Consider the following 72,089-nt stretch of genomic DNA (forward strand, 5'->3'; position numbering starts at 1 on the left):
ACTGTCTCATGGTGGGTACATGACACTGCGCATTTTTCCAAAGGCATTGAATTTTACAGCACAAAGAATGAACATCACTGTATATAAGTAATTTGGGAAGCTGGGGGATTCTGGGAAGGAATGCAGACTGTGACAAGATTCCCACGTTCTTGCAAATAATTAAACAAAGTCTCAATGAAGGAGGCATGGAGGAAAGTGCTGGCCCACATAACCTTGGGAATGAGTGTCTACGTGAGAGCAAAGGAAGAGAAACTGCACATAAGCACTGTCTCCTAGCTGTTCGAGTGGTTTCCCACAGGGAACTCGAAAACAGCCCTCATGGTGCTCTGTGTGTGCGTGCACGCGTGTGTGTGTGTAGGAAGGGAACGAAGAAGGACATGGGTGGCAGGTGGTCAGATCCAGATCCTTCCCTGGGGCAGTCTGCAGATAAGCAAGGGGAGGGGGTGGAAAGGATGCATGGAGTGATGGGTAGGATGGTTGGAGACATCCTATCAGAACTCATGTAGAGCTGATCATAGTTCCAGATAGGTACCTGCACAGCTATTTCTGTCTACTCAGGTTAATAAACACAGAAATAATTCCTTGCTCTGTCAGCTCTGAAATAAGGAAATAGCACTGTAGTCCTCTGAGCCTGTCTAGTGCCCAGATCTTGGTTTCCAACACCCTTCACCAATAAAGGGAACCAAAGCTTCTTGGAGAAATGGCTAATTCTAAGAGCGGGGCAGGAAGTAAGCGGGACAAGCACATGGCAATGCTGGAAGTGGGGCAGCTCAGAGGGAACACCACCAACCCCACTGATAGCGGTGAGCACGGGGCCACCTAAAGGAGCTCCAGCCAGACAAAGCTGGAATAATAAATAAGGTGGTGTTGGGCTCTGACTCAAAGTATAACATAAACATCCATGAGTCTATCCTGACATAAATGATTTCCAACTAAGAAATGAGGGAGGAGAGATCAATTTCCCACAGAGAATTCCGAACAATGTATTTAAACATATACATTTTTTTCTTCCCTAAAGGAGACAGAACATAACCCTAGACTCTTCAAGTGTGAGCCACACATAGGGACTTCCCTCCAAAAAGGACATTGGACGTTGCTGTGACGGGCGAGGGGCGGCGAGACCTGACAGACGCTACTGCAGGCTGTGCTCTAAATCAACGACCGCCATGAGCGAGGTCGGTCACATGCCCTTGATATCATAGGACGAAAATGCACTTGCTTTCTGTGATCTCACTTCTTAATCCCATCACCCCAAATCCAGCCATGAGTAAAACAACAGGAGGGTTCTAACAGAGGAAAAGCCTACCTGACTGGTATTCCTCAAAACCGTCAAGTTCACAAAACCAAGAGAAAGCATGAAAAACCATCCCAACCAGAAGGAACTTAAAGAGACGTGGCAACCGAATATAACACGTAGTGATGATGAGATTATGAACAGAAAAGAAGTCAATTATTGTAAAAACTAAGGAAATCTGAATAAACTGGATTTTGGTTGATAACAATATGTCAATATCACATCACTAATCATAACACACATGTATAAGATGTTAATAAAGTGGGAGCTCCATGTGTCACTCTGTGGGAAAACTCTGTGCTCTCTTCTCAATTTTTCTATATTCAAATTTTCTATATTTTACATCTAGAACTCCTCAAGAAAATGAAGCATAGTTAAAAAAAATAATAATCACAAAGTTCCATGCTGGGCTCCTTTCTCTAGCAGCTCCTTCCAACTATGTCTCATTTATTCCAGTTAGTCTCAGTTTTCTTTTAAATTTCAATAATTACTTTATAGTGCTCCTGGGAGGATTAAAATCCCATATATGGTCCCCGGTGTTGAGTAGATGGCCAATAATGAACCCTGGGCCTCCATAAGTAGAATCATTTTAGGGCTGGTATTTTTAGAATATGAATATGAGAACTGAATATGTATTCATTTATTTTTATTATTTTCAAATATCAAAGTTGCCACAATTCAAAACATCTTTTTTTTAAAAAAAATTAACATATAATGTATTCTTTTTTTTGGAGGTACAGGTCAGTGCACAATTCAAAATATCTTAAAGAATACACATCAGTGTTAGGAGCACCTGGGTGGCTCAGTGGGTTAAGCCTCTGCCTTCGGCTCAGGTCATAATCTCAGGGTCCCTGGGATCGAGCCCTGCATCGGGCTTTCTACTCAATTCTGGGCCTGCTTCTCCCTCTGCCCATTCCCCCCTGCTCATGCTTGTGCTCTCTGTCTCTTTTTCTGTCTCTGTCTCTCTCTCTCAAATAAAAAATAAAATTAAAAAAAAATACATATCAGTGTATTGGAAAAAAACTACCTTGGAAACACCCTTCGGCTTCTGAATCCCTCAGGGAGGCAGTTGGAAGCGTCTTGGCGAAATCTTTGGATTCAGGCAGATCTGGATTCCAACCAAGCCGTGCCACCGAGTAGATCCTGTGCTTTTGAATAAGTCACTTAATCTCTCCAGGCCTCCATTTTGTCATCTTGGAGCAAAGCCAAAGTTACTTTGTAATATTTGTGTGGAAAGTAAGTGGAGTGATGCTTACTAGGTATTTTGCACACTCCTCGGCACATGGCAAATGGTATTATGTCATTATCATTGTCCATATGTAGGTTGACCGGTCCGAAGTTATTTTACTAGTGTCTTAGAGCTGCAAAAATCTGAAGTAACGCTTGTATATTACCAATACGGGAGTCAGGTTAAGGAGCCAGTGTGTGGTTTTTCAGAATTTTTGCAACTATGTAATGATTAGCAAGAGAGAACTGGAATATGGACTTTTCTTCTTGCAGACGACTGATCTCTCTGCTAGGAAAAAAAAAGTGGTATTAAAGTTTGCAAATATGGGGTGGGATCAGGATAGACATTTCCTTTTTGAGATCCCCCCACAATTTTTGATATGAAGACTCAGGACACTGAATTGTGGGTAAGTTCTGGTTCAGAAGCTGCACAGATAGTTTCTCTGTGAGAGAAACTTTGAGGTTAGTTTCCTGCAATTCTAACTTCGCTGTATTTAGGAAAGGATGCATAGAACAGAAAGTGGTAAGGGATGTCTTGCTCCTCTGGGCCAACACTGACTCCCTTTCTAATAATCCCTATGCCCCGTGGAACAGGATTATTGCCTGTGGAAGAGTATTCCTCTATGTTTCTAACTTGCTGGCAAGGGATGGGAGCCGGGGCTCTCGGGTCAGCAGCGCTGGAGACCTGAGTGCCGGGACCCAGGCGCCCGGCTGCTCGGATGCACGCCCCTCTGCTCACCTGACCTCACTTTTCAAAAAATCAAAATTCTTCAAATATTTTATGGGAAAATATTAGCAACCGTGACACTGAGCAGTTTGATAGAGGTCTTTGTAGTCAGTAAAGACGAGGTGGCTCCCCACAGCAGCCTTTTAGCAGGAGACCGTTTCGGGGCCCCTGACTCAGGTCAGGCCTTACTCAGCACCACGCTGCGCCCGGAGTGGAGATGCGCTCCCGTTAACGCTGTGATGGAACCTCTGGTTTTCAGCGTTTTCACTTGGGACTGGGTTGTCACACTACATAGACAGATCCAAGCAGAGAACTCTGTCACCATCCCGAAATCGCCCTCTTCCTCAGCGAAGGACCCCCCCCACCGACTCAGCTCCAGAACTAACGTTTGTTGTCCAAGCACTAAACACTGCTGCTTAAAAATCATTTTCACATTGTCCCTAAACTTGAAAACTCCAATCAAAACGAGAGACAGACAGAGAGAGAAGAAGAAGGAAGATAATGTCTCCCAGATGACGGCTTTCTGGACAGAACCTGAAGCCTGAAGCACGAGAAGACGTTCATTAACATGCAGATTCCGTGTCATTTGGATTCGCACCCCCTGAGCAAGTGGATTTGGTTGGCAGCCAGCCTCTCGCGGGGCAATGGCGATGACGACACCTCGAGCTTCAAGGCTCCTTGAGCGACAGCGGGTGTCAGGAGCTCAGCCCACAGCCTCCGCCTGCCCCACCCTCCCTGGGAGGCCGGAGCCACTGCCTTCCAGGCCTGGGCCGGTCCGGCAAGGACACAGGGGGCCCCCACTCCTGCATGCGTGCACCTGCCCTGGACGCTCACCTGCCCAGCCCTGCGTGCTCTCAGATCGGCCTCGGAAAGACAAACTGCTGGTAACCAGAGCCCTCCGATGACCTCTGTCCTTCCACTCAGGACGGAGGGATCGACCCTTTGCCTCACCGGCCGTCACTAAGCAATGGTTTCTTCACTGTGCTATAGGCCTTATACACCATGTTCAAGTGTCAGCAATGTTTTTTTTTTCTTTTTCTATTTTTGATTGTCATTCACTCTGATTTTAAAGATCTCTTGAAATACACACACGTTCCCCCACCCTGGAATCAGAACGTTTTGTGCAATGACTTGTTTTCAGACGTCAGCTTAGCAGACCATAGCGTCACATCCTCCTACGCCCTGACTGGGGGTGTGAGTCACGAGAGGACCCCGACCTGCCTTTCTCTTCTGGGAAGGAATCTATGGGTGTCGGTTTGGAACAGGAACAAAAACACCAGGATGTGAGATCGACGACGGCAGGTGCCATGTTTGGATTCCCTGTGGGACTCCGGAGCGGGGAGATTGCCCGGCACGCGGAAGGGCGGAGAAGCGATTTGTGAACCAACAAGCAAACAAGTGAACGACAGATGTTACGTCTCATAGCGAATTTAGTTTTGTCATTTCTGCCCGAGACTAAGCGGGGTAATTTTCAAGTTTAGAAAGCACGCTTGCCTCTGGTATGTATCTCCTTCCTCACCCTCATCCTTCCATTCATGGCACACAGTGAGAGCTGTCCCTTGGAACAGCCAAAGGTCAGGAGGGGTTGCATCCCGACACCAGTCCTATGGCCCCACGGTGTCTCCAGTTTGTTTTTTCATTCATTTGTTTCATTTATTAAACTATTAGCTAGATACAGAGTCCCGGACTCCTGGATGACAAAGGTGAACAGTGAATGAGGCAGAGTTCCGCGTGGCTGGCATCTCAAATCTAATGAAACATGTAGAAAAGCTCGTTATAGTTCAGAGGGCTGGCGTGGAGGACGTTCTAAGTTAAACGTGAGAGGCTAAGCATTGGTCAGAGCAGCAGGTGAGCAAGGCTCCCGTAGAGAACCTTCCTGAAGCCATTGTTGGGAGCCTGTCACTCCCTGATGCTGTAAGACAGTGGACCCCTCTACACTCTACTTGGAGGCTTTATGCTGTGTAGAACATGTTCAAGTAACGAGAGTTACTCTCTTTTTCTTGTATAAGTCATTGGACATCAATGACCTAGTATGGGACATTGAATGTGTATGCTGAGAGAAAGCAGAATCTAGTAGGGGATCAATGTAGATCCAGCTTTTAGGACTTTCAGTAGAGACACATTTCATGTAAATATCCTCCTTTGCTCTGATTGAGAGTTTTGGAGGAGGCGTAGCTTTCTCATCAGGAAAGTGTTCCCCCCCCCCCAAAAAAAAAGAAAGAAAGAGAAAAGAAATGTGTACCTTATCTTGAATTATGTGAAAACATGGAAAGATTAATCAATTTGGAGGTAAAATAATTAAAATCAATACAGATGCACAATTTATTGGATTGTTTAATTTTTTAAATTTAAATTTTTAATTTTTAAATTTTAATTTTTTAATTTTCTGACACTTTGTAGTCACATCTATAAAATGATGTGATAATAATAATTGTGCTTATTTACATAAATATTTTAGGATTAAATGATGTGATTTGAAGACTAACAGTAATTCAACTCTGAACACAAGTCTTGTCTTCAAATCCCATAGCATTCCTGTTATCATACCGTTAAAGGAAAGATGCATTGCAATTCAAATTAAGAACTTTCTCCACCACTTTATGTTTTATTACAGCTTCCTCAACGTGAAGCTATTTAAAAAATAATGTCTATAATGTTTTAAAATCAAAATTAAACATGCAGGGGAGACAGTGAATGCAAATAAGACTGAACATTATTGATATTAGAATTTTTAACACGCTTTAGCCTAAAATAGCACAGGATCCAAGGGAAAGATCACCATCTCTGTCTTTTCCAAATGCATCCACAGTTTGGGAGCGTTTTTGAAGACAGAGATAATCAACTTGTAAGACAAACTGATTCTTTTCCGTTCAGGACCAAAGCATTTTAAGTGGCCTCGCTCAGGTAGTACGAGAACTTCTTAGTTAAAACAGTCTTGCTCGGGAATACTTCCATGGATATTAGATCTGATCACTTGTGAGGGTTTTTCTAAGACTTTTCTCTTGTGTAGACAACCTTTTTGAATTGCTTTCTCACAGTTAACCAAGAACATTCCGCCATCAAAGCAAAGGGGGCTTTTCTCACTGTATGTGTTCATTTCAGGCGCTGATGGAGCACCTGTTTGTGAGGACACCTGGCCTGAAACCTGAAGGAGGACACGGAGACGTCTGTGAAAAGGAACTTAATGGAGCCGTAATAATGACAATTTCACCTTCAAATATAGAAAGGGATAAAAATGTACTCTCTGTGGTTCCAAAGAGTGAAGGTGGCAAGGGGGCTTTTTTTTCTTTTTCTTTTTTTTTACTAGGAGGAATTGCTTTAGGAAAACTGGAGTTCTCTGAAATTGAAATAGGTCACCTTTTGCAGTCGAAAGTATCAGGTAACAAATTTCCTTACAGAGCAGACAAGTTCTTGTAAAGGATGTTTATGCTTGTCCACATGTCTGACAAGACTGGAAGTAAAATGTTCGCTCTCTGGATGAAACACTAGAGCTGCCTGGGGTGCATTTTGCGGCGGGATGTCTGGGTCCCATTTTGTAAAGATGCAGATTCTGGAGGTCTGGACCGGCCCTCGTCACGATTGTCTTGAAGCCATGGTTAGAATAACTCCCTGGGTGTTCTAAGGTGCACCCAAAAGTCAGAAAATGTGTGCTAATTGATCTCTAGAGTTATTTCGCCTCGGATGAATCTGGTACTTTTGGTACAACAACTTAGCATGGTTGGGGATCAGTCCGATTGCCCTCCCGCTGGGCAAAGCTGTCCCAGTGCGAAGCACCGGGAGCAGATTGATGGAGTTTAAATAGAGCATTCATCTGTGCCTTGTTCATTACTGCTTTCTTCAAGAGACGAGTATCAGCCACATCCTCTGGTCTTTGCCTCAAATAGAGACAGATGCTGACAGCTCTGTCCCGCCCATCTTCCCCAGCAAGACGTTTTTCGTGGAACCAGGCCAGCAGCAGCACCGTCCCCGAATCAGTGACAGAGGAAAGGTTGTAATACACATCCACCTAGCTGGGGCATTGAAAGATTGCAGAGCCCAGCATGTATTTCATTAAAACCACCCCATTTCCAGAGCCTGTTAGCAGTGGCTGGAAAGCATCATTTTCAAGGCAGTGGGGAAAATCCTGTCATCGCGCGGTGGGAGCACGATGGGAATTCTGACATCTCGGTGGCGTTGCGTGTGTTCGTCACAGCCTCTTTCCCTTGTCACTGTGCCTCCCAGACTTTACGACACCAAGTCTTGGCATAATCTCCAGCTTGCCTGCCGGCACATTTGCGTCTACTGAGAATTGGGTGTTTAATTTTCTGGGTCCTTATTGTGGCTTTTTGGATGTAAATTTGCACGAAGCTACTTCCGTGTAAATAGCATTTTGACATAATAGGAGCGCCAGCGTGGACTGGTGTGGCGGTGGGCACGGCGCTTCAAATCCGTCCATTCCAGACTGCGGCTTAATTTAAAGGCTGGATTACTTGAAAATGCATTTATTAAGTCTGACCTACTTTTTAAATATTTAATATTCCATTTCGGTTTCCTCGTAACAAAAGAAGCTCCAAGGTCTTCGCGTTCTTGCCAATTTTTTAAAGCAGAGATGTCGATTCATCTAATAAGACACTGTACAAAATCACTGTCCCCGGACCAGTTTCAAGAGTGGTATTTAAAGCAATTAGTGGTTCACAAGATCCCACGCGTACCTGGATGCCCCAAAGGGCTGATCTGCATTTGTTCTTTCTGGAAGTTCTCCTTTTTGCTTTTCTCCAGACATACGACCACACTGTCAGTAAGAAGAGTCCCATGCTGGGAATAGGACCCCCACCTTCACAGAAGGGGGTTTGTTTATGGCTTCACTGGGGCTATGCCTTTGATCGGCATATTCTGATGGGGAAATGATAGACACGCCGGCAAAAGATAGATAGAAATGGTTGAGAGTGAAGAGGGAAGAAACCAAGGAGAGCATTAAAAAACAGTATGTGTTGCCAAAGTGCCAACTTTAGGCAGTGCTCACGTATGCCCGTTGCTCAGGTCGTCGGGAAGAGAAGGTAAGGTAGCGCACGAAGAAATCTCAGGAAGAGACTATAAATGATGAAGCTGGAAGAGTGTGAGGAAGCAGGAGAGGGCAGGAGCTTGCAGCCGGGGTAAATCCAGCACAGAGACGTGCGTAGCGTACCGTCTCCTGCTAGGTGGGTTCAATTTCCCAAGCAGCCAAAGCCAAGATAAAATACGACAATGATATGAATTAGCTCTCCATCAGATTGGAGCAAACAAGTCAATCAATTCAGCCCTTTTTGATCCTGAACTCATAGTGAGTTTGCTCAATAAAGCACTTAACAGGAGTTCTGGTAGTCTGGATGACAACACCCAACAACTTAGCAGTAATAAATGCAATAAAGGGTTTCAGAGAGTCAAAAAATACTCATTTACACTAGAGTTCTCTAGTGAGACAAAAACTCATACTTAACTTCAGGAATAGAGATAAGATCAGGAATAGTCAGTTACACTATACCATCTAAGAATCTTGTTCTATATTACACAAGAGGCGCAGTTTTCCAGACCGGGGCGGGGGAGGGGTGGTACTCGGGGGAGGGAGTCATTGCTCAGTTCCTGCCAAGAAAGCAATGCTGTGTCAGGCAAGCTGCAAGGGGCATCAGGCTTCGAAATAGCGAAGGACTTGGCTTTTATTTCCTGAAAAGTTTGCAAATAACATTAGCCAGTATGTGTTGAGAGTGATAATAATTCTTACAAAATACCCTAATCAAAGGGACTACAACTTTGTTTAAGTCTTGAACAGAAAAAATGTGAGGACATAAATGAATGGGAGCACTTTCAGAACTGTGACTGGCCCTGTACAAAGGGCTCGCTATTTGTAACAATGTATTTTGACAAAATCCTAATATTTTTATTAAATACCATTTTATTATTTTTATAATCAAGTATAATTAATAAGCATGTCTCTGTGTTGGTTTTGATAGGTTATTTTTAGTGGATGCTAACCCAGTTTAAGTTCCTGGCCTGGAAGCAACTCGTGCAACACGTCTCATCTTAAACAGCTGAAATTTGGATGTAATTTTTTCAGTTTTATGGATTTTTAAAAATTTGAATAAGTCCTCATTTGAAACTACTAAACTTTCCTTTTTTTTAAGATTTTATTTATTTATTTGACAGAGAGAGAGAGATCACAAGTAGTCAGAGGCAGGCAGAGAGAGGGGGATGCAGGCTCCCCACTAAGCAGAGAGCCTGATACGGGGCTGGATCCCAGAACCCTGGGATCATGACCTGAGCTGATGGCAGAGGCTTAACCCCCTGAGCCAACCAGGCGCCCCGAAACTACTAAACTTTCTATTTTGACTGTCAAACCTTTTGAGTATAATGATAACCTCCCCATTGTTTATAGGACGTATTTATATTTCTTGCCGGATGCCTTGGCTGGAACTTCAAGATCAATGTAGAACTGTAACAGCATGATAACGGGTCTGGTTGTTTTGCTCCTGATTTTAATAGGAATTCCATTGTGCTTTGCATGAATTAGGGTACTTAAAACCAGTGTCAGATGTACTCCATTTATCATATTAAGGCATTTCTCTTCCATAACAAATTTACTGACCTCTCCTTTAATCAGGAAAATATTTTACATCTTAAAATTAGTTTTATTGCCACTCAAAAAGAGTGGTTGGATTTCCATCTGTAAACTATTACTTAGATGAATTATATGCACCAATTGTGCAATATGCATTAAATTCTTGCAGTATTGGAGCATCCTTGTAACCTTGAAATTGTGTGTATGTGTGTGTATTTGCACGATGCAGGCGTAGACGGATATCTAAGTCATCAGTCTTTTAAAAATATTGATCTTTTTCTATGCTTTGAAACTTGAAATGCTTTAGAAAGTATGTATGCCTTGAAGAACATTTAAACTTCTAAAATATGTGAACTGGGTACTTTTTGTTTTTATTTATTTATTTATTTATTTTAGGTTTTATTTATTTATCAGAGAGAGAGAGAGCACGCACAAGCAGGCAGAGGAAGAGAGAGAAGCAGGCTCCCTGCGAGGAAGGATCCTGATGGATCCTGATGGATCCCTCCCTAGACCCCAGGACTCTGGGATCATGACCTGAGCTGAAGGTAGCAGCTTAACTGAGCCACCCAGGCATCCCATGAACCAGGTACTTTTTTATAAAATTCTTTTCACTTACATTTTCCTAGGAAAAAAAATGTTTTTTTTAATATATTTGCAAACTTATTAACATAGAACTTTATATAATGTATAGAATTCATAAAAGTTAAACATTTTTCTCTAGAATTGAGGTTATACCCCTTTATTTGCTAAATTTCTCATATGTGTATTCTTGCTAAATATTTCTTATATGTGTATTTTTGCTCAATTTTTTAAAATTTAATAAATCAGAACTGTATCAGAGGTCTTAGGTTTATTCCTCTTTCCCTATGGCATGGGACATTCCACTTTACTAATTCCTTCTGTTATCGTCAGAGTTTTCCCTTATTTGAGTACATTTGGCTGGCCTGTCCATCAGGATAAGCTAACAAGCATCACAAAATCTCAGTGGCTTAAAGCACCAAAACCATCTATGTCTAGCTCCTCTCCCCTTGTAGGGGGGCAGGAGCCCTTCTTGGGTGACCCTGACTCCAGAAAGCAGCCAAAACTGTGGTCCATGGCACACAGGGACAAGACAGAGTAACTTATGACACTCAGCCTTTAGACTCCCGAATGATTAATGACACACATCTTTCTGTCAAAGAGTTAATACCACATCAGACACCTGCTGGCTCCAAAGTTTGTCAGCAAGTGCCTGCAGGGAAACCAGAGACACTCGGTGGCCAGCTCCAGGACTTGCACAGCTCTCTCCTCTCTTGCAGGTTTTGTTTGCTTCCCCTGGAGTCTCGCTGTTTAGTTCCTTTGTTAGTATCCATTTGGTTAGATACAAAGTATTTTAAGACTTACACTAGGTTCTTTTTTTTTTTCATTTCTTTTTTTTCAATTCAGAATTTGTTACGTTCTAGATATTCTCCTTTTTTGATTTCCTCTTTGTCCCTAGTTAATTAAAATTTTACAAATTCAGTGGCTATATTTTTTGTTTTTCTCAATTCTTTGGCTTTTAGTTTAAAATTCTATAGCATTAGACGACAAAACACTTGCTCTCAGGTAGGTAAATGTCTCCATTTTCCAGTTTGAGGCTTTTGTATGTTTGTATCTGGGTGTATGTGCTTCCAGCCTACAAGGAGAGAAAAGTTACTGTAATCAATATATTCCAGAATGCTTTGAACATTTCTTTGAGATGGAGGAAGAGGAAAGGAAAGCCCAAGTTTTTTTTTTTTTTTTTTTTTGAGAGAAAGAGAGAGAGAAAGTACACATATGCACAGGGGTGGGGAAAGGGTAGAGGGAAGAGAGAGAAAGTCTTACACAGCCTCCATACCGAGCGAAGAGTCCGACATGGGGCTCCATCTCAGCACCCTGAGATCGTGACCTGAGCCAAAATCAAGAGTTGGATGCTTAACCGACTGAGCCACCTAGGCGGCCCCTGCCCCCAAGTCTGTATGTTTTTGTTGGGAGAAAGAATTGGAGGGAGAAAGGAGAGTTTTGAGTTAGGGAAGGTTAACTTCAGTTTTGCCCTCAACTTTCCATGTATCATCACACTGAGTAAACTGAAAGTTCTGTGGAAATGAATGTGCGTCCTCACTGCATACCAGCAGACCTCACTGCTGTGACCTCACTCACTGTTCTAAGTGGTTAGGGCGTTTGCCCAAAGTCATACATCCAGGTATCCAGAGCTCTGATGTTTGTTCCCCTCTTTCTGTTTGATTGGGTGTTTCTTCTACCTTTCTTTGTTCTATTTGGGGCAGAAAATGGGGAAACTGAGCAGACCTAGTTAAAAGACAGCGTCTCTCGGTTCATTCCACTCTGCAGACCGCTCACTTCTTAAGTAACCCTGTCCCTGTATGTTTTGTCTCATTCCTGTTTTGGGCCTCCCCCTAGGTTCCTCTCCTTCCTCTACTATGCTTCTTCTACTCCTAATTTTGTGGGTGTCTCTTATTGCACCTGACCTGACCCCCATGTCCATGAAAATCCTGTCACATACCCACTTCTCACCTTGTACTACTCACAGTGTAGCCCCTCCTGTACCGCATTTCACTGATCACTGATTAGCGATTATTGTTGGTGTCTAAAATTATCACATTTATAGGCTACTTTTAGAACTTTGTTCCAGGTTCCAAACATATCTACCCAGTGTTCCATAATATCACCCCTTGGATAAACCACAATTGATTTCAGCACAACAAAAAACATATTCCTTCTCTAGTGGCCCTCCTCTCTATGAAGAGCTTTCCTGTTCGCCTCTTTGTGACAGAGTACCGGAAACGGTCCTTCAGCTTCTCCTGTCCCCTAACCCACCTGGACGCCCCCAGGTGCTGCCAACGCACCTCCGTTTCCCCTACACATGTCCATGCACCTCAACCTCTGCTTCTTTAGGCTGAACCGTTGTCCTTCCCTCTGGGCATGTGGCCAAATGTCCCAAACATTCTCCTTAGAAACTCTCTCACCTCTTTGGAACCTTCTCTTCTCACAGAAGCCAGAGAGATTCTACAGAAAAGCAAAAGTAAAACTGATCCTACTATAGCTTATGTAAAACTCTTTAAAACAGGTGGTGTAGTCAGTTAAGCATCCGACTCTTGGCTTCTGCTCAGGTCATGATCTTAGGGTCATGAGATCAATGCCCCACATTGGGCTCCACACTCAGCTGGGAGCCTGCTTGAAATTCTCTTTCCCCTGCCCTCCCCCCTCCCCTGCTCTCTGACTCTCTCTCCTTCTCTAAAAAACAACAACAGCAACAACATACAAAAAAGAAGACAATTCTATAAAAGACTCCCCACGTGTGAAACATCGGGTCTGCAAGACTGTTGCCGTCACCTGGCACTTGTCAGTACCTCTGGGCATCCCGTCCCTTCATTATTATTCTCTGTGCTCACCATCCACTTTGCATCCCCGACTGTCCTCCTGTCTGCTTTCTTAGGTGTCCTAACCAGCGTGTCAATCATATAGTAAGCATTGCCATGCAAAGCACACAACAGGATCTTTTTCTTCTCCCATAGCACTCACAATCACAGTCATTATCCACTCGATTACTGAAAATCTATCTCCCCGACTAATCTAAATGCTTCATGATGGCCAGAAATGACCCTACCTTGTTAACTTTATACTCCCAACACCTGGTACCTGGTGCCTGACACATAATAGGAATTAGAAATTATTTGTCTAATAAATGGAATACTTAGAGACCACATGGAATCAACTAATGAAGCATATTGGATAATAAAATATCTTTTTAAAGAGAAAGTCAGACTTATTGATATTTCATGAAGCCCCCTTGATATCAAATTAGTCTGAAAATTAATTTTTTCCAAACAGAGGTTCTGACAAAATCCTAAACATATACCAAGGTTATAAATTCTATTTATCTTTCAATACCACGAGCCAACATATCTCCTCCCTAAAGGCTTCTGAACATCCCCTGGTCTTCTACCATGAATTCTAATGAATCTTGCTCTTGTCTTATCTCCCCAGTTATCTAAGAACTTCAGGAGCGCAAAGACCTTCCAGATGTATTTAGCATTCCATTTTCTGCATATTAAGTAACCATTAAACCTCTACTGAATAAATAAACACATCCAGTGTGGTTTATCACAGAATACTAAATCCCAGGAAGCACTAATGGAAGGCCTATTATGACCCAGTCATCACATTAGACCACAATTATGCAAAGCATAAATAAATACAAATAAAACCAACTTGGAGAACTTACCTTAAAGACGGTGTCCTTTTACTGGGGAAAACATTCAGTCTTTGTTTCTGACACCCATTCTGCCCTGAATCACATCCTCATTCTCACACCTCCTTAAAGGATGAGAATCATGCCTTACCCCTGGTAATTGTGAGAGTAATCGTGTGCATCACAAACCGTAGCACAGCTTCTCGAATTAAAAGTGTATGTGCCTCATAATTCATTTTTATTTACTGGAAATTTGGCTTACAACTGTTGTAATATTGCATATGATTAATTATGCCATAAACTGTGTGTGTTCAAGCTTAAGCTTACTTCCGTAAGAGGATCCATGCCTGGTTTTCTGTATTCTATGGGGAGCTCAAGGTGATGCACTGAGTTTTCATTTGCATAATATTTACATAAATTTGCATTTACATATAATGGTATTAATTTTACATAAGAAACACACCTGATTCTACTGATAATTAAATCTAATCTTATGGCCCATAAAAGCAGTGGTAGTATTGGAAGAAAGTGGATAATATAGAAAGTTTGCAAAGAGTACAGAATGCATGTAAAATTGTTGAAAATGACTACTCTCCATTGCATAAGGTGTTCTATCTGCAAAACATTCCTATCTTTGTCTTCTTGTTTGAGCCCCATATGAAACTTTTCATATAAGCAGGTCAGAGATGACACTAATCTTACCAGAAGAGCCTAGATGTCCTAGCAGTTAAGAGTTATATCCAAGGTCAAGGAATAGGTTCCTGAAAGTATCCCATGAACTCTGAGGCTGCGTCTCCAAACTGATGCCTCTTCTACCTCTTCCTGAATCATGGGTGCACTGAACCAAGATAGACAGGAAGAAAGAGAGCTCTACTAAGGACAAGAGAAGCTCTAGAAGCCCACCTTTCTTCTTGCTCCTTTCCCTGATGCCCTCACTCCTTCGTTTTCTCTGGACTTGCATTTCCTCTCTCCATATGCCCAGCCTGTTCCCATTAACAGGTTCTACTGAAAGGTGAACTAGAACTTCAAGGTGGTCACTCTCTGGGGACTTGAATTTTCAAAGACGATTCTCTCAGTTAAAAGAGCTTTCTGTCTTAGAGATAGAGCTAATTTTGTGAGATTATAAGCAGGTTGTTTATTTTTAAGGGTTTTATTTATTTACCCGACAGACAGAGATGACAAGTAGGCAGAGAGGCAGGGGCAGTGGGGCCCCAGCTCCCTGCTGAGCAGAGAGCCTGATGCGGGGCTTAATCTCAGGCCTCTAGGATCCTGATCTGAGTGGAAGGCAGAGGCTTAACCCACTGAGCCACCCAGGCACCCCAGTCCAAGAAGGTTGATTTTTGACAACTCTAAAGGCTAGTCCTGCCTATGATTGTTAAATTGCTGCAGGGATAAATCAGAAAGACAACTCTGTGTTATGAAATCTAAGTCTCTGCATAGATGAGAAAGAGTTAGAATGAGAGAACTGGGACCCTCCAGGGGCAGTACTGAGGTCTTTAGATAAACAATTGAATTTAATAAGCAGTTAACAACCACCACAATCATACCCATAGACACATTGCTCAGCAGACTATCTGTACTAACTCTAATCCTCTTGGTAAGTTCATGAAATAGTTATTACTAACTTTCTATGTGAGCAGACAGATGCTTAAAAAGACTACATAATTGTCCAAAGTCTCATAGCTAATATACAGCAGAGCCAAGATGCAGACTGTGGCCTCCCAAATTCTAAAATCACTTTTTAAATTTGATCCTTCAGGGGCACCTGGGTGGCTCAGTGGGTTGAAGCCTCTGCCTTTGGCTCGGGTTGTGATCCCAGGGTCCTGGGATGGAGCCCCACATCGGGATCTCTGCTTAGTGGGGAGCCTGCTTCCCTTCCTCTCTCTCTGCCTGCCTCTCTGCCTACTTGTGATCTCTATGCCACACAAATAAATAAATAAAATCTTTAAAAAATTTGATCCTTCATATTGTTCACAAACATAAGCTTGAATATTGGAAAGCTAGAAGCAAATATAAAAATCCTGCGTCGTGTCTTGCATTTTGCAATGACAAGACTAAGGCCAAGTGACATCTCTCAGACTGGATAGCTGGTTGGTGGCCATATCAGGAACAGAACAAAGTTTTCCAGGCATGGTTTTTTTGTTTGTTCCTTCTCAGCCTCAAAGCATCAGACCTTCACTTTCATTCCTTGAGCTGACTCCATGCACATGCCCCCTGAGCCTCTGGGCTGATTGCTTCCGTCTGGATCCAAATAGGTGATATCAGTCAGCACTGAAACAGTACAACCCAGATGGTGACTGAAGGCAGGAGAGCACTGACCATATTGGACGGGAGGCACAACTTCACCCACAATGTATGACTTCATTTTGCATCGAGGATGGCCCAAGATGCCTACATGCTTGCACCATCAGGATTTCAGGTCAGAACAATTTGTTCCAATATCAGCATGAGCGTAGACAGTGGTGCGCACCCTTGGGCACAAAACTCTCACACCTGTACAGCTGAACTTAATAAAACCTATATCACAGAGTTGTTGTAAGTAATAGCAATTATTAGCATAATAAATAGTGATCTTATAAATCATACATACAAAATAAACGAGGGGCGCCTGAGTGGGGCAGCCGGTGAAGCACCTGACTCTTGCTTTTGGCTCAGGTCACGATCTCAGGGTCATGAGATCAAGCCCTGCATGGGGTTCTGAGATCAGTGCAGTCTCCTTGGGCCTCCCTCTCCCTTTTCCACTGTCCCTCTCTCCTACTGTCTCTCTAAAATAAATAAATAAAATCTTTTAAAAAATAAATATTACTGTTTTTTTAATCCATGTTTTTTTTTAATTTTTAAAAAAGATTTTATTTATTTATTTGACAGAGAGAGAGAGAATACAAGTAGGCAGAGAGGCAGGCAGAGAGAGAGGAGGAAGCAGCTCCCCACCAAGCAGAGAGCCCGATGAGGGGCCCGATCCCAGGACCCTGAGATCATGACCTGAGCCGAAGGCAGAGGCTTAACCCACTGAGCCACCCAGGCGCCCCTCATTCCTGTATTTTAATGCAAAAGCCTCTAAACAAGGTGGATACAGTTGGATACCATGGTTTAAGTCAGTGTTGGGTAGTTTTCCTAGAAAGCTCAGGAAAGAGCTGTGCAGTCATGATACAAGGCTTGAATAATATTTGCTGCTTGTTGTAGTCATTTCCAGCACTTACCGCGAATACTCCATATTTCAGTGTTCATCCACCAACTTCTCTTCCCTTTTCTCCCTCTTGCTGTGCAGTGAACATAATGCTGTCAACTTCGAGAAGTAAGAATTGTTGTCCAATATTGATATGAGCATCAATGCAGCATTGTTTGTACCTCACACTTAATCCATTATGTGGACAGTTTTATGCTGTGATATAAAATATGTAGCTTTTTGTTTGGCTTTATTGGGAAAATATAATAATGCCTTGGTACATGGCTATTGTTTGTCTGCTCATGCCAGCTTTGCTGCAAGGCAGTCACGGTTTTAGCAAGCTATGGGGTGGACGGGATGGAGAATCACGCCATGGGAGATACAAATGCAATTCAGACAATAGGCATAGATTAAAATAACCTTGTTAATTCATTTCCATTAGCTTTTTGTGCTTTCCAAGGATGGGAATACACTCTTTTAACTCGTTATTGAGTACTAACCCTGGAGTTCCCTATTGCATTTTCATACAAATAATTCTTTTCAACCAACGCAATCCTCTTTTGCCTAACTCAATATTTGCTTCTTCATTCATTCTTAGTAACTTCAGGATTCTTTGGAACCATGCTCGCCCATTTCCACAATCTGATTTTCCTCCCTGGCATTGACTGAGTTCAATGCAACAGAAGTTGTCCCCGTGAACTAGAACTTGGGGTCTGATTTGAGAAAGACTTATCTTTGTATTCATTCTGAAAGGGCTTATAAGCTTGTGGGGAGATAGAAATAAACACACTCTGGGACACCTGGGCAGCTCAGTCAGTTAAGGGTCTGACTATTGATTTCATCTCAGGTCGTGATCTCAGGGTCGTGAGTTCGGGCCCTGCATTGGGCTCCTTGTTCAGTGTGGAGTCTGCTTAAGGTTCTCTCTCTCCCTCACCCTTTGCCCCCCCACCACCAAATAAATAAATTAAAAAGAAAGAAAGAAACACACATTGATTCTAGTCTAATGCCATCACCATGAGAGAAAGGTCAACCGATGTTCGTCAAGCCAATGAGTATAGTGTCCGTGGTGGGAAGATACTTCATTTGGGATTGAAGGAAAAGTAAGGGTGATTCAGACAAAGAAAATATGCAAGGAGAGAAAAGAAAAAAGGAAGGACAGCAGGAACCCACACAGTGGGAGGAGCTGTAAGACTCCTGGCATTTCTAGAATACCAAGAGTAGGGTGGGGAGTGTTAGGAGAGGAGGTCTCAGGGAAATTAAAAGGCTGAACCCAAGGCCTGTAAATCAGCCTGGGATAGTTAGGGGCTATGCTGATGAGTATTTCTCTGTTGTGTATCTCCTAGAGGCAGCAGTAGGTAAGTTAAAGTGGAACCCACGGTCAGTGCTACAGTCTAACATAACCAGGGTGAACAGCTACATGAGACAGGTGGAGACCACCATTTTATCTTGAATTAATAGGATAGAAGGGGCTAGAACAAGAACACATAATTACATAATACAGACTTTCAGAATTGAAAACTTCAAAGTCCAGTAGATCTCATTGTATAATAGTGTGTGTAAAATAGTGAAGATGATGTAATGACTACAAATGGCCAGAAATCCAAATTGATTACCCCCCCACACACACACACACTAAAATTTAGTGGCAAATGTTGACCCCAGTCAAATTTCAGTTCTTTCAGAATCCATGTTTCCATTTCTCAGATTTGGGAACTGGTATAAGCATTGTCTGTGATACAAACAGTCTTCAATATTTGGAGGAAACACTGGAAAATATTTGGAAGCCAAGAGCAGAGAAATAATTCCAACCCGTTGAAGCTCTTAGGAGAAGGCAGCTCAGCCTGTAACAATGGGTCCATGGCGGCGATGCCCACGAACAGAGTTTCCTGTAGCAGCCTGAGGCTGGAGTGGCCTTCAGCAGCCAGTGCGACAGGATGGCTGCATGGGTCAGTGTAGCTCTCTTCCATAGTGTGGATTTATGGCTTCCCTTAGAGAACTTAGGTCTGCCTATCTGGTAGAGAGCCTGAACGTGGTCACTGGGAATCTGAGGGTTCTCCTGGTCCTTATTATCACTGTGCTCAGTTTTGCAGACTGAGGCATCGGAGAAAGCTGGACAGAGGTTCTCTTCCTTCATGGAGACATTCTCTGGTGGGGAAGAAAGCCCTCTGCAGCCAGCACTGTCACCAGTACTGGTGTCACAAGAAGCAGTAGGTCTCAGCTCTTTAGTGACGTTTGTGTCGGTGGGTTGAATGGGTATTTTGGTGTTCTGAGCTCTATATACGATACTATAGTGTGTGTGTGTGTGTGTATGTGTGTGTGTGTGTGTTTAAAGCTCACAAAACCCAATCAGGTGGCCTGGTTTGGTGCCAGGTTTCCCCGACCCTCATTCCCTTGCTTCAAGGGAGAAGGGATCTCTCCACCAACGCATCTGTCCCTGACTGGAGCAGCTCCTGAGGCATCCTTGACTTCTGGTGTAAACATGGACCAGGCTTATCTCATTTGAGACAGAATGAGATGGGAAGAAAAGATAAGAGAATTGTTTTATTGAGGGTGTATTGCTGCAATGCTGAGCCCTGAGTCTCCCTGGGGTTTCTTGGCAGGCGGTGCCCTGGGGGACATTGCCCCCTAATGGGTGGGAAAAAACAAATACTCTTGCTTTAGCTTTTAGTTATAAAATGCCGAATCTCCAGCTTATTTTAATTAAAACGTGCATATTAACATAAAGAGGCATAACACAATGAACGAGTATCTTATTGGCATTTTTAGAGTTATTTAAACATTGTACGATATACGGATTAAGAATGGCAAAAAGAGCATTTTTTATTCATGACCAGTTTTTGTAGCTTGGTAACCTTTACCCAAAATCATACTAATTTTTATTTTTTGTAATTTATTCTTTAAGATTCCTATGTTCAGAAAAGTTTCTGTTACTTCTGTACTCTTGTTCTTAAATATGAGTTATTTCTGAGATTCTCACAACATATTCCTCTGAAAATATTTGAAAAGATGGCCAACTGTTCTAAAAATAAGCTCCGTGATTAATCGCTAACACTTAAGTATAATACAGAACAAATTCATTGTTTGTTCATTACTATTTTAAATATGGACCTTTAGGTATAAAGTCGTAGAGTGCTGAACTTTTCGTAACACGATCACTGGGAAATAAGATTTTAAAAAAAGTTGATCTGTAAGTGAAATGCTGGTAGGAAAATAAAGGATGCTCCGGAGGAGAATTGCTGTATTTATATAAATATTTACTAATAAGTAACGTGTAACAGACACGTAAAAACTCTCAAGAAAAAGTGGTTTGGAAAATCTGTGGCCCCAACATTATTCTCATCTTCTGGAACTTCCTACAAACTTACCTTTCATTTGAACATGTTCTGACACGCAAGCAGAACAGCCCCTGAACGGGTGGACATCCAAGATAATTATTCATAAGTTGACTTAATAAAACCTTTTTCTTTCTTTCTTTTTTTTTTTTTTTGTACAAACATCAAATATTGTTTTTGTGGATGCAATTTATTTTGGGTGATCACATTTTGAGAAGTGAGTTCAAATTAGCTCTGCTCCCCCAACCACTAAAGTTATAGAAAACAGCATTCTAGGAATCTTCTTGAAATGTGGTTTCCACGATGCGGGTGACGTAGAGGTGAGCACAAGGCTCAGGAGAGCCGGACACCTCTGGAGCAGACAGAGGAGGCAACTTTCTGAGGAAATCTTAACTTCTTCAAATTGATGATGGATTCCACAATTTCCTCTGAGCTCAATGAAACCTTGACAATTGAAATTATAAAGAGATTCGTAAAATTCGTTGTATCGAATCTGTCAAATAAACTATTTTTATGTCAACGAAGAGCATATTTGGAACAGTAGGAATTCAAGCCCCAAATCCACATCTGGAATTCGAAGTTTTCCAGATGGGCACTCATGGCGTGTCTGCCTCTGAAGAGGGCAGAGGGTTGGTGCTTAGACGAGAGGTTGAGAGGTTGGAAGACTTTGTAAACATTGTTTTGTCTCTTTAAAGAGATGCCCCAATACTATTTACTTTACCTTTCTTTTCTGAATGCTACTTCAGTTATTTCGTAAAATAAAACGAGACCATCAGAGCCTGTATCTCATCAGTGAGAAGGCAGCACGATGTACTAAATGATTTTTAGAAAGAAACCTTAAGTCATGATCGATGCAGAAACTAAATGCCCTCCGCTCTCTGAGCTGTGTCTAAGTGACTATACTTGATTCTTTGTCACTGTTGTGGCTCCTGAATCTTTGCACATTTTTTATTCAGTGCTAAAATGGAACCTAACTCCCAAAGCACTGCCCACTGAAAAAGTTATTTTAATATAAGATCAGATTAAAATAAGGTGATTTTATTCGGTGCTTCAAAATATTTCTGAAAGAGGATTGCTGCATCACTGTGTTTTACACTCTACATTCTGTAATCACATCCATCAGAACACAAGACTGTCTTAATACTGTCGTTTGCATTTGAAGTAACTCTTCAGCAGCTCCTCACTAACCCTCTTCCACGGCTAAGGGTGAGCTACCTGAAAGCACCCTTCTCCCTCTATTACGGGGGTGGCAGCAGGACCCTTCTCTGCCTTTTATGGCCACGTGCCAGACTCAGGTAATCCCCGGGAGTGAAGGCTGGTCCTCATGAGGTGGTGTCCTGGGAAGGAGGAACAGTTACTGTCACAAGCAGGAAGTGCCCCGGACAGGTGGTTTCCAAGGCAGGCACATAATGAAACCCCAGAGAGCGGCCAGCACAGGGACGCTGATGCTTTCTCTAAAGCCTTTTCACAGAGAGCAGGTCTTATCTTATCCCTATGATACATGTGAGCCCAAGTCACATCACCATGACCTTTGAACGTATGGGTTGGCTTTCAATAGGCTGCCCGTTAATTCCCCGCGAGGGACCAATGTGGGGTTACAGTCACCTGTAACCATGACTTTACATGCAGACAGCATGCCGCAGTTTTTCTCCTGCAGGGTCTTAAGATGCACATGGTCATAAAGCCATTTGCCAATCGGATACGCTGTGGTTGGGAAAGTGAGATTTCCTTTAGTGCTAATTTCAATAAGTTTCGTAAGACCAAAGACTAAGGATGCAGAGCCCCAGCTGCTATTTGTGTGTTGGAAGGTGTCATATTTTTATCTCGTGATTTTAAATTGGGATTATAGGTTATGGTTAGTTTCTGATCTAAGCCTTATTACTATGACCTAATAAAGATTTATTTTCAGGCATCTTGCAAACCACGTGATTAGTGAGATGCTCTTTGCGTGTAGTTCCCTTCTCTGTTTGGGTTTTTCTGAATCCTGCCTTCCTTGGTTACATTTTCAAGTGATTCCTAAAGACTCCTGAATATTCAACTTTTGGTAATTCTAGATTGAAGCTCAAACAGCTCCCCAGCAGCTCAGACCTTGCTGGGCTGGTCTCTGAGGACACCTCACCGGAGAACTTCCTGTCTGGACAACAAAAGTCCATTCATTCTTACTGCTCACCCTCCTTCCTCCTTTTCCTGAGCTGTGTTTGTGTACCTACAACCGGTTCACTGCTCAGAGGGAGTCTCTGCCCTGTCCGTCAGCCCCTGCTCCAGGAGGCTTGGTTTCCAAGGGTCCGAAAACGCACTTGGCCAACACAGGAGAACATGGATCCTGGGGGCCCAAGCAAGGCGCTGGTCAGCAACGGGGAGCCCACCCTTAGAAGGTGTTAGATGGGCCAATAGCACAGGTGACTAACGACAGTTCAGGGGGTGGTCAGGGCCCAGCCCAGTGACTCAAGTGTTGTGTGATTCTCAATCTCAAAGAGACAGTCTCCAGACTTCTTCATCACACCCTCTCCTCTTCCAGGAGACTGAGTCTTACACTGTCAGGCCTCCACACTTAGCCAGAAGTCAGCACCGCTCCTGTGTTTCATACAATGAGATGGCTTTCCACTGTGTTCGTGCTGCCCGGTTGGCTGGGGCTCCCTGGATGGTGTCGGGGAACCATCCTAGTCCTGACCCTCCAGATCTGCCCAAGTGATCTGGGAACCACTTTTAACCCATGAAGACAGACGCTGGCCCTCTCCTTCACTATATGTTTTGAGACAATTCTCTTAACCATTGACCCATATTCCTTATTGGTAAAATGGGGAGTGTAAAATCACGGTTTTGATTACTAATAAAATGATGCATAGTCCATAACATGCTAATCAAAACATGGTATTGCTATGGTTAAAGTTACTGCCTTTTTCCATATTTACAAAGCAAAAAAAAAAAAAAGAAATTCTCTCACCTTCAATTGTATCCCTCTAGCAAGACCTAGGGAGGCGAACACTTCCTGGCAAAAGCTCTCCTGGATCGTGTTAAGTCCCAGACTCCTTTTCATCCAGAAAACAGAGCCCTGAGACAGAGATTTCACTCTAGATTCCCAATATTGTTCCTGTCAAAGCGTTTCCTCTTCCTTCAGCAAGAAAGAATCCTCCCATCTGGAAGCTGGGGGTGGTCCTTCTGTTGGCTTCTCCAGGGCTTTGTGACTCTCCCTGAGTGACTGTCTCTGGACATCCTACCACACTTGTAGGCAAGGAAATACCTACCAGATGCCTCTTTCTCCTCCTGGGTCAGCTTTACCATGTGTCCACTCACGCGGCCAGCAATGTAGCCAGCCATGCAGTAAGGTCTCAGCTCTGACCATTGTACCCATGGCCTAAGGGATCCAAGCGTAGGAGGAGCACCTTCCCTGTGCTGGGCCAGTAGAAAGTCCCTCTTGGGGGAATTTGAACTGAATAGTACTGACTCTCTTCAAGATGATCCTGGGCTTTGTAAACCAGGGCCTGTGGTATTCGTGTTTCTCCCCCTTCACGTGAAGCAGACACACAGATCCCCATCAGGAGATGGTGAGAGGACAGGAGGGAGAACAGAATGGCACCAGGGGGAGCCGAGAGACAGATACAAAGAATAAAAACCTTCTGTGGACCATTCCTATGTCCGTATAATAAGGGGTCCTTTTCACTAGATGTAGTGAAAAGAAGGGCCATCTGTACCCCAATGTTTATTGCAGCAATGGCTACGGTCGCCAAACTGTGGAAAGAACCAAGATGCCCTTCAACGGATGAATGGATAAGGAAGATGTGGTCCATATACACAATGGAGTATTATGCCTCCATCAGAAAGGACGAATACCCAACTTTTGTAGCAACATGAACGGGACTGGAAGAAATTATGCTGAGCGAAATAAGTCAAGCAGAGAGAGTCAAGTATCATATGGTCTCACTTATTTGTGGAGCATAACAAATAACATGGAGGACATGGGGAGATGGAGAGGAGAGGGAGTTGAGGGAAACTGGAAGGGGAGATGAAGCATGAGAGACTATGGACTCTGAAAAACAACCAGAGGGTTATGAAGGGGTGGCGGGGGGCGGGTGGGAGGTTGAGGAACCAGGTGGTGGGTAATAGGGAGGGCACGTACTGCATGGAGCACTGGGTGTGATGCCAAAACAATGAACACTGTTATGCTGTAAATAAACAAATAAAAATAAATAAAAAAAAAATAAGGGGTCCTTTTTCATTCAGTTTACTTCAACTGGAATATGTTATTTTCCAGAAGAATGGTAGCTTCCATCAACCATTTTCCCCTGCTCTCATGTGTAGTTAATAAAGCTACCTACGTCACAGGGTTGCATGGGTTCTAATGGGATGATATGGAAGGACTAATTAAACATAGTTCTATGTGTGTGTGTGTGTGTGTCCCTATGGAGTATGAAAGACTGAATGTCTGTGTGAAAGAAATATTTTTTTCTCACTGCAAATAATCTGGGTGACGATATGTCTCAAGTATTTCAGTAGAGATTTTGTTCCTTGAACATCAACCCTTCCATCCTTAATTAGATGTGGAGGGCAGTGGCTAACTTCTAAATATTGTTTAGATCCTATATGGAAGGTGTGAAATAAAATTAAATATATAGAACTTATATAGAACTAAGCATACATGTGCAATGTTTTATCTAATTTCTGGAAATGGAGCACAGTCAGGGACATATCCAATAAAATTGGGTTTTTCAGAAAGAAAGAAAGAAAAATGTCATATCACCTTTGAAAGAAAAGCAAACCATCTACTTGCTTTTATTTTATCAAATTTTAATTTTCTTTACTTTGTTTCCTTGATCTTGACAAAAGGTTTCCCACTGTCATTTTTAAAAAGAGCCAAAGATTTCAAACTAGTGTAAAGTTTATTGGAAAACCTCCGCCGTGCAAGGTGCTCTAAAAGATCATAATAGTAGTAAGTATTCTTTAATCATTCTCCTGAGAATCTGAATTTTCCACAGTTGAGTTGCTGGATGAAATGTGGAAAAGGAGAAAAGTGTGACCAGGAACCAGAAATCACAGTGTCTTAGTTCTGCTTTGCACCGAGGGAGTCAGGGAAAGTCTGACCAAAGAATAACTGTGGGAGATATTCATTTACTTACTTAACACTCCCCATGTTCTAAACACATCTTGAGAGGATTGTCTTTCAGCCGTACTTTGGAGAATGAGGACCATTTCAGACAGACCAAGTTCAGGAGAAAAGTATTATATACAGAGGGAACATCAGGTAAGATATTACAGACTACCTAATGGTAATGATAATTTAAAATGTTTTTCTTATAAAATGTTGTAACTGATATTGCTGGTGGGATGAATGAATGAACATTTGTAAAAGTCTAAAACATACATAAACTTACCCATATCCCTACCATCAAGAGGCATGTTATACCTCTATCTTATTCTACATATTGTCCTGTGCAAATTGAGATGGTATACAGCTGTATTTGGGTTGTTCTTTTGATTTATATGTTAAGTTACATTACTAAGTCAGTACAAGTTTAGTGTTTGCACAATAACCCCGAATACTATTACATCTTGAGTGTTTATTCATATTTTTACATGATTCTTTTTACCTACTTTCTTAAATTTTCTGCAGGAATTGCTATAACTTGCATTTCTACCAGCATTTTGTGAAAATATTTTTTCAATTATCTTTGCACCTTAACTAACAAATGTTTTATTTAATTATCGTTTTATGTTCCTTTCTGTAGGTGAAGAAACGTGTATGTTCCTTTCTATAGCAGGTGAGGCTCTAAATTTGTATTTTGCATGTTCACAGCTTATATGCTCTAGGACATGTTCTATTAAATTGTCTTTAAAACTTCATGTGAATGCTTGTATGTCCTAAAACACTGGCTCATGGTAGCAGCCTGTCCTGGAATCATTCTAAATTTAAGGGTATGTATGAAGGTCTCCTCTGCCTTAAATCACTTTTGCCCTGCAGACTAAGCCCTAAAAATTTCATAGTTCAAGATAATGCATACACTATAAAAATAATCTTTGGAAAAATCCCATTAAGACATAAAATACTATTCACGTAATTCTCTCATTATTTAACCAATATGCATTTCTGTCTAAAAACTGTAAGTTCTTATGTATAAATCCTTGGGTGGTAAAAGGGTCTGGTTTTAGAATCTGCTGTGTATTAGAATCTCTTGTTGTATATTGGAAACTGTAAGCTTCTGAATCTGATGGACTTGGACACGAAGACTCCCTAATGCAACTGGACATTGGATAAATCATATAATCTCTTTGAAACTCAGGTTCTTCTTCAGCTTAAGGTAAGTACAAAAACTCCTCTCATACACTCATGAGTAAAACACATAATAAATGTAATAATAAATGTAAAAAATATGAAGTAAGTTATGGTAGGTATTAATTGTCTCATGAACTCACTAAATGGAATGGCTCCAGTATAAAAATGTGTTATTTCATTTTTGTGATTTGTCAGCAAGAAATGCTCTTTACTTTGTTTTTCGTTTTGTTTTTTTTTTCCTTTCTTTCTCTGTCATGGTATGGCACTTTATCTTTTCCTCTGTCTTTTTATCTCAAATTGTTTATTAGTTATGTTTACCAGCCCTTCTTTCTGTTAAAGCCATATTGTTATATTTTCAATTCAAATATTGTAACTTTCACTTCTAGAATTTCCATTTTATTTTTAAGTAGCCTCATTTTCCAGTTAAGATTCTTTGTGTGCTCACTCATTGTGACGGTCATTCCATTCAAGTCCTTGGCCATGTTCGTATCAGCTTTAAATTCCTTGTCTGATGGTTCCAACATTGAAGGTCATTTTAGGATCTGTTTATAGTAACTTTTTTTTCTTCATCATTGTCCAAATTGTCCTCTGTTTCCACAAATCTCTTACTTTTTTTACTGCATCGTGAGCATTGCAGAAGACGCGTAGGCATAATCCTTTGAGCAGACTGACTTTCATTCTGGGAGGCAGTTAAGTCATGTCTGATGGCCTTGAACCTGTGAAAGCTTGCTTGGTCTCACACTGTGTTTGGGCTGGTATTGGGAAAACCCAAAGTGTTTCCTAAGCTCCTCTGTCTGGCACGCGTCAGACTCCAGATCATGCCTCCCTTCTGCAGGCAGAAGCCGTGGTCTTTGCTCTGCTTTCATGCCCGTCTTGCTGCATTTCTCTCTGGGTTCCTGGAGTTTCAATAGCACAAGTGTAGTTTGGATATCAGCCAAGGATACAACACACAGATTTTGGGGCTGTTCTTCTGTGACATTCTCTACTCAGGGATATTTTCTTTCTGATACCAGCCACTCTGATATCCCCAAAACTGGTTCTCTGTTGCTTCAAGTCAGGATGACTGTAGCTTCTGTTTGAGTTCCAGACCTTTATTTATGTGGGATCAACTAGGAAGTTCTCGCAATGAGAATAAATCTGGATCTCACTCAGTGACAATGCTTAATTCTTTCAAAAGCCAAATACCCCTCAGTTTGCTCTCAGTGGTTTCAAACAACAGACTTAAACATTTTGAAACACATGTTATGCCCCCTGTTGTAGGAGTTTTGATTCCTCAGTCTCTCAGCCACCTGGTCTATGGTTATGTGCCATAGTTGGCAGGTTCTGGGGAAGGTGAGCTGCAGAGAGAGAGCATCAGCAGCTGGAGCTCATGCTTTTAAAGCATCACGTCATATGCTCTTTGTTCACATATATGATCACATATGCAATCACAGAGTCACCTCCCTGACAGGAGAGCTTTGTGGTTAAAGGATGTTTCCTTGCAATTTTGTTAAATGTGACGTCTCTAAATTACCAGTCACTATGTTGGTTAAACACTAACTTCATACAGATCACTAACTCACAGTTGTGGAGCAGACACAGAAATGGAACCTCAAAGATATTTCATACCATTATAAATATTTCACCTCAGAGGTACATAGAACTGTTAGTATGCTACCATGAACGATGACTAGTAAAAAAATATCTGAGAGGTAGACTTATCTTGCAAACCAAAGCCAGAGTGTATGTCTCATGTTTGAAAATTATTTTCCTTCAAAAAGCATACTTTTATGGTGCCAAGTGTGAAGAGTGACTTACTTCTATGGGAATCTCTTCACTTTGAAAACAGTGACTATTCTGATCGCTGACAAAACCAGCTATTTTAATCCTTTATTGGCCATGGTTTATAAGACCCAAAGGGGACAACCACCAAGAGTTGCCTTGGGATCTGGTCGGGCCCAATATCCATCCAGGCCAGGTTTTGGGCTCATAGCAGCTGAGGATCTGCCGGCACAAAAGACCCCTTTTGAAGAACATCGTATGGACTTGCCTCATGGATACAATGACTTTGTGAATTGTTTTGATGATCATATCTTATGTTTCGGGGGATGTCATGCAGTCTCAGCTCTGGGGAAAGTATTGGGTCTCCCTGTGACACTGCTTGGCAGCCAGGAAGCCACATCTGAAAAAAGGCAGGTTAAATGTAAATAAAATACTTCTGAATCTTTTGACAGAGTAGCCCTTTATTTAACTTTATTTCTTTTCCTGCTGGACCTGGAGTCCGAGATAATTTTATACATGTTCTCTCTTTCTCTCTCTAATATCAAGAGAAGAGCAAAACAAAGTTTAAAACAACAATTATGGGCAGTATTAATATTATTAATGAGAATATCCTTGGCAGATCGTTTGTGAAACCATGTAGTTAACCCTCCAAATAGAACTTCATTATTGGCAGCACAATGGAAACCGTGATCCTGATTAACAGAAGAGTGGACAGATGGGAATGTAATGAGTTTCCTTCTCTTCTATCATTATAAGGGAAGCACCTGAGGATCAGGAACCACATTATCCAAGCAAAATTGCAGAAAAACTAATAAAAATCTTCATGTGATAGTATTTCTCTTTAAATGGATATAGAGGATCTCCTTATTAAAGCAATCATTTTGCTTGATGGGCAAAATGAACCTGGACCATATGATGAGTGAGCTTCACTAACAAGAATCTCTTTTGAATAAAATGGTAATTCTGTAGTTGTGTTTTCCAGATCATTTTGTTAAGTGTCAAACACTGAATTGATTAACACATGATAATATATGAAAATTAGGGAGCCAAAATGGATGCCATTATAAAGCTTTATAAAATTATCAAAGTCTGCAAATTCAGCATTGTGTGGTCTTGTTGTTTTCACTTGGAATAAGAAAATACTATTGGAGTTTAAATTAAATTCTGTGCCTGGACTGGGGCACCTCTTCAGTATAATTGTTTTTCAGAATCCTAAAAATATAGCCAATATTGTAGATGGAACCCACACTCTATCCATCAGTAATACTATTATATTTCATCCTCTCTGAAATCCCACTGTAATAAGAGCAATGTAACATTTTTTAAAAGATTTTTTATTTATTTGACAGACGGAAATCACAAGTAGGCAGAGAGGCAGGCAGAGAGAGAGGGGGAAGCAGGCTCCCCGCCGAGCAGAGAGCCCGATGCGGGGCTCGATCCCAGGACCCTGGGATCATGACCTGAGCCGAAGGCAGAAGCTTTAACCCACTGAGCCGCCCAGGCACCCCAAACATTTTTTTTTTTTTTAATCACGAAGGTGGAAGGAGTGGAAAGTGGGTATTAGTCTACATGAAAATATAGCTCATGTAAAGAACTTCTCCATGTACACAGATTGGTGAAACCGTGTTCCCAGCTCCGGCACTGAGCTATGGAGCGTCACTTAATGGTCAGCCAAGATTTAAGGAGAACTTCCAGCAGTGAAAAGAGACAAAAGATAAACAGAGAGACTAATTATTCAGATAAAGCAGAGGCAAATGGGAGTTACTTATTTATTTATTTGTTTGTTTATTTATTTTTGAAGGGAGGCTGGAGGAGGGGCAGAGGGAGAGGCAGAGAGAGAATTTTAAATGCGGACTGGGTGTGGAGTCCCACATGGGGCTCCATCTCATGACTCTTAGATCATGACCTGAGCCAAAATCAAGAGTCAGAAACTTAACCAACGGAGCCACCCAGGTGCCCCAAAATGCATATTATTCTAAATAGAAAATTTGGATAGTTCTGAGGGAAAAAATTCAGGAAAAGGACAATATAAAACTGAGAAAGAACTATTTACCAATTTAGTATATAATTGGTAAAGAAAAATCTTACGACGTAGAAGGAGTGGAGGAAACTGCAGAAAGATGAGAAGAGCAATAAGACTAAAGGAAAAAGAGAGTGCCATGGTTTGTATTGTGTCTTCTGAAAATAAACGTTGAAGTCCTCATTGTCCATACCTCAGAATGTGACCTTATTCAGAAATAGGGTTGTTGTGCATCTAATGAGTTAAAATGAAGTCATGCTGCAACAGGGTGGTCCTACTCCAATGTGACACAAAGATGGGGGCATAGAAGGCACATCATGGGATGACAGACACAGAGATGGGAGGGATGTGACTACAAGCCAGGGGCTTCGAGATTGCTGGCAAATACCAGAAGCTGGAGGAGGACAGGAAGTATCCTTCTCTGGAGCCTTAAGGAGAGTGGCCCTTGAAAGTGGCTGGCACAGAGAATATTGAAATAAATGTAAGTACATTAGGCAGATGCAGAGGGGAATATGGGGAAAACACCAAGTAAACCTTCATTAGAGAAGGATGTAAAGAGATAACATCTAGAGGATAAAATAAATTGATAACAGTGGCATCTAGAGAAGTAAGGAAAATAAAAGAACAAAGAGCTAAAGGAGTTAAAATTAGCTCTATTTAAGGAATGAGAAAAGGAGTGTGGTGAGGGAATGGAGGGTATTATTTGTTACTAAAATTTTATTTGCTATTTATTTTTAGTCATAAGCATGATTTTGTTTTCTTTTTTAAATCTTATTTTAATTTTTCAGTGTTCCAAGATGCATTGTTCATGCACCACACCCAGGATTCCACGCAATATGTGCCCTCCACAATACCCACCACCAGGCTCACCCAACCCCTCACCCCCTTGCCTCCAAAGCCCTCAGTTTGTTTCTCAGAGTCCACAGTCTCTCGTGGTTCATCTCCCTCCCCACCCTGATTTCCCCCAATTCACTTTTCTTCTCCTCCGAATGTCCTCTGTGTTGTTCCTTATGTTCCACAAGTAAGCATGATTTTGATTAAAAAAATTTTTATATAATACTTCTAGTAAAATATTTATTGTGAAGTACCTAATACAAATGTTTTTATTTTTTTAAAGATTTTATTTATTTATTTGACAGAGAGAAATCACAACTAGGCAGAGAGGCAGGCAGAGAGAGAGAGAGAGGGAAGCAGGCTCCCTGCTGAGCAGAGAGCCCAACGTGGGATTCGATCCCAGGACCCCGAGATCATGACCTAAGCTGAAGGCAGCGGCTTAATGCACTGAGCCACCCAGGTGCCCCTACAAATGTTTTTAAAAGTAAATTATTTATTATCAAAGACATGACATTTTTGTTAATTGAACTTGATGTACCTGATTTATAATGGTAAACAAAATAAATTCACTTTGAAATATAAATTCTAACATCAAATTTAGACTTCTCTCAAAGAACGAAAGGAAGGCTTTAGATATTAGGAAGTGTCCTCGGGAACTGGCAGCTGCCAGTTCTTCAAGAATTGGCTTATAAGTGGGATGACATGGAGTTCAGACTGTTTTCCCAGAGACTGATAAGCTGCCGACTTGGTTTTTCCCACTTGTGTTGGGCACACAACTAGACTTTGCCTTTCATCTTCCCTTACGTAGAGGTGTGGCTGTGGGAAGAGAACTTTGTCCATCTTCACCTGGACACACAGCACCCTTTGCCTTCCCTCTCATCCCCACCACAACTGGACATCAGGACGGACATCGGAGCTGGAGGCACACCTGAAATCTTGAGGAGAGCAGAGTGTCCTCACCAGCCAAATCCCTGCCTGGATCTGATTAGGTAATGTGATTAAGGAAGTGTTGAGAAACCGAGGCCACACCTGGCCATGAAGTTCAACTCAATGAGAAGATTATGAGAGGAGGATGGCTTTCTGAGTCAAGCCCGATAGTTTCCAGTCACCGTGAACTTGAGGGGGACCAGCGAGTGATGGAACAAACGAGCCGCAGAATCTCCTGTCACAAAGAACTTTGAGGTGTTTGTTGCCACAGGAACTGACAGAAAGGAGATATGGCAGATGTTTACTGTTTTTTTGGTAACAAAACCCCAAGCCTGTGACTGACTGTTGCAGCATCAAAACAAGGTCTTGTTGCGTAAACTGGCACCAGCACGAACTGAGCTTTGAAGTCTGTTCTGTCCCAGGGAGGCATTCTACTCAACACCGGCTAAAATAATTCTAGTGAGGATACTGGGCAAGGGAGAGTCTCCTGGAGAGGGGTCTGGGGGCCAATAGAGAAAGCAGAAAGACTTGTACATAGGAAGCAGAATCCGCAACAATCAAGGATTTCCCTCATGTCCAGGGCAGGGCCTGCCACCGCCATGGACAGTTCCACTGTCCCTTTGCCTAAGTGAGGCTCTCCCTGCTTCACCATTACCCACTGCTGTGTTTGGGAAGGGCGTGGGGGGCTTGGTGGGGCGGGTTTCATTTGCCACCACTACTCCTGAGTTAGTAAGAGTACTGACGCTAGCCGCCGTGCATTTTAATGTGGAGATCTTTATTCCAGCGTCATCTCTTAGTGAGCGGCTCTGACGGTTTGATGATGGCACTAAAGGCATCTGCCTTCCACTGAAGCGTGTGGCGGCGGAGGAGTGAGCACTGACCGCGGAGATGCGGCTTTCATCCTGTCTCTGGAAAGCACTTGCCCTGGAGTGTCTTTTCCTGGGCTGAGGGATTTAATTTCGTCATCCATAACACTGGGAAACAGTACGTTACAGAGTTGTTGTGGCCGTGAACGCATCAATAATCAATATATATCACAGTGCTTGGCACAGAGTAGCTACTTGGGTGATAGCTACCCATGAAGCTGAAGAGTGTCTCTACACAAGTCTTGAACTAGAAGAACATCCAACTTGAGTCACAACGGATTCACCCTATAAAATTACATCCCTCTCTCTTGTGGTCCTCTGTCTTCCACTTCTAAAATGTCCTAAGATTTGCAAATATCTTGTCAGTACTGTTTCCTCAGTGCTTTTAACTCTGCAGAGTTAGGCTTCCATTTTACATGAATATCTGAGATCTTTAATTACATGATATCTGAGAGAGCCAACAAGTAATTTTATAAGAGGAATGGTAATACATGCGTTATGCCTCTCAGATGTTTTAAGGCTCTCCAAAAAATAGCTACATCCTTGGTCTTGGGGTAGTGTCTTATCAGTATTTAAATATGCCTGTTTACATATTTCTGGGGTTTTTCTATAGAACTGCTAATACCAGATATTTCTAACATCTATGTTTATACAATGAGAGGGGAAAAAAAAAAAACCCTTTTCCTACAAGAGTATTTTTTACATACAGAGATATAGTCTATTGAACTGAGTACCTGATAAATATTTCAGCATTTATTTTTAATTTTATGGTACCTGGATGAGATTTATTTAGTGTAGTATATGTATAAAATGATAAAGCACATACACCAGGATAGATTAAAAGATAGATTGATTAATTTAATTAAAAATACAAAAATATTTAGCATGTCTATGATGTCAATAGGTTTCTTAGAATCTAAGAGGAAATATTTGATCTTGGAATTAAATAGTTGAAACTCAGTTTTATTTCTGTCCATGTTACATCCTTATCACATAATAAACTAGAGGTTGTCTATAGTTCCACTATTACTGAGGCATGTAGTTAAAGTCTTAGAAATTTCAGGTTTTTCTATAGGCAACTTCAGGCTGCTCTGTAATTAAGCTGGTACACTAAATGATATATCTGAAATTTTTCGCCAAAAAGTGTTCCATCTAACAGCTCTTAATAAGCAATGTTCAAATACATTGCTTTAACCATAGTTTTTGTTCATAGATTAAAACAAAACAAACAAACAAAACCCACCAAAAACAAACAAAAGAAACTTCTTTAGAGATCCTGTTGGAGAGTTTTACATCCAGTATGTGACATAGGGTTTGGATTTCTTAAATACTGGGCATAGCGAAAACAATTTGTGCTTTTGGGTTAAGTCCTACTGGGCATGAGGTTTAGTTAGGATTAACATCATTGCTCACAGCCTGAAGAAGATTTTGTCACTGATACTCCTACATACAGTACTTTGGATGGGACTCGCTATCCTCACAACAATGAAGATTGCTTCCAAGGCTCTAACTTCCTGGTTCAGGTCCTGGCCCTGGAGGCCTGGCAGGGCTGTGGGGACCTGGGGACCAGGATCCACCTCCAGCAATGGAGTATTCAGACACTGACGGTGAGAACACACCAGCTCAGGTCCTGACTCCTGCCCTTACTCAGTGGACATTCCCAGGTAACTCTCCCGATTTCTACAGCACCTGGTTTCCTCATCTTCAAATGTGGGACAAGGAAGAGCAGGCAGGTGCCTAATGCGAGATCGGTCCCAGACATGGCACAGAGCAAGTTCCAGAAGGTGCCACGCAGGAGGGGAAATTCAAAATTGCTTAAATTTTAATCAAATCGGAACACCAGTGCTGAGAAAATGTTCTGGGTCTGTGTCTCAGTGCGTTGAAGACATCAGACATTACTTAATATTCTCCAACACACAGAGCGGAGTAAATAATTATAATAAATTCCACACATCCCAGCTGGGCCTGGAAGAGAAAAGGAAAACACAAAAAAAGCCAGGTCCCTCCCTGTCACTTTTATTTTCCCTTTAACGTCAAATATTTCACCTGGTTTGTAAACTTTAAATTTTTAAAGTTCCTACTTTAAAATTTGAATTTTTCAAAATATTACATCTCCACCCCACAAAGGCATACAGGGCCGTCATATAAATTTTTCATGCTTTCCTAACAGTGTCTGCACATAATAGATGTTCAATGAATTAATAAATAATAAATAACCTGCCTCATCTCTACTTATGCACCACGGTCTCCAGCTATAAGCACCCTCCACTCTGGGGCTCATGCTCCCCAGACTCCCAATCCCAACACCTGCATCTCCCCCAGAGCCCCCTGAATCTTCAGTGCGATCCTGTCACAACTTCGCCAGATCCCCTGTGCTCTGTCCTCAGCCCCTAACTATCCCAGTCCCTCTCAGCGGATGACGTCATCTCACACTTTTTTTGGGGGGGTGAATAGAAGCTATCAGAAGTGTATTTCTTCTTATTAAAATCTCAAAGTCCACAACCCCCCCACACCCCTACCCATATGTACTCTTCTCTGTGGGTACAAAGGAGGGTGCTTCTCTCTACTCTTCTAAAAGCAGATAATTATTTAACCCTTATTTCCCCTCTTTAATGAAAAAACCTTATTCCCTACTCATCAGTTCTCTCTTCCTATAGGAAATTTGTCATCACCATAGAATTAATTCTGCCCTTGACAGTAATCCCGAGTGCCCCTAAGCCATCATATGGTTTTGATTCTCCTCATTCACAGAAGAAATTCTCTATGATATGTCTAGATGCTTCTGTCCACATTTCTACCCAGCAGTCAATCTTCCAGTGTGACTTCTATCCCTATCAGACTAGGTAAGAGGGGCGAACCTGAATGGAAAATATTCTGCCTTTACCGCAGGTGGCCTTGCAAAGGTACTCAACACCCATGACCCTCTTTGTCTGATTAAAATAGTTTTTTCCCTGGGGAACTGATAACACCAAACTCCCCTGATCCTGTCCCCTCCAAAATGGACACTTCTCAGTCTTCACTATCACTTTCTTTTTCTAGCAGACCTTGAAATATTAAAGCACCCAAAGCTCTTTTCCAGACAGACTCCTCTGTTTCTTTTCTGTTCCCCATCCCCACTGGGCTCTTCTACTCCTTTGGCAATGTGGATGCTATGTTCCTGGTGCAGCTTCCCATGGTTACTCTCCCTGGGCCCACTGCCGTGCTCTGCTCTATGCATGTCTCTGCTGCATAGGTACCACCACATTGACCAACAAAGCCATCCCCCTCCCCCCCAAAAGAAAAACCCACAAAGTTTTAACCACTGACTTCTGGATTAAATTCTTTTCCCACACTGTCTTGAAAATGTTCTTCTATACTTCCCAGACAACGCAAATGTAGAAGTCATGTTGTTTATGTCCCCAGCTCCCTCCTTGTCTGGCCACAGGTTGATGGGAACCGCATCAGGCAGCACCCTGCAGCCTCCCCTGCCTCCCACTCTCTGAATACCCGCAGTAGCTCTTTCCCTGTGTCCTTCAGGTCTAGGAGTGTGATGCCTCCCACTGTTTCAGTCCTTGAGATGCTTCCTGTTCCCTGTTGATTTTCCTGACCCTGACTTCACCCCTGTAAATGCACCTTCAGTAAATGATGCATTGACTAGTGCACATCATTTAAGTCCTGTTGGTGTCCTGACTGATATAACAAGAAATTGAGGCCCAGGGACGTGGCTTATCTTCTAGTTAAGTGGATAGAGCAGGACTCGATTTCTTTATAATGATGATTCAGAATTATTTTTCAGCCAAAGAATCTAAAGACCAGAGAGTCTAGCCAAGGTTAGAGAGCTAGCCATTTGTATTTCAAATTTCTGATTGAAGACCAGGAACAGAAACTATGTGTTTCCCACTGTATCACAGAATCTTCTTGGGCTAGTGTTCTTATTTTACATTTTCAGTAGGATTTCAGATGAATGAATTCCTGTTAAATTTTATCATAAGGTAAAATTGCTTGTGGTTCTCAGCCTATAACCCAAGGGTCAGCAGATTACAACCCATGGGTCAATCCAGCCCACCACTTGTTCTGGGAAATAAAGTTTTATTGGCACAGAGCCACACGCACACTCATTCATTTATATGTTGTCTGATGTTTTGGGGTTTCCATAGCAGAACTGAGTAGTTGTGACAGAGGCCCATAAAACCTAAAATACTTACTTTTAAGTCTTTATAGAAAAAATATGCTGACTCCTAGTATATCTCATATGACTTTTCTATTCCATCCAACACAGAAATGAAATACTCAGAAATAATAACAAACTTACAGAAATCTGGCTGTCAAGTTATGTGCTTTTGTCAAATGCAAACATTTTAGGTCTTCCTACTGCTCCTACCTTCCACCCCTACTTTTGTGTACAACCCTACTACAGGGCAGAGATAGCTCATTCCTGTACCTTTCCCTGTGAGTACAGATGCAGCCGCCCATTGCTATGGCTCCCAAGTGAATGTTGACCATCAAAACTATATTGTGTGCGGGGGGTAAGATATTGAAAACAAGAACTGAAATTGGATGATTTCAGTCTTGAAAGAGAATTTGACCAAGAGTTCCTTAATTTTTAAAACTGCAATCTTCTACACTTACCAAATCTTCAGTTTTCCACGGTGAAATTGAATAAGACATGGTCCAGAGCTCCAATCCCAAAACCCAAACAGCCGTTTTGGTCAAGTTAAAAAAGTAAAACAGAGAGGGAGAGACAATTAACATGGCCACTAGATTACATTTAGAGTTGAAGAAAAGGGCTCTCCATCATGCTTTATTTAGGACAGATTAGTTATTGAGAAGTCCATTGAGTAATCTTTTTGTTTTGTTCTGATGTCCTGTATACTTCTCCTATTTTGAGTATTTCCCTCAACTCCATTACAGAATCAGAAACAAATGAGGAAAGTTCCTAGGGTTACTTTCCCTGTGCCCACTCTTGAACTCCCCTCTGTGCACATCTCTGCTCCATGGGTACCTCCAGGACATTGACCAACAAAGCCACCTCCACCTCCAAAATGGGAGCCTCAGTCGTTAAGCATCTGCCTTCGGCTCAGGTCATAAACCCAGGGTCCTGGGATCAAGCCCTGCATGGGGCTCCTTGCTCAGTAAGAAACCTGTTTCTCCCTCAACCCACTCCCCCTGCTTGTGTCCCCTCTCTCCCTGTGTCTCTCTCTGTTGAGGAAATGAATAAAATCTTTTAAAAAAAGAAATAAATGAGGAAATTAATAACTATGAATGGGAAAGCTTGCTTTTAGACCGTGTTAATATCCTTTTATCAAACAATCAAATGGGTGCTCCCCCGGGCTAAAGAGACCTCCCTCAATTTGTCTCGGAGGTTTCCCAAAGGCAAGACCTTTATTCATAACATTCATCTTTCAAACATTATTTTAGCGTAACACAAACACTCTCCCTCACCTGCTCACGAGTGTCTTTTTTATCCGAACGGGATTTTCTCTCAGAAGGATGGGTGGAGGGCAGATGTACCCGTGCTGCTTCTAACAATAGAAACACCCGCAAACCACCGGAAACCCACGCGTCTGCATCTGCTGTGAGGCTCACTTGGAATATACAGTTTCCAGAAATCAGCTTTAATTGTGAGCCTCCAGTGAATAGAGTCAATTTCCATGACTGTGGGGACTCTCAGGCAATAGAATAAAATAAGTCATCAACAGACTTGACATTATCCTTTAACTATTAACTCCAAATTACATATTGTAACAATAAAATAGCATGGTGGAAAGAGAAAGCTCTCTAGTGAAAAGATACGTGTTTAAATTCTGTTGTTAATATTTAGTGGATGGGCTACACTGGGCAAATCACTTCACATCTCTGAAATACACTTTAAATTTTTTCACCACCAAAATGATAATAACCCATGAAACTTGGTATGGGAAGCAGATCATACAGTATATCAAAAGTGCTTTGTAAAATAGAAAACCATATTGTATTAGATTAAAGAAGGAATAAATCATTACGAAAATAACATATGTTTTTGTTTAAAAAATAACATTCAGTTTACAATAGATCATACAGCACAAAAAGGGTAGGTATCTTCCTACCCTTGGGGGAAATGTGGCCATCAATACCTTTCCAGAAACTTCTCTCTACCAAAGATAATCTTTTGTCAGAGACATGATTTGCCAGATGTTGGTCATGCTTTGATTAATATGACTTAAGTAGGGCAGTATTTTGCCATTTTATAAAATGCATTTGCTATTAATAAAATCCTTCCCAAGTGAAAGGCATTAAAATTCATGCACTTTTTCAGTTAAGGAAAGGAATTCAATAGGACTATGTTTATGATTTGGTTTCTCATGATTCTATAAATAGTTACTGCGTAGTTACTGAGTCAACAAGTACACTTGAGTGTGATAGGCAGAATTTCAGTCCCCCAAAGATACAAAGGAGGGTGCGACAGTAGATCCACAGTAGATCGAATTAAGTTTGCTAATCACCAGACCTTAAAATAAGGAGATTATCCTGGATTATCCCAGTGGGTCTGTTGTGATCATAAGGCTCTTTCCATGTGAGAGAGGGGAACAAAACAATCAGTGCCACAGGAGGTGATGTTAAGAATGATTCAACTGGCCATGCTGGGCTTTGAAGATGGAAATGGGCCATGAGCCAAGGAATGCTGGTGGCCTCTAGAACCTGGAAGAAGCAGGAGAATGGATTCTTCCTGAAGCCTCTAGAAAGCAATGCATCCACTGGCCACCTTTGTTTTAGCCCAGTGACCTGTGTCAGATTTCTGATCTAAATGACTGTAAGACACTCTGTTTCTTTGCTTTTTCCAATAGCCCTAGGCAATGACTACACTGAGCTACACGAATTTTGCGTTTGAAATTAAGTATCTGAATACCTTGCAAATCTTAGAAATGTAAAACAACAAAAATGCAATAGTTAAAATCAGTTACACTTGAATAAAAATTTCCCTGAGGTCTCCCCTTTGTAAAAATTTTCTGTCTTGACTTCTTTGATACTCTCCTACCTCTGATTATTCTTTCTCTCATTCCTCCTGTTTTTCCTGGTCCCCTGTCTGGAAATATCATCTATCCACTTCTCATTTCTGTGCCTATTCTCTTTGCTGCTGTTCTGTTCTGTTCTCAAGGCTTGCACAAACACTTCCATCTTGATGGATTGAACCATGGACCCGCAGCCCTGCTACTGTTCTCAGATTGCACTCCAGCCTTTCCAACCACCTGTGGGCGACCTCTTCCCTGACACCTCCAGTCTATTTTGTGAATCTCTGGAAGCAAGAATTCACCAGGCCCTACATTAAAGCCTCAACCCCTCCTCTGTGTATCATTGTACTTTGAAGTCTCTGGGAACACCTTGATCCTCCAAATTATTCCCCAAATCTCAGTGTTTTGCAATTTATCCTTCCTAATCAGCCACTAAATCATACTCTTGCAAATTCTCAAGTGACACTCATTTATCTTCTATTATAAGATTCCATCTGCAAGATTTTGTTTCAGCTGGTCTTCCTACCTTCTGTCACATCCTGATCAGTGCTATGTTCTAAGTCCAGGATAATTAGGAAAGCATTACTCTTTAGTTCCAGACCTTCGTGGATGGCCCATTGCCCTCCAAATAAAATGCCAGCTCCTCGCAGTGACATCCCCATTTCTACAGTTTGGAACGAGCATCTCCTTCCATATTTGTCTCTTGGTTACTTTCTTGCTACGTCAGAGATTCCCAAAGACTTTTGTCTAAGGACTCATTTATACTCTTAAAAACGATTGAGGACACCAGAAGTCTTTTATTTATGTGTATTTATAGATAGAAATTAAATATAAAATTTTAAAATTATTTGATAGTTCATGTAAAAGGCACAATATGTTCATTACATAGCAACATAAACTTTTTTGTGAAAAAAAATATAACATTTTCCAAACTAAAGAAAACACACACACACACACACACACACACACACACACACACAAAACAGTAGGAAGAATGACATCACTATCCATTTTGGCAGATCTCTTTAACATTTGGCTCCATAAATAAAAGTTGATAATCATATATGCTATTGACTCAAGTCATTATTATACATTCATTTGTTTAAAATGTATACAGAAGATTAATTTTCACACAAATATGCAGTTGGAAAAGGGAGGGGCTATTTTAATAGCTTTTCCTATGTTTGTGAACAGTCTACTTTAAATGTAAACCAAAATTCGATTTTCTTCATGTTCATTTGCAACATGGAGTCCAGAACATATAAATTATGATTTTGTAATATATTACCTTAAATTGTCTCAATCTACTTTGCACATCAAATAGATCATTTACATCCTATGATTTTATAACATCATTCTTTGGTTATTTGGAAAATACTGGTTCACTGAGTTATGCAGCATTCCCAAAGTTTGACACATTTCATGAACTGACCTCTAGACACCACATTCATCCTAACAGTCTTGAAGCAATAGGAAGCTGTTAGGGTCATGGTGGCAAACATAAATTTTCCAAAACACTAAATCCCCCATGAATGTGGAGAGGAAATGAGTACAGTGATTTCCCATGTGCTCAGGAGCTGGTGCCTGATTCACAGTAAGGCACCTGCATTTACCCAAACACCTTTGCACCATCAGTGAGAACATCAGTGAAGTTAAAACAGCACCTAAGGTTGTAGTGTTACGGTGAAACAGTTTTGCCCTCACAGTCCCCTTAGAAGAATCTTAAGGAATTTCCAGGGTCCACAGACCACACTTGGTGACTTCTGCTCTGTAGTCTAATTTAATGCCTTTCAAATAATTTTAGTTATTTTCACACACAACCATCTGAAGACTCAATATGATGAAATTTAAAAGAACTGCTTCTGTTCCCATGGGAGTTGAAGAAACAGAGCTTCATCTCCTTGTCTCTTCCTTTCCTCTTTCTTCCTGTGACCCCATCATGACCTCAGAGGTTGCTGTCTTGGCAACTAGAGTATTCGTGAGCATCCTCTGCTCGCAGTGGCTCCCCTCACTGCCCACACTCTAGCTCGCCAGCGTTTGCCTGCTCACTTCCCTCTGTGGAAGCACACCGAGCCCCAAACAGATTGTTTCTCATACCCACTTTGGTTTCAGTTATTACCTATGATCCTCACCTGCCTTTCTAGAGTAAAGTCTCCTCTGGGACAAGGACCGTGTCTAATTCACTTTGCCTTCCAGAAAACACAGAGATGGTAAATTGTTGTTGAATGTAATTGAAAACTTTCCCCAGAAGAAAACCATTTTCTGGGGGTGTTTGGTCCTTTTCAAGTTGGTGGTGTGATTGATGCAAGTACTATGCACTTTCCAGTCTAGAGAGCTTTTTCCTCATTTAGCTCCTAGGAAGGCTTCTTGTTAGAAGCTGATTTTATTATAAAAAATTTCAGACTGGAATTATCCCTGCTTTATTTTTTTTCAAGATATTATTTATTTATTTGACAGACAGAGATCACAAATAGACAGGCAGGCAGAGAGAGAGGGTGAAGCAGGCTCCCCACTGAGCAGAGAGCCTGATGCAGGGCTCGATCCCAGAACCCTGAGATCATGACCTGAGCCAGAGGCAGAGGCTTTAACCCACTGGGCCACCCAAGCGCCCCTCATCCCTGCTTTAAAAGTTATAATTGAATGAAATTATGGAACTGCTTCAAAGACCCTAATTATAATCTAACACTCTGCCATTTCTGTCTGCCCTGACGCTGGTGGTCAAGTACATTTCTCTAGGGGGTCTTCCACAGAGCTTATGTGATTGCTTCCTGAGAACTTTCAGAGTACTCCCCGCATTCCTTTTGAGTGATGTCACATGTGTGGTCACTCTTACTCTCTCTGAGTCTTTACAACTGTATGTACACTTGCTGGTGACCTTGTCCGTGAGGCTGGATGTTTAAAATATGCAAGAAGCTCCCTGCCAATTCGTGTCAGCCATTATACCATCATTTCCACAGAGGCTGAGTGACTGGTGATGTGGAACTAAGAGCCAGTAAAGCCAATCCAGCATGGATTAATTTGTTCCATTTCTATGGATTTAGAGACTACTCATTATATGGGGAATGGAAGCTTTTTACGGACCTCCTCATGGGGAACAGTTGTGTCTGAGAGGGTAAGTTTGTGACAGGCAAGAAGAGATTATGGTTTAGGAGCCCAAGATGTGGGGAGCCACCCCACCTGTCTTGGAGATGTGTAGAATGCAAGGGGCTGCCTTGCCTCACCCGTCCAAAGGCACTTTCATAAGGATGCAGCAGAGGAAGGTAATATCATGGTCAAGAACAAAACCGTCAGCTTCTATAAAGTGGTTGCCTTGCAAATCAATTTTCCTTCCTCTTTTTCTCCTCTGAATCCACAGAATTAGACATTTGGCACTAAAGTGTGAAACAGAAACTTAGCATCCTTAAGGCATAAATAATGACAAGTTAAACACATAGATTTTGAATAGGGAGAGGACTTAAAATTCCTAAACATGACATGAAAAAGATGATGTCTGTGCGGAAGGTAAGCAGGAGAAGAAGGCTTCCTGCTTATGAATTCCACCTTCTCCTGTTCCAGTTTCGCAAACTCTTCCACATGCATCATCTTATTTCAGCCTGCCCTGTGCAGTACAGCTCATCTGCCTCAGTGTTTACTTACAAGTTTCTGGTTGAATTTCCCATACTGTGTCACTCAGGAATGCTCTTGGTTGATAATCTGGAATCGGACCATCGAGGATGGGTGTGACAGCTCCAGAAAGTTATCAGAGGCGGAACATCTTGGTTTTTCTGCCATCACTTTTCTGCCATCTGTTTATCTGACATCACTCTGTCTTTGAGGTTCAGAGATGACTCCTATAGGTCTAGCCATGGGCCTTAGTCTCTGGCAGGAGGAGAGGGGAAAGAAAGACAGCATAAGAGAATTTACTTTCTCGATGAGACAGCCCATGTAGCAGGACATTTGCCAGAAGTGATACTAATGACTATTAATGATTACACACACCTGACCGTACCTGTGTGCGGGATGGAGAGCTGCCGTCCTTTGCCATGTGTTTTACCATACTGAGTGAGGGCAGGGCTCTATTCCTAAGGGAGAACAGCAACTAGAAATCACTCTGCATGTAGTCGTCTTGCTACAGAGCAGAAGCCATATCCTCTTCTTTCTTTTGACCACATTGTATCTGAACTCACACTGATGATGACATGTATTTTTATCATAAGTAATGTTTACTTCTTTTGATCGCCTTTCATGAAATATCCTCATTTGAAAACGTATGGATGAGCCTTAAAATTACAGGTTGGTTTTCCAGTCCTTTCATGGTCCGATCCCCACGTTGGTTTCCACTATTTTTACTTCTAAGGAACTCCAGTGTTTTCATTTATTTTCTTTCTATAGATTTTGAAATCTCCCCCTAGTTCTAGACTTCCCCTGTACTCACATGAACTCTCCAAACTGTTGGGGATGACTTCTCACTATTGAGCAAAACCTATCTTCCCACCCCTTCAGACTCACTCACTGTTTCTAATGGCACTGACATTTTCCAGTGTTTCAGGATAAAATGGCCCCGTGCCAGTGATGTCCCAAGACCACAGAAGAAGCAGGCATAAATTCTCCCTGAAAAGATATCCTCAGATTAGAGATTCTGGTTTTCCACAAGTTAAAATCAACTAAACATGAGAGACCATAATCAAAGATCAGTAAATGTTACAAAAAGAGCCAACACTGGATGTAAGGGTCAGCTGGAAATGCAAGCATTACATTTGGGCTCCTTCGGATGAGCACTGGGGGTTCTATGCAATTGATGAATCATTAGACACTACATCAAAAACTAATGGTGTACTATATGGTGGCCAACTGAACACAATGAAAAAGAGAATTTGTTAACTCAATAGAGATTTGAAGACATTCAGGCTGGAATATTTTTATTTCAGAAAAGAATTTCTTTTCAGGTGAAAAAAGTATAAAATAAATATTACTTAGTATGTATATATCAGATACATATATATTTTTCTAAGAAATTTGTCCAGCTGTGGAAGCAACAAGAAACTTCTAAATGCCAAGGAAGCTTTGAAAAATGACCAAATACAATGTATCTATGGATATGGATACAAATACAGAATACAATGCATATATAGATATAGATACAAATACAGGTACAAGCATAGCTAGAGTTGTAAATGGAGGGATGGATGGTCTCGAAGGTGCTAGATCTACCTGTAAATGTGTGTGTGTGTGTAATATACATACATACATACTTATGGGACTCGACAATTCAAATGTTAATCAGCTGATTAAACCAAAAAGAAGGGGTGCCTGGGTGGCTCAGTTGGTTAAGCAACTACCTTCAGCTCAGGTCATGATCCCAAGGTCCTGGGATCAAGTCCCACATCGGGATCCCTACTGAGCCAGGAGCCTGCTTCTCCCTCTTCTACTCTCCCTGCTCATGCTCTCTGTCTCTCTCTCTCTGTCAAATAAATAAATAAAATAGTAAAAAAAAAAAAAGTGTATTCACAGATAAATGCACAAAAATGACCCAGAATGCAATCCAAAAGCACAGGGGTCAGAAAATACACAGGAAAAGTGAAGCACTGTGGGTGTGAAAATTTCTCTGGAACATCCCAGCAGGGGACTCTGCAAGGAACAGAGGGACGGCTCTACTGGAAGAGATGATGACCAGCACTGTTTAGGGCTAATGGAATGCGCAAGTCCACAGTCAGACCACAACTACAGCAGGATGAATAAGGAGAAAACTATGCTTAGACCATAATGAATCCACAGACCTCAAAAGTCAAAGAGAAATTTCAAATAGAGAAAGGACAGATTTCTGAGCAAGAAAAACCAGTCTGGTTTATATCATACTCCTCAGGCCAATCATAGGACCTGGAAGGTAGCGGACAAATTTTCCTCAAAATGAGGAGATGAAAATAGATGCCAGTTCTCAGTTATGCCTGCAGAAAAGGATTTTATTGACAAAACAAGCTAATAGAAAGAAACGGGAAGAGGCACCAGCAGGGACTGAACCACAGTGATAACAGCAGGTGTGTATAGATGGGGGTGGGTGGAGAGTCTGTGGGGGAAATCAGCATGACTGATTCTAAAGTTATTTTGTTATATTGGATGGCTAAAGAAACACTTGGTTAATTATGTATGTTAAAATTAAAGAGTAACTTATGCAGAAATTCGTATTCTCCTAGGGACAGTAGCCCTGAAATAATGTTTTCAAAAACACAATCACATGTCAAAAGGGAGACAAAGACAAAATGGGTCGGAAAATCATGACACAAAGTAATACGGGTGAAGCAAAATGCTCATGAATGCCAACAAATGCAAGTGGGGAAAACGCCAGCGTGTTTGCAGAAACACCTCAGATCCCATAAACAAAAATATAACTAAATGAAGTTGCATGTTGTTTGCAAGAGACAAAATTTAAACTATCAAAAATTGGTAAAAGTGAAAAACGAAGATATATTTGACAAAGCATCACAAAAAGCCTGAGTACATGTTAAGGTACAAAGTGTTTGTATGGATAGACAGATTCATTACAAAATTAATTTTAAAAATTCAACAGGAGCTGCAGCAGGAAGGCTGTGTACAGGGCCAGGCTCCTGGGCATGGTCCCTTGCACCACACAGAGCCCTGTGCTAAGAGGGTTCCCACTGGGGCTTTAGTGTTTTGTATTAGCTTCAAATTTTTAATAGTACTAAATTTGAGGTGGTTGCCAGAGGGGAAGGGGCGGGGGGCTGGGAGAGAGAGATGAAGGAGACTGGGAGGTACAGACTTCCAGTTTTAAGATAAATAGGTCACAGAGATGAAATGTACAGCACAGGAAATATTGTCAATGACACCGTGATAACACTGTGTGGTGACAGTAGGTGACCACACTTGTCATGGCGAGCCTTTCATAACGCACAGCATTGTTGAATCACTCTGTTGTCTACCTGAAACTCATAGAACATTGTGTGTCCACTCTACTTCTTCTGAGACTCAACAAAATAATAGTTACAATAATGAAATTACTTTAAATATTAAATTTGAAATTGTTTTCATAAACTGAAATCCAATATAACAATGGAACATATATAGGTGAGGGACCTGGAACTTCAGCTCACATGTGCTTATGGCCTGCTGCTTTCCCACCTCCCAGGAATACATTCTCAGTCCTCATAGCTGTCCCTTGCAGCCCTAGCCCCCTCCCCTCCCTCCCCGGTCATAGTAGTGAGGGATGTTCACATCCTGCCCTTACCTTCTACCCCTAGAAGCAGACTGGGCATGGGCATGGAGGGGTGTGCCTGTACCCCACGAAGTCTGAGAGCAGAGCTACAGGGCAGGACCATGGTGCATTCATCGGGTGACTTGCCCTCTGGCTCACCCTCAGCCCAAGGACCTGTCCTACCCTGCTGTGATGTTGCAGTGCAGTGGAACTCATCCTTCTCTTCTGGGCCAGAGTGACAGGCCAGTGGCAAGATGGTATTAACCTCTTCACCCATGACTAGGGTCCTATACTATGCATTGGCATTGGACCCATCTTAATATGTCATATCACTTTGTGGATATACTAATAAATGGCTTAAATGAGCAAAAATGAAAATATGGTAGAATCACATCACAAATCCAGCATAATACTGTAAGATTTCAATGTGTCTTTTTCTCTCCGTTAACAAGTTAGGACATCCAAACGTTAAAATGATACATAATAAAAAAAAATAAAATGATACTTAAAAACAGAAAATCAATATCAACAAGCTTGATTTATTCGATATCCAGAAAATATTGTACCCAGCAATTATCTAATGCTGTTCCAGAGCAAACATAACACATTTACAAAAATTTACCAGCTGCTAGGCCATAAAATAAGAATGAACAAATTAAAAAAAAAAAAAGAACAATCTAGTACAGAGCACATTCCCTGAAAGCAAAGCAATTAAGTCAGAAATTAATTAAACTGAGAAAAACAGAACTAATAAATGCCCCGTGGGCTCCTTGGAGAAATGGCTCATTCTAGACCTGGGTCAAGGAAAGTAAGAATGTACCTTGATCATCTAATATTCCCCCAAAGGAAAGATGTGCTCAGAAAACCACAGTATGGGATCTATTGAAGGCACACAGGGGACAAGTTGAAGTGGCCCCCAAAGGCCAAAGTTAGAACAAAGAGAAACAAAGTAAATAGCATAGCATAACCAGAAGTATAAAATACACCCCGAGTCTGTACTGATACATAAATGACTGAATACTTAAGTAATTATGGGAAAATTATGGAATTCTTTACAGAATTCCAAATAACGCACACAGATAGTTATCCTTCTGGGAGGGGGACTTAATTCCCTACCTCACAGCCTATCCTCTACCCCAGGGGGTGTGCGCTTAGAGACTCACTTCAGAGAACGGGGGTGGACCAGGAGACAAAGAGAGAGACTCCATGATGAAGGAAACTGGCAAACTTGCCATCACCCAGGTGGTCAAGGGGAGCATCTCCCAGGACGCCATATTGATAGCACAGACCTTTGAAGCGGCGTGATGAGAAGGGGCCTCTTTTTTGTATGACTCCCGATCTGGGCATGCAGAAAACATCAGGTAAACACAGATGGAGGAGTATTTTATAAACTACTTGGCCTCAAAACTGTCAAGATCTGAAAAATAGGCAAAGTCTAAAACCCTGTGATAGCACAGAGCGGACTGAGAGACTGGTGGTTGAATATAAGTGGTGTCTTGGTTGAGATCCTGGGACATAAAAGGGACTTTATTTACAAAAATAAAACTTGAACAATGTCTGGCGTTCGGTTAATAAGACTCATGCTGGTTTTGGATTTGTCACGAATGTATGAGGCATATGGCAAGTGCATGTACTGTACTGGCAACATTTCTCTAAATCTAAAAGCATTAAAACTCTTTGGACACTTTTAAAAGTTTATTTAAATAATCAACAGCCCTCTGATATGATTCATCAAGGAAATAGAGATAAGGCATAGATAATATTGCTAGTGAAAGAGGAGACAAATACATATCCAGCTGACTTGAAAAACATAGGAAAATGCCATCAAAAAGTTGAGGGCAGGGGTGCCTGGCTGGCTCAGTTGGGTAGGTGACTGCCTTTGGCTCAGATCATGATCCTGGAGTCCTGGGATGAGTCCCACATCGGGATCCCTGCTCAGTAGGGAGACTGCTTCTCCCACTGACCCTCCCCCATCTTATGCTCTTTTTCTCTCTCAAATAAATAAATAAAATATTTTTCAAAAAAAGGAAAAAAAAAGTTTAGGGCATTATTAGCATATAAAAATGCCACCGATTTCTGTATATTGATTTGTATCCTGCAACCTTAGGGAATTCATTTATCAGTTCTAGCAGGTTTTTTTTGTTGTTGTTTTTGTTTTGTTTTGTGGATTCTTTAGGGTTTTCTATATAGAGTGTCATGTTGTCTGCAAATAATGAAGACACACAGATGGGCAACAGACACATGAAAAGATGCTCAACATCACTCATCATCAGGGAAATGCAAATCAAAACCACAATGAGATCCCACCTCATACAGGTCAGAATGGCTAGAATCAAAAACACAAGAAACAACAAGTGTTGGCGAGGATGCAGAGAAAGGGGACTCTTCCCGCACTGTTGGTGGGAATGCAAGCTGGTGCAGCTGCTCTAGAAAACAGGAGGGAGTTTCCTCAAAAAGTTAAAACTAAAACTACCCTGCACTCCAGGAGTCTCACTGTTGGATAGTCACCCCCAAACATAAAAATAAAAAGCACTAATTCAAAGGATACATGCACCTCTATGTTTACCACAGCGTTATTTACACAGTAGCCCAACTGTGGAAGCAGCCCAAGCGTCCCTTGACTGAGGGATGGAGAAGGAAGATGTGGTAGGGATGCACCATGAAATGCTGTGCAGACGCAGTGAAAATCTTACCATCTGCAACAGCATCCGTGGAACTAGAGAGTGCAACTTAAGTGAAATAAGCCAACCAAAGAAAGACAAATACCATATGATCTCACTCAGATATGGAATTTAAGAAACAAAACAAGCAAGCAAAGGAAAAAAAAATAAAGAGAGACAAACCAAGAAGAAGACCCTTAACTACAGAGAGATGGTCACCAGAGGGCAGGTGGGAGGGGGATGGGGGAAACAGGTGGTGGGGATTGTGAGCACACGTCTCACGATGAACACCGAGTCATGTACAGAAACCCTGAATCACACAGTGAACACCTGAAACTAATATAATACCATGTGTTAGCTCTACTGGAATTAAAATTAAAAACCGAATTTAAAAAAAAAAAACTTTAGGGCAATCATTTTGAAAGTTTAAGAGAAATAAGAAAATTCCTAGAAAACATTTAAGTTATAGTGGATGAGATGAAATATGTACAGAAATGATTATTTAACGTGAAAGAAGTTGAATCAGTAGCTTAAACGCATTCTTACAAAGAAAACAAGTTCTGGATATCTACAGAAGTGATTTCATTAAGATTTCTCACGATAAGCAAATCATTCTGTAGAGAATGAGACAATGTGCCTTCTTTTGACTACGAGAACAGCAGAACGTTCTTTCCCAAACCAGACTGGGAAATAATACTGAAAGTAGCAAAGAAGAGATAAAGATGGGCCAAATGCAGAATGAACCTCAATTAATTTTTTTAAATCTTTAAGAATACATAGCAATCCAGATAGTTCAATTCACACCCAAAACTATTAACTTTGGTCACATTGGGTTTACCCAGGATTACAGGTGTGATGTTCAGTGAAGAAATCGGTAAATGATTTCTCCCCTATTACCTGACTGAGGTGAGTAAAATATGTCCGCTTAAGTCCTTTGGGGCTAACCTGGACTGCACTAGTCTGAGCGGCACCTGCAAGCAGGCTTCCTAGCTTCTCCTGAAAGATGGGAAGAAGCACGGGGCTCTGAGGAGCCGAAGACCCAGAAGCAGGAAACCCAGTCCTTTCCTCCAAGGAGCTTGCAGCAGAGGTAGGGACACAAGTAACAAACAAATTACGAGAGACAACAAATATCGAGAGAGAGACACCAGCTCGAGAGAGACTTGGATGTGTCACTGAGTAAAACAAAACAAATGGTAGTGGACGGGTGTTCTCGCCTTAAGGCTTGTTGCATCAGCTACTTTCCCTACATGGGAGATGCAGACGATAGCTGCTAGACATACCTTGGAAGCCCCTACAGTAAAAAGAAAAGGAAAGGAGAGAAGGGAAAGGAAGGGAAGGGAAGGCAAGGGAAGGTGAGGGGAGGGGAGGAAAAGAGGAGAGGAAAAAAAAGAAAGAAGAAAAAAAAAACCCTCACTTTTTTCCCCTTTGTACAACCTAGGGTACAATTATTATCTGCTGAGTAGATGCCGAACACCGTGCTTCAGTTGAGAGGTACCGGGTGAGTGTGTGTTGTGGTGACCGCTGGGTGTTGTGTGAGACTGAGCAATCACAGATCTGTACCCCTGAAACAGATAAGACATTGTATGTTAATAATAGAAATAAATAAATAAGCAAAAAAAAAAAAGACAAGAAAGAAAAATAAATATTCTGGTGGAGTGGTAGTGGCTGGGGGCACGGACTAGAAATTCAGGAGAGATCCACAATTATTAATCCTTACAAAATATCATGTGTCTTGACACTGAATTACACGGAATGATGCATTTTTAACTACGAATGTAATATTACATGACACGTGTCAATAGCAAGGAAAGGATTATATCCGTCACATTATTTTAAAAAGTGGTTAGCACTAAGGGATTTCTGTGCATAAAGGCTGAAGAAGTTAGTAGCAAAAGATATAACAGGATTTACTTCAAATAATAAAAGTAATGTATCTTCATTATGGAAGGAAAAACACACAAAATAAGAAGATGAAAAAAATCGAGTATAATCCCCCATCCAAAGAAAACTGCTCTTTTTATCTTACTATTTCCACTTAAATCTCTCCCTGATGTATGAATCTTATGGCACACTCATTTTTTTCTGTCTGTGGGGATTTAGACAGGTAACTATAATGATATGTGTGTATATGTATGTATGCAGCGTGAATATAAAATTGAAGGGTCTTCCTTTCTTCCTTTCTTTCCTTTTTCTTTTAACTAAAAAGCCATTTAAAATATAGATCTGTGGTAGAACTCTACCAATTACAAGGAACAGGAATGATGAAGCCCAAGGCTAAAATTGTAGCCCCTGTCACTTGCTTATATCTTTAATCAGTAATTAAAGGGTTTTGCTGATTTCATTCAATAGTAGCTTCTTCCTTAATGGCCTGCAGCCATCCTGCGAGATCAATGATTTAATCATGTCATCCTGCCACCAGCTTGATCTGAAATCCTTTTGTAGGATCCTTTACAGTTTAAAGAGGCTTATTTTCAGGTTGGAATGATCTGAAGGGTTCAAGATTAAGGTCTAAGAAAAGCTCATGTATTTACCCAGTATTGATCTGAAGCCTGGAATATACATATGAACGTTGCTTCCGTCCATGACCAGGAGGCAGTTTCCAGAGCACAGCGAGGATGGCATGTTAAAGAAAAACCCTGTCTTCTAAACATTTTAAGGGCCCCAGCACTTCCTCTTCTTTGCTTCTATGCTCTCCCACAAATTAGGTTATCTTTAAAAATGCATATGCTTGCCATCAGAAGATAGCTTTATCGTGGTGTGGCATTGATGCTGAATTTGCCTTCTCTGCGATCATCTGGGAGAGCTAAAAAGCTTTCAGTGTTTTTATATAATTTGAAGGTGTGATTATTTTTCATAGGACTGCATTGTTTCCTTTCTCTTCAGAGATGGTTCCTATAAAAACTGGTGTAATAATAGATCTGGATTGTCATACAAGATGATAACCACAAAGAATTTTGTGCTTTTTGTCAAGGTCACAGAAGAACCAAAGTTCATCACTGCAAGTCTTGAGGCAGCAGCAGTGATCTTTACCATAGTAGGTAAACCAGCAAACCTGGTGAGGAAAATGAAAATGTCCCAATTTAAATGGAAATTTGGGCTTCTTGCCATTGCTTCTTCCTCTTTGTTTATTTATTGCCACAATTTTTATTTATTTTTATTATTTATTTCTTTATTATTATTTTTTTGCCATTTTATTTTATTGTATTTCTTTTCAGTGTTCCAAGATTCATTGTTTATGCACCACACCAGTGCTCATAGGATAAGTGCCCTCCTTAATACCTACCACCAGGCTCACCCAACCCCCACCCCCCTCCCTCCAATTTGCTTCTAATGAAAACCCTCCTCATTCCACTCACAGACGAGCTACGTGAATGCATGTTTATTTCGTGTGATGTTCGTACCGTCTCGGGGGAAAACATATGTTCTATGCAACATTCACATATAGGTTTCTGTACTTCTATTATGTGACTACGTGTGCTCACATACATGGCAACAGATACGTATGTGACGCATATATATCGCATGTATAATGTATATACATGGGTGATGTGTATAAATACATATGTGCACAAATTTAAAGTTGTACAGGACTTGAAAATATTATCTTAGTAAATGTTTGCGACCAAACGGCATTCAGAGCTGTGTGTTAGTACCCGCATCTTCTAACCGAGAAAACACGGACCTATGTAGACACATGACGTGTGCGCAGTGGCCCGTGGTAAAATGTCTTCCCTGACTCACGGTCTTCCTATCAACGCTATGAGGCGGCCTTTCTGCCCACCATGGAATTGTTTTCCTCCCTCAGTTACTAACGGTTCCTCAGGTGTGGCTGGTCTGTGTGGGTCCACCATGAGCAAGAGTCAGATCTGTTCATGGTGACAAGGTAATTAATGTAACCATGATCATCGCTTTTTTAGCCTGGATGTTTCCTCTAATAAACCACGAGTCCCATCGGCTGGGCACTGTCGGCGGGACTCGGTGCCAGGATTCCCCAGCTGTGCTGTTCACCATCACGTGGATCCCATCTCAAGTGTCCCCTGTGTCCCTGGCCTCCTCGTACAAAACATGACCTCCAGGTTGCATTTCCTCATTCAGCTCTCACCAGAAAATGACCCTTTCTGTGTTCACTTTTTGTGATGAGTCTGGACTCATCCAAGGGTAAGTTCTCTTGCCTATGGCCAGAGTTCGGACGGATAGTTGTAAACTGAAATAACATGATGTGTCTCCTTTTTCTTTAAAAAAAAAAAAGATTTTATCTATTTATTTGAGAGAAAGAGTGAGTGAGCAAGCAGAGAGATGAGTACAGGGAGAGAGATGAGCAGACTCTGTGCTGAGGGCACAGCCCTGGGGCTCGATCCTGCCACCCTGGGATAAGGACCCAGCTGAAACCAGAAGGTGGACACTTAATGACTGAGCCCCACCCCCAACCACCCCCCAGCCACCATGTCTTTTGTTTGTTTTTAAAGAAAGTAGAAACCTGAAACATTTTGAACCACAAAAACAAGACACATTTTTGATGCCCGTGCCTTCCCCTGCTGGGTCCTATTGTCCCTTAAAGACCAGCATGGGCGGCATCATCACAAAGGAGGACCCACTGCGGAGGAACTGTGTGCGTGCTCTCAGTGGTTCTTGAGATGACAATTCTCACTCACCGTTTACACACGTGCGGAGTGAAGCTCACCTGTTTCAGAAACCACTCAGGCCCACAGCGACTCGTCATTGCATTGGTCTCTCCCTAAACTTTACCAATTCCCTAATTTTACCAATATAGATGTTCTTATTACTTAGAAATTCCTTAGAAATACTTAGATATTTAACTGTTGGAAAGTTTTTAAGGATACCCAGCATCCCATGGATGGTTTTCCTTGTGCTCACACCTCATTGGGATTTGAAATCAGCAAACCCTGTGGACAACACGTCCTGTGTCTCCTTCGAAGGTCAGAGTTCTCTCTGGAAACCCTGCTCTGAGTAAAGGGATGGGTTCAAAGGCAGAGCCTCACAGACCTGGATTCCTCAGGCTGATTATGTGGATTGTACGGATGATACTTTTCACAGTACATTAATTGCTTTTCTCCTCGTAGGTGGTGTTTCCGTCATTCACCAGCCCAGAAACTACCTAAAAGTTTGCCCTGCAGTGGGAGGGCTGAGGCTCACAACGCAGCGCCTTTTGCCTCCAGCCAAAGCATCTCCAGAGTCCAGGCCCACACCCGTAAGAGGGGTCTGGGCACACTGGGCGCTGTGCAGATCGGAGGAGCGGCAAGGGTGTGAGGTTAGACACCACCTATTTTAAGAATTCGTTAAAGAAATCCCAACTCTTTAGCTTGATGGAAAACAGGCCGAGGAGAACATAAAAACTAATTTCATGTGTCAAAGAAAATCAAGTGGAGTAAAGAATTAGACGCATGTTCTCAGACCCGAAGGATTAACCAAGTCCAAATGCAGCTCTGAGGAAAACGTTCACTTTAGTTTAAAACACAACTATTAAAAAGCCTAAATCGTCCATGGGTGGAATAGAGGAAGTGAGTTTCCTCTTGGTAGAAGAAGAAAAAATTACGTTGTAAACTGCCATGTGAAAAGCAATGTGTTGGCCAATTTTGGTGTTGTTGTTTTCCATGATGTGCTAATCAGGAAACTAATTGTATTCTCAGACTCACAGATGCAGGGCAAATCGCCTTGGTTTATCCAGCTACGCGATGACAGACGGGCTCAGTCTCTCCCTCCTGCTCTGACCTGACCCCTCCCTGACCACCGCTCACGTGCAGGTCAAGGCGGGTTCCCAGTGACCGTTCCCACAGGAGGATTTCAGAACCCGGTGTGAGTAGACCTCACGAATCGGGTTTGATACTTCCACGGGTCCCAGCTCCTGGTGAGTCTGAGGGCTTTGGTGTCCCATCTGAGGCTTCCTTGGAAGTCGGCTTGGGTGAGGACAAGCGTGCTCTGCCACATGAATACTGCGGGCTTATGATTAAATAGGGCAGCTCAGTCATCAAACAACCATAAAAAACTCTAATTCCAGGTTTGTAATTTTGGAAATTGAAAAGTAACTTCATTAAAGTTGTTTCTTTTTCTCTCTCTCTTTTTCTTTCTTTCTTTCTTTTCTTTTCTTTTCTTTCTTTCTTTCTTTCTTTCTTTCTTTCTTTCTTTCTTTCTTTCTTTCTCTTTCTTTCTAATACTTGAGGCATAATATCAAGAGTTATACTGGCCCGAATCTGGCAAAAGGGACAAATAAAATCTGATCTGATTGGGTTTCAGTTTCACAAATAGTATTAAGAATTGGCAGTTGAATATTCAAGTAACACCCAGTAACTCACAGAGATAAGGAGTCAAGAAGGAAACAAGGCAGTGAGTTTATTCTATGTTTGATTAATGGGCGAATATGGGCTTGGTGTTCTGCAAGGGAAATTGAGGTCAAGCTGAAGTTTGTGGGGCGGGGGGGAGAAAGCCCGTCTTTGAACCAAAAATGTTATGTTATTGAGAGAATTAAAGAGTCTTTGGGGAGATGCTAATGGCTCCCAGAGTCTTAGTTTCATGCGGGATTTCTCAGTGAGAATAACGACTCCAGAACTGGCTGGTATCTGGGAGCCACGGGGCAGAAGGGCTCTCGAAGGGGGTGGTTCAAAATCTCCAGAATCCAAACATTTCTAAGATTTGCTACGGATGATTTGCGCGGCACTCAGCCCATAGAACAAACTCACCTGCTTAAATCTGCATCAGCTACCTCTGGCAATACCGGGGGAAGCAACAGAAGGACCCCGGTACTGTGCCCTCAGGCCCCTGTGCTGTAGCTGGAGGTAGAAACGCAACAAAATGAGAGATCCAGGACATCTCAGCAGGTAGTAAGTGGTAAATGATTGGAAATTGAGTAACAGTAACAGGAATGTCCAGGAATGGACTGTGTCATACGTCACCCGCGGTGCCGGCTCAAGGATCAAAAGTGGGCATCATCCTCATTCTGCTGGTGAAGTAACCAGCAGAGGCACGGTGGCTTGTTCGCTGAGAGCTGCTCAGGAAGTGAAAACACTGACGTCGTAAGCGAGACTGTTTGACCCCACAGCCTGCGCTCTTTGCAGTCACCACGGGGTCAGGAGCTTCTGCCGTGGGGAGGATCGCAGACTCTGCGGCTGTTGGCTGCTGGAGGCCAAGCTGTAGACTTCACTTTTGATGGACGTGCTCTCAAGGCAGGCCGTCCCGAACTTCCCCTGAGAGCCATCTCGATCCAGCTTGCTGGTACGGGTAACTCTCTTGGGCGTAGATGGTTCCCTGCATATTGTGAACCCCTAACAGACACTGGCTGAATGCTCATTTTCTTAGGGTGCCCTGCAGAAAGTGCTCCCCACAAATACCTCGTCTTCCAAAGTAGCCATCACCTTTATTGATAGGTGTGGGACATGGTGCTACACAGAGGTTGTTTTTTCCTTAATGCTTCTTTTCTTTCTATTTCTTGACTACATTTAGAGTGGTAGGAAACAGAATGAAGGTTTTAAAAGCTAACTAAATTAAAAAAAAAATCTCGAAACTTCCAAGTTACTGTTCAGAAATTGTTTTCATTTTTCTTATTGCTTATCTAGGCATTATTTCACAATATTTGTTTACTCAGTCATAAGTATGATCACATAACAGCTTCAGCAGATAACTTTAGAAACACAAAAAGAAAGAATGTATAATAATTAAAGTAAGCTCACTCTAACTCATCCACACAATGGGTGAACTTGGCAGGAGTTGCCTCTAAACACTAAAAATCTCTCTAAGGAAGACCAAAACAAGCCAGTTTGATAAAAATTTAAGAGGTTTTTTTTTTTAATTTATGTGGATATTTAGTATAAAAATATTCATCAAAACTCCTCAGAATTGTTTTTCAAGATAATTTCATCCTTACCAGAAATCTGGCAGTTGACTTTGGAAATGTCTCTTATCAAAATATTTCCCACAGGTATTGACAGAGTTCTGTCTTTTAAGTCCTTCAAACAGTGTCCTTTATTCTTTGATTTACTCTAAGACCTGAAATTCATGAAGACTTAGCTACCTACCTTCTGAGGTACTAGAAGGAAGGATACAGCCAAGTCTGGTCTGATTTGTTTCGTTTTCTTTGCATGGCAAAATTAGCTTCTCTGTTTGCATTTCCTTCTAGGGTGTTCTTTAAAATTCTGCAAATTGGTTCTTGTGAAGAAGGCACACACGTTTCCTTTGTTTGAGAAGAAAAAAACAAAAAACAAAAACAAAAGACAAACATGAAAGGAGCCAAAGACAGGAGAAGGGAGGGGCATGGAGAAATGGCAGAGTCCCAAGTTCACCTGAGGTGTGAGCTGGTGAAGAACAGGAAGTGGTGGCAATGGGAGCCCACTCTCCACACAAGAGCGCTCAGTAGCTGAGAAAGACCAACTCGTGCGTTCAGCACAGTGATCATCCATTTGAGAGACAAGAGGGAAGTGTATGAGAAGTAGAATCAGATGACCTATAGCATCTTCATACCAGTTTGGACAAACACCTCTTAGACACATGCCTGTGGAAGACCATAGGCTAGGTCTTTGGGGTGCTGGCATGGTTCTTTATCCTCCATGAGTTTGCAGTTTAGGAATGGGGGAAGGAGATGCTTACAGATGATGTTACCACACTGCTATGAGTCACAGAAGTTAGCAAAGCACCTTAATGGGTCTCAGAGAAATAGCACATAACCTCATGCATTGCAAGTAGAGGAACAAGAAAGCAGAAAAGAGGAACAAGAAAGCAACCAAATGCAGAGCCTGGAGAGAGAACAGAAGAGTAAGAGATGCAAAATAGTTTGACCTCATAATGAAGAAGGGGGAGGAGGTAGGACTAGGGAAGACCAGCCAGAAAAAGTTGAAATTTATCTAAACATTGTTCTTATTTCCCTCTGTCTAACTCCTATTCAAGGAATGTCAACCTATTACCTGTGATCACCTTGGTCTTTGGAAGATATAAATACAAGTACAAGAAACCGTTCCTGTCCACAGGTGCTCACACTGTCTTTGGAAAGACCATGGACACAACCGGTTGCACATTTCTTCCAAGCCCTCTTCTAGGCTCTTTGCCTGCATTATCTCATGAGGTCATTATCGTTGTCCCTTTCATTCAGATGAATAAACTGGGGCATAAAGTATATAAGCCGTGAACCCAAGACATTGTAGTCATTAGGGGGATAGAGCTAAGATTTGAAGTAAAACCATAAGGTTTTGGAAATCTCCCTTTTCTTTCACTCACACGTATCAGTCTTTATGTACATATATGACGACATAGTCATACTTGTGGACTTACGAGAACTATAGACTCAAACACTGATGCAAGCACATACCCACACACAAGGATGGAACATTCGACTGTTTCCTGTAAGGTTAAGCACAAACTAAGCATACCGGACTCGACACACTATTTGGGATTTCCCACCTGATCCGACCCTTGCCCGTCACAGACCAGCTGCCTGTTGCAAGCCTGTGGAGTTTTATTTACTCTTCCATACATAACGCAAAGCCTACTTGCCCTGTGATATTTCCTTGAGCCTTCTGCAACAAATTACTTAAGTCCTTTATTCCCCCAAATGATTGTGTATGTGTCATTACTCTTTAGGTTATGTTTCCAGTGTATTTTACTCCTGGCTACCAACATTCAGGGGATACATTTTTGCTTCTCTGTCCTCATCAGATAATATGGTCCCTGATACAGAACCAGTGCTCAGCACAAGCTGGTTGCAGGACAGGAGCTCCTAGGTCTTTCGTGGTGGTTGTGATGGCCAACAGTCTCCAGCCATCCAACCAAACGTTCATTCCAAGCTCTGGTTTTGTCACTGTGCTTTTTAGGTCTTGAAATGCTGCCTCCTCTTTCCTCATTATTTTTATTTTTGTTTTGTGTTGGTGGCTTTGTCTTTACCTTTAGTTCAATCCAAATCAATATTAAGTCCTATAAAATTTCAAAGATGTTGAAAGGCTCTAGGGATAAGAAGAACAAGGTGTCGATTCTAACCCCAAGAAGTTCATGATATAGGAGAGGGACCACTTGTTCCAAAAGAGCGTGGTGACTGCCAGGCAAGTGGACAGAGGCCAGTGACACACTATTTGAGGGGATTAGAAAGAACTTTTCACAAGAGTTGACAATTGAACAGCATGTTGAGGAATGAGCTATTAACCAGGTTCCCAAAGTGGGTAGGGCAGTTTCCAAGTTCTCCGGATCAGTCTCCTACACCTCAAACACACAGATTTTATAAAATATACTCAATGAATCCATATTGGCACAAAACAAATTTTTGTTTTAATTTTTGAAGGCATTTTCGGGACACCTGAATGGCTCAGTTGATTAAGTGTCCTGCTCTTGGTTTCGGCTAGGGTCATGATCTCAGGATCATGAGATCAAGACCCATGTCCAGCTCCCCATGGGTCCCTATAAAGCCCGATGAAACCTGCTCAATATTCTCTCTCCCTGCCCCTCCAACTACCCCCTGCTCTTGCACACACACACATACTCTGTAAAAAATTGAGTATAAACATTAAAAAAAATTTTTAAGGAATTTTATAGCTCAGCTCTTAAGATATTACTTATGGTTGTCTATGCACCCCCAGGAATCATTATAGGTAATTAAACTATGGAAGTAAGAAAAAGTAGCATCTGAACCAATATAAACATAATGAACTTTTAAAAGATTAGGAATTATACTGGTTATGGGCCTGTTCAGGTTTTCTATTTCTTCCTGGTTCAGTTGTGGTAGTTTATATGTCTCTAGGAATGCATCCATTTCTTCCAGATTGTCAAATTTGTTGGCGTAGAGTTGCTCATAGTATGTTCTTATAATTGTCTGTATTTCTTTGGTGTTAGTTGTGATCTCTCCTCTTTCATTCATGATTTTATTTATTTGGGTCCTTTCTCTTTTCTTTTTGATGAGTCTGGCCAGGGGTTTATCAATCTTATTGATTCTTTCAAAGAACCAGCTCCTAGTTTCATTGATTTTTTCTATTTTTTTTTTTTTTTTTGGTTTCTATTTCATTGATTTCTGCTCTGATCTTTATGATTTCTCTTCTTCTGCTGGGTTTAGGGTTTCTTTCTTGTTCTTTCTCCAGCTCCTTTATGTGTAGGGTTAGGTTGTGTACTTGAGACCTTTCTTGTTTCTTGAGAAAGGCTTGTACCGCTATATATTTTCCTCTCAGGACTGCCTTTGCTGTGTCCCAAAGATTTTGAACTGTTGTCTGGAAACTACGTTGCTTAGCTTGGGAAAGGCTTTCTGATTTCAGAACACTAGGAAAATGGTCCTTATAGAAAAAAAAAGAAAAATTATTTTCTAACCTTCTGCTTTCATTGCCTTAAATAATCTTCTGGTCAGAAAATCCACCATAGGGGCGCCTGGGTGGCTCAGTGGGTTAAAGCCTCTGCCTTCAGCTCAGGTCATGATCTCAGGGTCCTGGGATCGAGCCCCACATCGGGATTTCTGCTCCTCGGGGAGCCTACTTCCTTTCCTCTCTCTCTGCCTGTCTCTCTGCCTCCTTGTGATCTCTGTCTGTCAAATAAATAAATAAAAATCTTTTTAAAAAAAGGAAAATCCACCATAATCCAAGCGATATCAATTTAAGACTCACTCCTTGACTTCTTTTTTTTTTTTTTTAAAGATTTTATTTATTTGACAGATAGAGATCACAAGTAGGGAGAGAGGCAGGCAGAGAGAGAGAGAGGAGGAAGCAGGCTCCCTGCCAAGCAGAGAGCCCAATGCGGGGCTTGATCCCAGGACCTTGGGATCATGACCTGAGCAAAAGGCAGAGGCTTTAACCCACTGAGCCACCCAGGCACCCCTTACTCCTTGACTTCTTAAAACATATTTCAGAACACTGTTTCTTTCTGGGAAGCAAGCTGTGTTTAAATGTTATTACTCTAATAAAGAATATGATTGTGTCTCACTATTTAAGAAGAGTCACTTAAAATTAAGAACATACTACGTATTTTGAGTGCATTAAAGTTTTGGGTAATAAAATGACATGCACAGGATTCTGTTTAACTACTAACACTCTCCATGGCATCACACAATGAAATGGTTTTTACTCAAGATAGGCATGTTTTTGGTGATTGTGTGACAGCGCATGACATTTAAAAAGTGGCCTGAATTTCATAATAAAAGAGAAAACAATGGTTGTGTGGACACAATGATCAACTTCAGATTTATATTATTTCCATGCTCTGTTTTTAAAGTGACGCAGTTACCAGTGCAGTATGGAGGTCTCTCTTTATACCGAGAATCCTATGTCAACAGTCACGATTGTAACAGAGGAATGATTCCAGAAAGGAGATGGATCAGAGATCACTGCAATGTCAGGCTTGTGACTTGAGGCAGTGCAGAGAAACTCGCTGTGCATGGATCACTTACCATGTGCAGGAGCATTCTTTGATCCTGTCATTCTGTCTTCTTTCTTCTTTTATGATTCCACAATCTTCTCTCTCTCTGGCCCCTCTCAGCCATTCTCAGTGACCACTGCCATCGGAACAATGGGAAGGGCTATGTGATGAAAACCATGGGGGCTTATAAGCACAAGAAGCCCCTACTGCATCCTGTCCCATCAAGGTCCTTCACATGTCAAGGGGACAGGAGGCTAAGCCATCTCCTCCCATGATGACAAAATAATCTGCCTCCGTATTCGGGTCACTTTTTGATCTTACCAGCATATTTCAAGGACCATATTCATATCCAGGGGCATAGACATAAAATCTAAAATATGAGTTTTACTTGTGTAATGTTTTGCCGATATAATTGTATACCTAACGTTTGATATGTTGATTTGATATATTAATGACTTTAAACTTTCACAGTTTAATATGGCTTGCAGAATGTCAAAAAATAAGTATGGTTTTGAGTTTGGTCTAAATTTTTAAAGATAACACTCTACCAAGGCCTTCATTGTACCAATCATCAGTCCCTCAGTCCTAGAAGAAACCAAAAAATGAAGGTTTTTTTTTTTTTTTAATGTGCGAGAGATTAGTTAGAAAATTAGAAGTGCAACTAATTGGCTTATTAATCAATAATAATGTTGAAGAGGCAAGATGATTATAATTGTGCAATTAATGTAATTCAGCTCTTCAGGCACACTTGTGAAAGATGGCTCACAGGCGATATACATACCCCAGGAGCCACGATTCCTGGCTTCGCCTTTGCAGAAGGGACTTCTGGACTGCTCGCCACACACTGGGGTCTCCCCTTCAGCGAGTGTCTGTTCTCCTCTTCTTTACTTTCCCTAAATAAGAAAGGTGTGTATTTTTAGATATCATATTGGAAAAAAAAAAAGCATGCTGAGGCTGTGGCAATCAGATTAAAAATCAGAAAAAAACATTAGCTATTTAATATCGGAGTAAAAGAAGGGGGAGTCATTAGTGGTTGAGGTGTTGAGGAAAGGGGGTGGTTCAGTGGCTGTAATTATCGCCAAAGCCATATAGGCAAGGACAATATTATCTGCCTCTTTCCAAGGACCCTTTTATCCCATTTACTTCTGATTCAAACGTTCACTTTATGTCACTTGCTTTTGCAAAAGACCTACATTGGTTCTTGTTGTCACTAACTGAAAGAAACCTGAGGAAAACATTCACTTTTGGGGACGAACGAAGCTGAAAGGAGAGGACTGTTCAGCATCAGTTTGGTGCTAGCTTTTGGAGTTGCAGGTTCAAGGGACCAGTGGGAACCCCGGCCCCTCCCCTAACCACACCCAGCATCTCAGCCTCAGCCCCAGAGCCCTGAGCTGTGTCTGCAGGAGTCCAGGCCTGGTCCTGGTTTAGTTTGTGCTTCTGTTAGCAAGATACATCCCAAGCTCTCAGAGAAGCCTAAAAGAGGTGTTTTGGTGGTGGGGGCGGGGGAGGGTGGTCAGTCTGGGAATGCCCAAAAAGATTTCCATGTAAATTAATGTTAATCGCGTCTACTCTTTGTGCTATTTTGGCTTACAGAAGGTTTCATAGGAAAGTTCTGCTTTTTTGGATAGCAGGGGAACCCTGTGTCTGGTCACCTGTTTGTAAAAATCAGTAATGTGCTCAAAACCAGTCCTCTGCTGACCTTTCTCCTACCAGATCACTGCGATGCTGAGGTGGAGACTTTTCTCAGTCTGACCCACACGGATTTCCAGGTGCTCTGTCCCCACCCCTTCTGGCCAGCAGCTGCGCAAACCCCACATCTCCCCCGCTTGAGCTCTGTGACTCGGCTTAGACGAAACACACAGTGCGGCAAGTCCTAATTCTATTCCCTATATGCGCACCCTACACATTTTCAAGATTCAGACCACATGCTTCCTCCAGCCTGAAATATTCACGGACACTATTAAACAGAATATCGTGCTTCCCAGCTGCTGCTGGCCGTGTCTCCACGCCACCCGAACGCCTTATGTCACGCAGTGTTTTGCAACATCACTACTGATGTGTCTGTATTTTGCTGTTCTCCTCCTTGGCGGTTCTGGTACGTCATTCCCCACATGTGCCGCGTGTGTGGTGGCTGTTCAGAGTATTCTTCTTGGGTGAACCTGTTCATACAAGTAATTATAAGAATCCTCCCATATGAGGTTTTACATATATTAAACTATCCAAGTGTTCCCACCTTCTCTGACGGATTCCTAACAGGGTTCCTATAAACCTAGGACTATAAAAGCAGGTCATGAAAACTCACCCAGAAGAAAATTTAGAATGGTGAAGAACAGATTGTATTGTTCATTTTCAACGACCCTTTCTGGAAGCATAAATGAAAGCCCAGAGAGGAATGGAGGTCTTCTTAAGGCACTAAGAGATGGGAAATCCTTGTAACTTCACTTAGTTACTCTCAGGGAAGATCCCAAGGTTCTGTTTTAAAAGAACTGGATAAGTTTGGGTAAGTTGTTATACAGTTGTTATACAGGTGTTACCATTATACAGTAAGTTGTTATACAGCCACAGATCCTTAAAAACCAGTAGGAAAGAGAAGGGAGGAGCCACAGACAGGCCTGTGTCTGGGTGCCCTGTGCATTCAAGTGCAAATGACAACTTGGCCTTGTTTCCTTGTTCCTGTGCTATGGCCGCTCCCCTGACTCAGAGGCTGGTGGACCCACAGCCACTCTGGGGCCAGCGTCACGGAACAATGGGCCATCCCGAGTCATTCCAGCTGACGCTCAGAGGAACCTGCCTGCACAGCGTCAGGATTCCGTCAGGACTCCCAGACCTGCCTGGGCCCTTGGGCCCTATTTTCAGTGGACTTTGGGAATCTTTATAACTCCTGCCTGCAGATCAGACCTTCCATACCGGTGATCGACTCACTATCCACATCCCAATGCAGAGAGCTGGTGGCCGTGTGGAAGCGTCCTTGGAAGCCGGGCCACCAGCGGCTTCAGCACATGCTTGAATATGCGGTGATGACGACCAGCAGGTGCTTCAGCCACGGGACTAGGACACTGGGTGAGTGCAGAGGCGTGGGAGAGGCTCACAGGCCTGGTCCCGGGGGGTGGGCTTGGGAGTCCGGGTGGAGGAGGAAAGGCAGGACGTGTGCAAGACCCCGGGCCGAGGAGGTGGTGTCAGCGGACGTAGGAGTCCCTGAAAACAAACAGTTGGCTTTCGGTTCACCAAGGGCCATCCTAAGCCCGACATTAGCGACCGGCTTGTTCAGTTTACACCAGGAGGCTGCGCATACGTGCTTAACCTGCAGCTGCACGCCCGTCCGTTCAGGGGCTTGAGACAAGGGAGGCTACAGACGCCGAGACAGATGGCGGTGGAAGGCCCCCGTCCCAAATCTCCTGGTGGACCAGGGGCGAGTGTGGACCAGCGGCAGCATCACTGCGTCCCTGCGGACACACCCATGTCGAACCTGCCACCCCTGAAACTACGGGCGACACTCACTCAATTCTCCATCCCCACGTGGGTGTTGCTTACCAACCAGGTTCCATTTTAGGTGCAGGCGTGAGACAGAGAACTCTCAGAGCGCCTGGTTGCCTTCAGTCGGTTAAGTTCTGACTCCTGGTTTCAGCTCAGGTCATGATCTCAGGGTCCTGGGATCGAGCCCTACAGGGGACCCACACTCAGTGGGAGTCTGCAGGAGATTCTCTGTCTCCCTCTGCCCCTCCCCCCTCAAATAAATAAATAAATCTGTCTTTGAAAAATGGGGGAAAAAATCTCTGAATATCATGGACCCTTCCTTTTAGTAGGAGAAAAAGGCAATAGATAAGCTGTAACTCATAATCAGATACAATAGTTTGATCTGAGAGCACGGCTGCGAATGACCAGAGATCAGTCAGGTGCGTGGGGAAGGGGTGATCCTGTGGGGTCCACACTAGCTGCGGTGGCAGCCGTCTCCATGAGCCTTGGTTACAGATGCCGTGGGTTTGCATGCAGGTCTTGTTAATCACAGGCCTCCCCTTGCTTTGCTTTGGGAGAAGCTGAGAGTTGAGTGTGTGGCCCACATCCTGGGTGACCGTGAAGAAATTACAGTATGGTTTGCTGAACCAAGCTCATCACAACATTGTATATTTTTCATTTCAATGTCCTGTTTTTAATATCATTTATTTAGAACATCTCCCACCCTGTAAAGTTCATTTGGAGAACATTTCATGCTCCGTATAAATTCATCACTGATATCAGACATGGCCAACTTTACAGACAATGTAGTTACACATTAAAAGTGAAAATGGGCGCGGATTTGTAGTTCAGGAAGTGCGTGTCATATTCAATTTCCTTAAAAAGTCTGCGCCTTTGTAACTCTCTTATGTTTTGCTTGCTTAACCAAAACTATAAATACGCCCTGGTTGTGCAAACAGCAACTGTGAAACCTCCAGGAGACAGATCAAGGGCGTAGCTGGCTCAGTCCTTCTCCCGCTGGCAGAGCCCAGGGTTGCTGGATTCCCCACTGGCCCCGCGTGGAACCACTCTATCTTCCCCTTGTAACCACCACACTCTGTTGTCATAAGCTCGTTGCATTGACACTGCTTTGTTCCTCACGCTGACTGTCTCCTCCAGCCCTCTGCCCTTGGAGTCACGTCTACACTGAGTTGCCAGCCCTGCTTCTCAGGGGCACCTTCAAGTTCCCAAAGCCGTGGTGGCTAAAATCAGCATTAGAAAAGAAGAGTGCCAGGCCAGGGTCTGCTGGACTTGCTAAAGAAATGGAAATGAGAGTGATCTCTTCTTTTCCGTTAATGTCCGTATGATAAGAAGCCAGAAGATAGTGCTTGAGAGGGATTTTGGCCACTTTGTAGACCAGCTGTAAAATTATGTCCAAGTGGGAACATGACCTACAGGTCATAGGGAGGAACACAAAGGTCCTCCTCTTCCATGAGATAAGCCTCAAATGCCATAAATACAAAACATTTATAAGAAAGCATTATAGAGAGGCACCTCAGTGGCTCAGTCCTTTGGGCATCTGCCTTCCGCTCAGGTCAAGGTCCTGGGGTCCTGGGATCGAGCTCCACATTGGCTCCCTGTTCAGTGAGGTGTCTGCTTCTCCCTCTGCCTGCGGCTCCTCCTGCTTGTGCTCTCTCTCTCTCAAATGAATGAATAAAAATCTTTTAAAAAAAGGAAGCATTATAGAGTCAAATGTAGAAAAATCCACATTATTGAAGGTCTTTATCATTTATATAAAAGTTATATAACTTTATAACTCATTTCAAAAGAGGTTTATCCTTGTTTATTTCAACATGCAAATCAGCATCATAAGAGGTAGACACAAATGGAATTTAAAAGTATCCCTGAAGCCCCCAGATACAGCAACCCTTATTTCACGTTGACATTTGCTTACATCAGACGGAGGCGTGGAGAGAGTGAATGGCTCCCTTGAAGCATATTTGGCACGCTAACAGTTTTGATTTGAAGTAGTCACTATAACATTAACTCATGGCGCAGAGAGATGGGCCCGTCCGACACGCAATAGTTTTCAAATTCTGATTTCGGAAGGACATTGATGGGAGGTAGATCCTGGGACAGCGCTCTGGAAGGACACTTCTGGGGACCAGGAAGAAAACCCTGAAGCATTATGTGCAGGTAAGGGTGCACGTGGGGGATGAAGTGTGTCACTCAGTGAGTTGTTTGGAGAAGAATGTCACTCTGTGCGGAAGCAGGTAGGCAGGGTTAAGAGGAAGAGAGAAACCACCTTGGGAAGATGCGTGTTTGGCAAGAGGGAGCCTCGAGTGAGCCCTGCGCTGAAAGCGACGTCTCCCTTATTTCTCCAGCGGGGCTGCGTGTTCCGTCCAGGATTATAGTTCCTCAGTCTGGGACAAAATTCAAAACACAGAAACAGGAGCATAAGAGCAGTTTTTATTAAGAACAGGAGCAGGATGTACAGGGTTTAATTAAAGCCACTTAGAAAGCAGAGAGCTAACACAGACCCTGTCTGGTTTTTCAACGACTTTAACCTGCCAACTGTCTCCCTAACGTGTTATTAAGTTACATAATCGGTGCGTGTTCTCACTGTAACACCAAGAGCTCTGCCGTGCAAAAAGGAACGTACACTGACTCTGTGTACGCACGTGAGTCTGCCCGCACGCACATCGCTCTGGGGGAGGGAAGGCCTGATTGCAGCACGGAACTTGTTCAATGTGGGGGCCGTCCCTCGTCCCAGGGTCCAGCTTTCTGTTCTCGTCCATCTCTGTGTTTATTCATTCGAACATTCAGAATGTTTGTGTCCCCAGTCCTCGTGCTGCTGGGCTGGGCTCTGAGGGCACATAAACACAGCCCGGCCACTTTCTACACGGAGCTCATGGTGGGACAAGCAGACACGTGCACAGAGCAAAACAGGTTGTCCCAAGATGTACTTGGGTCCTTGGTGAACACAGAAGAGGGGGCCAATGTCTTAATCAGTTTGGGTTACTGCAACAAAATATCCTAGACTAGGGCCTTAAAGAACAAACATCTATTTCTCATGGTTCTGAAGGCCGGAAGTCCAAGGTCAGGGCGTGAGCCCAGGCAGTGTCTGGGAGGGTCCCCTTCCAGGTTTGCAGATGGCCGTCTTCTGCGGTGTCCTCACGGGGAGATGGGATGAAGGAGCTCTCTGGGGTCTCTTACAAGGGCGCCAGCTTCATTCATGCGTCCATGGCCTTCAGTTCACAACAGTTATCGTGACGGAATTTCTGGGTGAGATAAACCTTATTTGGATGTTGAGAGAAGCGGCTTGCATAACAGACACAGCCATGATTTTATAGTCAGAGACTGGAGTTTAAATCTACCTGTGAGTCATCTGACATTTGAGAAGAAAATTTCTCCAATCCTTCTGTTCACGTCTGTGCAACGCAGCCGCACGCACTCCCTAGCGGGTGTGGGCCTTTCGTGGCTTGAACGTGTGACCCAAGAGGCAGAGGGCACATAGGAAGTGCTCAGTAGTGCGCTGCGGAGCCAATACTGGTTATGATTCTAATAGGTAGAGGTTAACAGGTAGAGAGCACGGGGGAGGCCAAGAACGTTCTCAGCTGAGGTAACAAGCCACGCAAACCCTCAGATGGGGCCAGGAATGGTCTCCAAGCAAAAGGGCAAAGATTCAGCTCAGCTGCTTCCCCTCAAGCTGGGGTCTGGGAGGAGGGCTGAGCCCTTATGAGGGAAGCAGGTGGGGACGATCTTGCCTTTCACTGAAGGGAATGGACATTGTTACAGAGACAATAAGGAACTTGAAGAAGAAAGTGGTGTGATCAGACTTACACGTGAGAAGGACTCTGGGCGTTCCGTGTGGAGCGGTCAGGGTCGGTGACGCCAGGGCTGGGACGACAGCTGGGCAGTCTTGGGAGAGTGGAAGGGCCATCTGGGTGGGCACGGCTGGCATAAATCAGAGAGCTGCATTGTGAGCAGTATTGCGAGGTGGGCTGCGTAGCACGGGAGAAAGATGTCAGGAGGGACTCTGGTGTCCAACGCATCCCACGGCTGAAGCCGTTGCCTAAAGGGGAAGGAGATGTCATGAGCGAGGGGAGACGATGACTGCATTTTGGGCAGGTGGAGTGAGAGTTGCCATCAGTGTTCAGGCAGCAGGAGCACGAGAGAGAGATCTGAGCATGCTCGGAGACTCGTGGATGGGCCTTGAGCACGTGGCCACTGAAGGTGAGGCGTGGCCGAGGCAGACCCATTGTGATGGTGCAGCGGGGGTCTCTCGTCCGACCACAGTGGAACCACATGACATTTATGTTGAAAGGGCACGTCACAACAATCATCGGTTTGCAGTCACAAAACCAATTCAAGGTTATCACAGATGTTACCAGACAGGATCTGAAAGAAGCTTCAGATCATTTACCCTTTTTCATTTTGTGCCTAAACCATTGCTTACAAAGGACCCATAATTGCTGTATTACTTGTTTTGGGTCTGGAAGATCACTTCTCACTAGTGGTGTTAAATATACGACTATGTTTTTAATGTTGGTGTTAATAAAGTCATTTATTGTGGAAAAAAAGTGTTTCCAAACCATAAAAGTCGAATAATTGATACCAAATCTCTTGACAAGGACAGAACTCAAGCCTGGTGTGTCTCATGGTAAATCCCACACCTCTTACACCTGTCCCGGTGGCTTTCACATTGGTTTGCTAAGGCAAGAGTTGTAAACCAGAATCCGTAGTTCTTTCCCGACACAATGTATAAATGTGTGTCTTAGTCTGGGCCATAAATTTGACTTTTTGGTACGAAGTAGTTTATAGGACAATTCACAGATGACTCAAAGTCCTTGGGATATTTGGGGGATTGGTATTCTAGTCAGGGATTGGGTAGAAGAGGAGAAACCCAAGGAAATAATTAATGATGCCTGCCCATCGGTTCTGAAACTTGGTCACGCAATGCTCTGGGCCCATGGCTTTAGAACACATCATTTCACACGATTTAATTTTCCTCAATACACTCACGGCATTTTTGAGAGCACTAGACAATAAACTGGCATAGGGATTGAATCTATCATCAGTTATCGATAGACTGATTCTGAAAAGTTCCCCGGGACCTGAGGGCTGCTGAGAATCAGAGGAAGGTGAAGGGATGTGCAGAAAAGCCACATGGACAGGAGGTCTATGCTTTTTTTTTTTTTAAGATTTTATTTATTTGACAGACAGAGATCACAAGTAGGCAGAGAGGCAGGCAGAGAGAGAGAGGAGGAAGCAGGCTCCCTGCTGAGCAGAGAGCCTGATGCTGGACTTGATCCCAGGACCCTGAGATCATGACCTGAGTCGAAGGCAGAGGCTTAACCCACTGAGCCACCAGATGCCCGAAGTCTATGCTTTTGAGCCCAGCTATTTTTAGTGGATTGATGAAACCATCTTCATTATAAGAGTTTCATTTTTCCAAAGGATGACATACTGTGTTCTCAAGGTTAACAGGCTGGGTTGGCAATCTGGTTCTGATGTTAATTAATATAATAATTAAGAAGAAAATATTTCAACCATGTCAGCCTGTGTCTCATTTGAAAATCTAGAACCTGCAACAATGAATTTATTTCTAGTAGTAATTTCTCCCACTAGAGAGCCTACGCCTTCTAGTTGTGTGCAAATTAAAAAGCTGTTACTGACAAGAGGTCCATGCACTATCCTTGATTAAAGATGTCCATTACTTTTATCGGTGGTTGGAATATGTCTTCCTTCTCGGGCCTTCATATGTTTAGAGATGAGTTTGCTGCGTGAGTAACAAGGTCCCTGCCCTGAAAGAGGTCTGTCACTTCTGGGGCTGGCGTGACTGGATACAGCTTGCCAGATGTCGAATGAGAATCCGACCAGAGAGGTAGTCGATAAGGCAAGAGGAAAACAAGGCTGAAACTTAAGCCTTTTGGATTGATTCACTTATTTACTTCCCTGAGTCATGTACATATTGCCACTTTAACGTAGAAAGAAATGGGGGAAATATGGGGATTCATCAGTTTTTCTTTCAAATATTTATAAGAATTCCAATTTGAATTTAAAAATATAAATTAGTGGCAGACAAATAAATTCTGTATATTAAATTTCCTTCCCAATACGAGTTACATATCCTTTAAAGATGTTGGCCCTGGGAATCACAGTGTCTGCTGAGAATAGTCTCCGCGGTGTGGTCCTCTTCAGAGACACCTTCCGACAAGCTCTACTACGCTTTTCCAACGAGAAGCACTTTGCCTCCCCTCCCGTGGGTATGCAGCAATCTCGGGAGATATTTGGGATTACCTCAACTGGAGGTAAA

Source organism: Meles meles, chromosome 15, assembly GCF_922984935.1.
Source record: "Meles meles chromosome 15, mMelMel3.1 paternal haplotype, whole genome shotgun sequence".
In the NCBI taxonomy this organism is placed as follows: Eukaryota; Metazoa; Chordata; class Mammalia; order Carnivora; family Mustelidae; genus Meles; species Meles meles.